General features: G+C 38.8%; 5 protein-coding genes across 5 annotated transcripts in view; 2 read left to right on the plus strand and 3 right to left on the minus strand.

Annotated features, from left to right (window-relative positions):
* LOC131989851 (low affinity immunoglobulin gamma Fc region receptor II-like) overlaps positions 1-7048 on the minus strand; it is a 12243-nt gene extending 5195 nt beyond the window's left edge. The window contains exons 1-7 of the mRNA XM_059355197.1: positions 6941-7048; positions 6456-6491; positions 5495-5761; positions 5173-5415; positions 4313-4477; positions 3975-4061; positions 2849-2947 (exon numbers count right to left, since the gene is read on the minus strand). Coding sequence (XP_059211180.1) covers positions 2849-2947; positions 3975-4061; positions 4313-4477; positions 5173-5415; positions 5495-5761; positions 6456-6491; positions 6941-6971 — 928 coding nt within the window. The 5' untranslated portion in view covers positions 6972-7048. The remainder of the gene's footprint in view (positions 1-2848; positions 2948-3974; positions 4062-4312; positions 4478-5172; positions 5416-5494; positions 5762-6455; positions 6492-6940) is intronic.
* A 3075-nt stretch (positions 7049-10123) lies between these two features.
* Positions 10124-13156, plus strand: LOC131989853 (uncharacterized). Its single transcript, XM_059355198.1, has 3 exons — positions 10124-10263; positions 11090-11443; positions 11873-13156. Exons 1-3 carry the CDS (start codon positions 10215-10217, stop codon positions 12112-12114), a joined length of 645 nt encoding a protein of 214 aa, XP_059211181.1. The 5' UTR covers positions 10124-10214; the 3' UTR covers positions 12115-13156.
* Positions 13157-18752: 5596 nt separating this feature from the next.
* Positions 18753-29820, minus strand: LOC131989855 (leukocyte immunoglobulin-like receptor subfamily B member 5). Its single transcript, XM_059355201.1, has 7 exons — positions 29574-29820; positions 29252-29494; positions 28243-28452; positions 27885-27971; positions 26683-26781; positions 19370-19459; positions 18753-18886 (listed from the first exon to the last, which is right to left on the minus strand). The coding sequence occupies exons 1-7, from the start codon at positions 29803-29805 to the stop codon at positions 18819-18821; spliced, it is 1029 nt and encodes a 342-aa protein (XP_059211184.1). The 5' UTR covers positions 29806-29820; the 3' UTR covers positions 18753-18818.
* A 9499-nt stretch (positions 29821-39319) lies between these two features.
* Positions 39320-46990, plus strand: LOC131989770 (uncharacterized). Its single transcript, XM_059355099.1, has 4 exons — positions 39320-39416; positions 41497-41856; positions 46573-46695; positions 46785-46990. Exons 1-4 carry the CDS (start codon positions 39359-39361, stop codon positions 46886-46888), a joined length of 645 nt encoding a protein of 214 aa, XP_059211082.1. The 5' UTR covers positions 39320-39358; the 3' UTR covers positions 46889-46990.
* A 9937-nt stretch (positions 46991-56927) lies between these two features.
* On the minus strand, positions 56928-68543 carry LOC131989280 (low affinity immunoglobulin gamma Fc region receptor II-like). Its single transcript, XM_059354471.1, has 9 exons — positions 68456-68543; positions 68182-68217; positions 67062-67325; positions 66740-66982; positions 65795-65983; positions 65455-65523; positions 64361-64459; positions 57598-57687; positions 56928-57136 (listed from the first exon to the last, which is right to left on the minus strand). Exons 1-9 carry the CDS (start codon positions 68484-68486, stop codon positions 57069-57071), a joined length of 1089 nt encoding a protein of 362 aa, XP_059210454.1. The 5' UTR covers positions 68487-68543; the 3' UTR covers positions 56928-57068.
* Between the last annotated feature and the right edge of the window lie 3546 nt (positions 68544-72089).

The raw sequence follows: 72089 nt of genomic DNA on the forward strand, positions 1-72089 counted from the left end.
GTGTGTATGTGTGTGTATGTGTGTGTGTGTGTGTGTCTGTGTGCATGCTGTATAAAGGTCTGTTTTTTGCTGTATATAGTTATTGTGCATTTGTGTATGTGTGCGTGCTGTATATAGATATTTTGCATGTAGTATATAATTCTTGTATATTTATTGTGCATTTGCGTACTTGTGCATGCTGGATATAGTTATTTTGCATATTGTATATAGTTCTTGTGGGTTTGCGTGTGTGTGCATGCTGTATATAGTTATTTTGCATGGGGCACTTCATTTCTTAATCCGTCCGTCCATAGGTCAACACTGCCTCCTGACCAGGTTCCACAAAGGTTTTCACCAAATCAGACTCAACTCAGACCCCCAAGTATACATGTTTACTGTTGGAAAAAATATTTTGAGCATGACTTTATCAAACGATCTGATTTTGTCTGTATGCAAATGAGTGCATATTTGATGAGGTATGGCCTCATTTGCATATGTAAACATTAAAATACAAAAAAACATGCAATACATTTTTTTCTCCTCTTAACATAAGTAATCAACTGAGAACGTTTCATGGTGATATCTATTATTATTATTTTTTACCCTATTCACCTGTGGTGTCTTTACTCAATTGTCTTATTATGCTAATTATGCAAATTGCCCAAAGTGCAACTTTTAGCAACCAAGTTAAATTCCATCCATTAGGCCTATAGATGACATTTCTGCAATGAAACTTTAGGGTACTCAACATTTCTGGGTTTACAATTGGGCCTATGGGGATTACGACTAGACTACTTGAGTTCAGTTGAGTTTTGTTTGTTTAATTTCACCAAATAAACAGAAGCAAAGATGTGATCCGATCCGTGAGTTTTGTGACCCGTTGCACCCCTGCTGTAAACGAACAGGATCCTCAAAAATGTATCTCTTTATTAAAAGTGAAGGACATGTGTTGCAGCTCAGTGAGTCATTTAGTCTCTCACTATGTTTCACTGAGGGCGGGGCTTTGCAAAACACACACACAAGTAAGGTGCGGAGGAACAGGTGCAGTCGGTTGACTTGTTGCTCTGTTTCAAAGTTATTAGTGTGAAAATAAACATCACCAATAACCTCCTGCCGGGAAGTCCAGTAGTCATTCAGCTTATGTATTAGTGGTGACATGGTTTCAACAGAAATAATAACATTTTTCAGCTTATTTTTGGTTAGTAACGTAAACTTTCGTACCAATTTTTCACAGAGGATTAGCAAATAATTGCATTCTGTGTTAGACAATGTCACAATTACTTTGTAATCAGTTGTACAGTATGTTGTTATTGTTGTTGTTAAACTGTCATGTACAAAAACACAGAGCAGACGATAAAACTTGCAGAGCTCATGCTATAACCAAAGGTTCTGGTTCTGAACCTGGTGCAGATATTTCTGGTTTTGGTCCACGATGGAGACCGACAAAGCAGCTGTACCTCTCTTCCTGTTGGATTTGACGTCTTTGAAGACTATTTGTCCATAACTGACGTCCTCCTGTCCTCTGACAGCTGAGTAGACTGCAGCTGGTTCCCTCTCTGGGAAATAAAACACATGCATTTACATTCCTGCATGATATACAACAAGTATGCAGATTATTGAAGAAGGTGCTGCTGCACTTATTCTCTTGTAGGTTTAGAACGCTACGTAATGGAAAGCAGATCACTTATCGCTGCACATCACAGGCTGCAGCTTCACACAGAGGTGCGACATTTCCATTCTAACACTTTGCTGACCGCAGTATTAACACGCCAGCAAGTCACACATACAACACACTTATCGGGTATATTTATTCTACTGTAGAATAATTGTGCAACGGGTCAACGATTATTTGTGATACATCGTCAATTGCAAAAATGTACATTTTTCTTGCCGCTGTTACTTTTTAAAGTAATAAATCTGTAAATCTCGATGCAGATTTGGGGTGAAAATACAGAGAAAAGAGCGATTCTGCTGTTTTAGTTGTCTGTTGAATCCAAACGAGTGGAGGAGGAGCTCTGTTGAAGCCTCCGGCATCATTTAAATTCCATATATGGAAACACTTTGGCTTCCCTGTTAGCTACAACAACATGTCGGCCAACGCGTGTAAATACGTCACAGTGCCATGATGGCCTGATGCTGCCCTGCTGTAGAGTTCTCCACAGCAGACATCCTGATCTGTCTGATTAGAATATAAGTTCACCTTTGCTTTCTTTCTTTCTTACTGTATTTTAAAATTATGTAACCTGCCTATTTTTGCATTTACTGTCCGTGTTTTTACTGCACTTTAATTTATTTTATGAACTTAAAAACTTAATTTAAACATTGGATGGGCATCTTGAGTTCAGTTGAGTTTTGTTTATTTAATTTCACCAAAGAAACAGAAGCAAAGATGTGATCCGATCCATGAGTTTTGTGACCCGTTGCACCCCTGCTGTAAACGAACAGGATCCTCAAAAATGAATGTCTTTGTTAAAAGTGAAGGACATGTGTGAAAATAAACATCACCAATAACCTCCTGCCGGGAAGTCCAGTAGTCGTTAAGCTTATGTATTAGTGGTGACATGATTTCAACAGAAATAATACAATTTTTCAGCTTATTTTTGGTTAGAAACGTAAACTTTCGTACCAATTTTTCACAAAGGATTAGTAAATTATTTTATTCTGTGTTACACAATGTCACAATTACTTTGTAATCAGTTGTACAGTATGTTGTTATTGTTAATGTTGTTGTTAAACTGTCATGTACAAAAACACAGAGCAGACGATATAACTTGCAGAGCTCATGCTATAACCAAAGGTTCTGGTTCTGAACCTGGTGCAGATATTTCTGGTTTTGATCCACAGTGGAGACAAAAAAAAGCAGCTGTACCTCTCTTCCTGTTGGATTTGACGTCTTTGAAGACTATTTGTCCATAACTGACGTCCTCCTGTCCTCTGACAGCTGAGTAGACTGCAGCTGGTTCCCTCTCTGGGAAATAAAACACATGCATTTACATTCCTGCATGATATACAACAAGTATGCAGATTACCTGAGATCCTACTGCAGATACTACTGATATTCATCATTGTTGTTTTTCCACTGGCTTTGCACACACACACACACACACACACACACACACACACACACACACACACACAGGTAGGGAGCACAGGAACATGTGCAGTGACGACTCAGCAGTCTGTTGACGTGTTGCTCTGTTTCAAAGTTATTAGGGTGAAAAAAAATTTGCTAAAACTCAACATTAACCTCCTGTCGTGATTCAGCTGCGAGTAGAAGAAAAGTCCAGTCGTCTCAAATCTTATTTATTAAGGGTGTCACAATTTTAAATTATGAATCAATAGAGACACAACACAGCTGTCTTTGTAGTTGTTTTGCATGTTTGTAGTTGTTGTGTCTTTGTAGTTCTGTGTATTTTTGTATTTTTGTGTTTTACATTTAATAATGTGACGGTCATCACACTTGCAGCTCTGTAGCTTTATAAAGAAGAAGAATTTGAACATGTATATAAGTGGTGAGGGCATAAAACCAACAATCTGTTGACGGATCAGGAGTTGATGGTCTGATGTTGGCATTCTGTGCTGGAAAAAATGTAAAGTTGTGATTGAAAATTGAATCGAATGGTGGTTTTGTATTTTTAGATTATTTTCTGTACTGAATATAGAGATGTGAATCATACTGTGTCTCTGTTTTAATAAGAGTGAGGTGCAGGTCTGTGTTCAGCTCAAGTGTTTTCATCAGAAAGAGGAAACTGGACGACCACAGAGCTGTTAGCTTCTGTTAACCACAAGGTGCAAAAACCACTTTGACATGCAAAACAAATGCAATGCAAAAATAGACCATGCTACAGCGTGATTAACTTTATATAAAAACCTTCATGAAATCTCCTCATTTTATAAAAGTGCTCTTTTTCCTAAATGTCCTCTCAAGGTCTAAAACTAACATCGGTCCTCACAATGATATAAAAATCCCTGAAAATCAACAAATGCATCATTACCTCCACTCCGTCTGATTGGCTGTTGCAGGTCACGTGATGTTTGGTCGTCACTGTATGCGTCATCATGTCCAGCTTCCACCTCAGCAGCTGGAAATGTTGATTTTAATCACAAAAGATAAAGTTAGATTTGAACTTCATCTGCTGAAGATCATGTTATACAATCAAAAGCTCCAGAGTCCACTAAATGGACCTGAACAACATGACCTCATGGGAATCCTCATAAAAGTTTGTAATTAAATAAAGAAAATGTATTTATTTGAACACAGCACCTTGAAATGTTACTGGAAGTGTAAATATCACAGTGAAATGTATTTTATATTTTTTTTTTTTTGTCAAACCTTTATGTTTCCGTTTGATGTGTCGTTGCCGTTTGATGAGTAGAACCAGAAGAACCAGTAGAACCAGAACGCAGGATGAAACAGCAGACCAAAGGACAAAAGAGTCTAGAGAGGTAAGACCAGAGGGAGGGGGGGCTGTAGGAGCAGCTGTAGTTGTGGCTTTCCCTAAAAAATTAGAGAGCATAAATAAAAACAAGTGGATAATGTGTAATAATAAATTTGATTAAACTTAGAAACTGAAGTTGCTTCTTTGTGGTTTGTTCCTGATGTTGTATTTATTTTTTAGGTTTTCCAACAAACCACATATTAATTTCATGCTTAATAAAGTCAGATTGGTTGTTATCATTTAACACCTCTTTTGCATCTCGTGGTAGAAGTTTTATGTATCTTTATAGCTGTTTTGCATATCTTTGTGCTTTTTTGTGTATCTTTGTAGTAGTTTTGTGTCTTTGTAGTTGTTCTATGTATTTTCATAGTTGTTTTACTTGCCTTGTAGTAGTTTTGTGTTTGTTTGTTGTAGTTTTGTGTATCTTAATAGTTTTGTGTATCTTTGTAGATGTTTGAGTACCTTTGTGGTTGTTTCATTCGTTGCATACCTTTGTAGTTGATGGGTATCTTTCTAATTCTTTTTAGTATATTCATAGTTTTTTTGTGTATCTATGTAGTTGTTTTGTGTATCTTTGTAGTAGTTTTGTGTATCTATTTAGTAAATGTGTTTATCTTTGCAGTAGTTTTATGTATCTTTGTAGTAATTCTATGTAACTTTGCACTAGTTTGTGTATCTTTTCAGTAACTTTGTGTATCTGTGTAGCTGTTTTGTGTATCTTTGCAGTAGTTTTATGTATCTTTTCTCTCCTCACCTGTGACAGTGACCCAGCTGGGTTCAGACTCTCCAACACTGCTGATGTTACACTTGTAGAGACCTTCATCAGACCTGGAAACATGGCGGATGGTCATGTGACCTTCAGGCTCAGTCCTGATGAAGGAGCCATCTTTATAGAAATCAGCTGGGAGGTTGGAGGACATCTCTGTTTTACAGCGCAGAGTGACATCATGTCCCTCCATCACAGGGAGGACAGGACTCTGCAGGATCACTGGACCATCTGAACACAGAGACAAACTGCAGCATTTCATCCGTTTACACACAGCTTCATCAACACTGAGTCCACAGTCTGATCTTACCAGTGACAGTGATGTTGATGGTGTTACTGGTTGCTCCCTCTCTGGACTCACACCAGTAAACTCCACTGTCCCATGTCTTAATGTAGCTAATGTCACAGGATGAACCAGCTGATCGTCCCCACTCAGCTGATCCACACTGAGTCCTGGTGTCTCTGGTTGTGTTCCTCGTCAGAGTCCATCCAGCAGAGCTGTCGTCCTCCTCACAGCTCAGAGAGACAGACTGTCCTTTAAACATCTGAGAGCTGCTGGGACTCACAGTCAGAGAGGCTGCAGGGAGGAGACAGAAAGGTTCATCATATTCCTTCTTTCTGTCAGTGTTTCCGGCTGAACCTCGACTGTATTCCATAAGATAAGGCTGGAGCTGAGATTTTCCCTGCCTGTTGTCAAATTTAACCCTCAAAGCAGTACATTAATAACACAGCAGAGTCCACCTGTTCACCTGGATCCAGAAACAAAGCTTATATTTGATTTTCAAACCAGGATAACCCAACTACAGAGCAGAATGTCGGCTATGAGCTCTGGGAGAACCAACCAGCAGAACAGTCGGCTTGGCATCATTTTAAGTGGTTTAATTTAAAGCGAAAGGGAATGTAAACAGCTTTTAACTGTGTCGTTGTAATGAACATAAAGCGACAGATGAAAGTGAAAATTAAATGATTTTTATAAAATATTACCAGCCATTAATGTGAAATATGTTATTTTATGTTTTTACTTTACTGAAAGGATTAAAAAGTGCAAATTATAAATAAATGTCTTTATATATTTGATCAATTTAAAAGTTTTGTTACATTTTGTTCCTGAAATCTCCCATCATTTTTTTATTAGATTATTAGTGAACCAAACCTCTTTTTGAACGACACAGACTGTCATGTTTGATCTGGACTAAAACAAAGTGTTTTATTGATTTTTATAAACTCCTCAAATACTGTCTGAAACAGTAAACTATCATTTCTTCACTAACCTTGGTTTGTTGTGCAGATCAGCAACGAGATGAGAACTGAAAAGAAATGAAACTCTGCTTACTGTAAGGTTTCACATGCTACAAGACGTCAAAACAGAAAAAAGCTCTGGTCATCGTGCACAGGAAAACAGTGCATTGATGTTAAATTATCATAAATATTTAAAGAAACATACAATGTTTTTCTACAATCTACAATGTCATTCAACAGATGCTTTTATCCAAAGCGACGTACATTTGAGAGATCATACAACACAAGCAAGGATGAAGTCAAGAAACAACACAAGAATAAGCAGTTTTTAAGATCCCAGGAGTCACTAATAAAAACATTAATGATGGGTTTATGAATCTACAGATATCATTCACCAGTCTGCACTTTTTAAACAATTAAAACGTGTAATATGATCGTATTACCAACTACTGTAAGGCCTGGTTCTCCTGTCTGACCTATATATATTTGCTGTTTTATGAAATAGATCCGTACTCACCCAGCAGACACAGTGAAGATGCTTCCCCCATGTTTTAACTTGGTCATCTGAGATCAGCACATGAGCGTTTACAAGTGGCACCAACTAAAGCCCACCTCCTTCCTCTTTGTGGGGAAATGTGGTGTTCCTTTCTGCAGAGCAGTTAGCAGGAAATTTGCAGTTTTTGTATTTGTATGTTTAATAAATTAACACAATAAGGTGAATAATACGTCATCAGTATTCAGTATTCTCTGACGCTGTAGTTCAGGTCTATCTTTAATATGCATTGGCCCCCCACTTGTCATTTACAAGGTAACATGAAAAGTGACATTTCTCCTGCTTTGTTTTCTTATCAGCACGCCGGTTAAACAAATAGCCTAGCTCATGATTGTTAACAAGCTCAAACTAGTATGAAGCATACAGGGGACAGAGGAGGACACAGGAGGACAGAGTGGAGGGAGGAGGAAAAAGAGTGAGGACACTCAGGACAGAGAGGAAAAATTGATGAGGAAAAAGAGGGGAGGAAATAGAGAGGACAGAATTTTTTTTTAAACGTGTCAGGATATTAATGTCCGATATAAGCCTTATTCATATTTTACTGACATTTTAGATTAGTTTCTAGAGAGATATCCAGATTTTGAAATCTATTTTTGTATTCTAATTGTGACTTTTTTTGTAGGCTAGTAGTTATCACCATGACTTAGATGATCAGTTTGACAGATATCTAATTTCTTTATATATATATATATATATATATATATACAGTACAGGCCAAAAGTTTGGACACACCCATCTCATTCAATGCGTTTTTCTTTATTTTCATGACTATTTACATTGTAGATTCATCAAAACTATGAATAAACACATGTGGAATTATGTACTTAACAAAAAAGTGTGAAATAACTGAAAACATGTCTTGTATTTTAGATTCCTCAAAGTAACCACCCTTTGCTTACTAGAATATAAGACATGTTTTCAGTTATTTCACACTTTTTTGTTAAATACATAATTCCACATGTGTTCATCAATAGTTTTGATGAATTTACCATGTCAATAGTCATGAAAATAAAGGAAAAACATTGAATGAGAAGGTGTGTCCAAACTTTTGGCCTGTACTGTATATATATATATATATAGCAGTTCAGCCAGCTGACAAACTTCTCTCCGTGTTGCCTTTATCTTGGCCTCTAACCTTCTCTTCCATAGGGGGTACTGTCTCTTATACACTGTATCCATCTTGTACTCTAGCATCCTGAGATGACTATGTGTACCATCTTCTTGGTCTCTGTGATGGTTTCTGTGGGGATGGTTCTTAGCGCAGCATTCACGTCCTCTAGTGGATCTGAGTGTACTTAGCAACTCAGCACCCAAGGTGCAGGCTGTGCTGAGACAGTGGTTGAGAACAACGGAGATAAGGTGCCGTGGGACTTCAGCTTCCAGACTGACAAACAGCTGTTGTGGTGGTGGTGTTAAAATAATTGATTATTTTCTCTATTTGTAAATGATTTTATGCTTGATTTCTGCTTCTCTGTTGTTTGACTTCCTGTGTCTGTCCCTGTGAGTGACGCAGGTCACTATCAAAGGTCAAACCTTGAGTGTAATAAATATCTCTATGCATTTATATTAAGTCAGACAATATGATTTTGATACAATGATTATGTTTTTGTGTTGATTTTGGTTTAGAAACTTTGACTACATATATTTCATTGTCTGTTTCATATTTTTTAGACTTTTAGAATCTATGTGAGACAGTGAAAATCCTTTGGCTCTGTAGACACACTATCTTTGTAAGACATAACAAGGCAGGAGGTTTTTTGTTGAATGTTCTGGAGAAGAGGCCAGGGCAGGATGGCCTTGTCCGGGGCAGCAAGATCGTATGCCCAGCTGGCATGACGTGCCGTTGTGTTAATTGGGACTGGCGAATCGGCGAGTGAGGAGGGCGGAACTTCCTGGAGGAAATCGACCAGCATGTTTTGTAAACAAATGTTAGTATTTTAATGGGTTCAGGGAGAGAGTCGTGGTTCAGACTTCACGAACTGAAACACGTCTGTTTGTATTCAGGGACATGAGTTTTTGAACCCGGAGAATCTCTGTAAAGTGCACATTTTTTCACGTATTGTAATAAACTTTTGTTAAACTGAGAAACTTGGACGTCTCCAGCTCTTCATTTCCCCATCAACGAACTGCGCAGAAAAATGGTGAGGTTTTTTCTGTTGGTGACAGATTATCAATTTTCAAGGTTTCCTCGTGCAATTTTTCTAACAGTGGACAAAGTGCAGAAGAAAGCAGTGGTGATATATGTGGAGATACCAGCTGATGCAAAAATCAGGAAGAAGGAACACAAAAAGATTGAGAAGTACCAAGGATTGAAAGAACAGCTGGAACAGATGTGGCAGGTTAAAACAGAGGTGGTCCGTGTGGTAGAAGGAGCAGGAGGGCAGTGAGCCCAGAGCTGGGAGTGTGGCTCCAGCAGATCCCGGGAATAACATCTGTCCTAGGAACAGCTAAGATATATATATATATATATATATATATATATATATATATATATATATATATATATATATATATATATATATATATATATATATATATATGTGTATGTATATATGTATATCTTAGCTGTATATATATATATATATATATATATATATATATATATATATATATGATTAATAATTATTATAAACAATTATTAATTGCTTGATTTACTCTAAGCCACCTTGAGATGGTGCACTCATGGGGCACCACTCTGTAAAGTACTCTGTCAGAGTAATTCAATTAAATCAGTCTGATAAAGGTACTAAACTATCAATTTTGAAGTAATTAACTATCAATAATGAATTGATGTCCAGGGTGTAATTATCCCCTTATTTTTCTTAATAATTATAACTAGATTTCCATGTTACCATTTAGTAGTGTTAAAATAAAAGATAAATGTTCCTTATCAAATAAACACATTTTTTCCTTTATTGTAAACACATCAAGGCATCTTCATCATCTATTAACAAAACCGATGAAAAGGTCATTAAAACTTAATAAGTATTTATTCATTTATATTTTTATTTATTTAGGAAGCAGAACACATTTTATTTCAGATCTTATTTCTACTAAGACTCTTATTTTAAAGCTGACTGAAGGCATTGCAGGCTTCCGGCTGTGAACAGCTCCTCCTCTTCAGGCTGCTGACAGAAAAAACAGCTCCTCCTCTTCAGTCTGCTGCTGCTGCTGGTTTCCCGTAAGTGTCATACAGAAAAGGAAGAGAGGAGAGTAAAGATCGACTCGCTGAGCAGCCATGGAGCTTTTCATCCTGATGTTCCTGCTGTCAGCAGCAGCTGCTCAAGGTAAAATGGATCAGTATTTTTTATTAATAAGCAGTGTTGTATAACAGTAAATTTACTGATCATCTCTTTGTGTTTACAGTTAAATGAAGTTTTATAAGTCGACGGTTGTTTAAGTAAAGTGCTTTTTGTACTGTCTGTGTATAAAATGTGTTGTGTAAATAACACATGTATAAATGTTTGGTTTAATCTTTCAGTTATTGTAAATACATAAAGTGTTTCACACAGTCCGGACTGCGCACTTCTGAAGCAGCTGCTGTAATTAGAAAAGGAGGGGCAGGGTGTGACGTCATCGGCCTCTGTGTTGTGATTGGCTGACATGATACACTTAGGGCTCTAACAGTTTATAGTCAGAAAACTTCCATCCACAATAAGATCACAGAAGAAAATTACAAACTGCAGAAAGAGAAAAGAAAAAAATTAAACGTGTCAGATCTGTATAATGTTTTTGTTTTTAACAATAATACAGTCTCTGGAACAACTAAACAGTAACTAAACATTATTATAAACAATCATCTTAAAAATGTTAATTTTGCATTAAACAAATTTCCCCACAGCAGTGCCCTCTGTTTGCTTGTTTATTTGTTTGTTTGTTTGTTTGTTTGTTTGTTTGTTTGAGTTGTTTACTGACTGACAGTCAGTGACTCATCATACTGAGACACATTTTTTTTTTATGAAAATGACTGAAGTGGTTTTAATTAATGTGTCAACACACTTCAACAACTTAATAAACTGTGAATAAAGTCGCATTCATTCCTGAATATATGTGATATATCAGCTGTGTGAATTTTCTGCTTCAGATGTTGATTCTTGTCTTGTTGTCTTTCAGAGATCTTTCACCAAACAGTTTCCCCTGGAGATGATGTGATTCTGAGATGTGAGGCTGGTGACGGCGTCATCAAGGCTGTGGAGTGGACCAGACCTGACCTGAAGAAAAAGTACGTCCTCTTTTACAGAGATGGACGCTCAATATCAACGGAGCAGCATGAGTCCTTCAGGGACAGGGTGCAGCTGGTGGACAGACAGCCACAGGACAGAGACGTGTCTTTAATTCTGAAGAACGTGGCGAACAACGATGCTGGAACGTACGAGTGTCGAGTTTCTCTGAAGGCTTCAAGACGAAACAAGAGAGCCATTAAGGGAGAGCTATTCCAAAAAATCCAGCTGATTGTCAAAGACAGAGGTGAGTTAGTGTGTGTGTGTGTGTGTGTGTGTGTGTGTGTGTGTGTGACTGTTCCCTCCCAAACACCCGGCGACCAATCAGGAGTCAGTTACAGCTGTCAATCATGACGTCACAGCCTCGTTTTATAGAATCAAATAACTCATTAAAACCAAACTGATCAGAAACATGAACACTTGAACAAACATCAGCCTGATAAAAACAACTTCAACTGACAGAAACATTTATTTGATCTCTACTTTGACTTTTTAGTTTCATGTCCCATCCAGTAACATGGAGGGGGCGGGGCTTATTTTCAAATGTAAAGGACGTTCTGAAACTGTGATTCGACCGTTTCACCACCGCGTCAGATCAGCACCAACGCTGATTCCTGCTTCAAACAGGACGCTGTTCCATGTTCAGCCTGACTCATATCTGTTCTTTAATCCTCAGATTCTTCTGATGGAATCCCAGAGGGTGGAAACTTCTCTCGTGGTAACCTCGGACTGGGGTTCGCTGTTGCTGGTGTGGTGCTGCTGGTTTCTTGCATTGCTGGATTTCTTTTCTGGAAACACAAACCAGCAGAGGCAGAGGAATCCACACCACCTGCAGCTTCATCAGACCCAGCAGGTGTTGGGCTCATCAACATGTCACCGTCCTCTCTGCAGCCGGCTGCTGACTCACCTCCTGTGTGAACATGTTTCTGTGCTCTTTGAGGCTCCCAGTCCTCCTGATCCCCCTCCTCTCTGTGGATCACTACCTTGTCGAGGTAGAGGGCTTGTGTACTCGTTGATTCTGGAAGCTGTGGTGTCTGGAGCATTTGCTCCTGGTAGGGTCCCCCATGGCAAAGTGGTCCCAGAGGAGAGTCAGACTAAATGTGATTCAGATTAAAAAGAGGACTTAGAATATTTTACTGGGATAAAACCAGTAACCAAAGTGTAGAATGTTCTTCGTTAAAATCCTTTTCACTAAGAACATTAGTCAGTGAAACTGTACCTAAAGAAGCAGCTCTCACAGACTGACAGATTTTTAAAGATACATACACAAAACATGATTGTAACGAGTAAATGTGATCAGTTTGTTCCTGGATGTATCAAAGAACACTGGAAACTTTTCTACACAAAGTGATGACAGAGAGAACAGAATGTCTTCAGGTCTTTACATGATTTAACTGCGTTATTATGTATGTAATGTGTGTTTCACATCAGGGTGATAACACAGTTTATCAGTATTACAGTTGCACTTTTTTTCCGGTCATATAATGGCCACTTTATATGTGAATATATCGCCAGCTGATGCTATAAAGGATCTAATCATGTGTGACTGCAGTAGACGCAGATCCGAACCAAAAATCATTCAATGAGAAAATATTTAAAATATCACCAGACAGAATTACTCATACTGTCGTGTTCAGACACAGTGATGTCTCAGGCTTTTATGGGCTTTTATTTTGAAGGCCTGGCTCACCGTATCTAACAGCTTAGAAAGGTCAGACTTACATTATAAGTTAAAATAATATCAATATAAATCCTGCAGTCCAACAAGACTTTAAACTGTATATATATAACTATACGTTTTTATTAATGATTTTTGTATTTAACCTAACAAGTGCCTGAAAGAAACAACACTATTTGATGAAACATTTACTTGAATTTTTACTGCCTTCTGCTTTTTGATTTAAATGATTTTTTATTTTTTTCACATAAAAATAAATACTTTGTATTTGTTCCATTTGGACTCTTGAGTTGTGCTTCTTCATATCTTTGTAATGTTTGTTGTATTCATGCACATTTTGCTCTTTGTTCACAGCCGTAACGTCTGATGAGAACATGTAAAATGTTTTATTGTGTCCTCTTGTATGTGAATCTTTGTGCATCCTGGGTCCCTAAACAGTCTGTGAGCTGCATAAATCAGGTCTGAGTGTAAAGCTGAGACTCTTGGATTCTCTTGGATTCAATGAGCCCAATGTTCTTCATGTGTGATGATGTTAGTGAGTGAAACTTGAGCTCAGTGTATAAAATGAGCTGCTGTGACCTCTAGGATAATCACAGCCTCATGAAACTTTACAACCACAAACTAGAGAGCTAGAGCATTCAGAGGATGGATGGCTGAGACTCTAGATTCACAATAAGGGGCGTTCTCAGCAGGAAACACATCACAAGTAAGGAATGTAACGAGGTTAAAGAGGACAGTGAAGCTGCTGTGCGCCCCCTGCTGGCTGTCAGTGAGCATCATGTTGATATCTGAAATGATTAATACTTCATCATGTTAATATGTTCTGATGTCTGCACCATAATCTGTTTCGTTTCCACATTTCTACTTGCAGCTATTTATAGTTCTTAGTTTAGTTTAGTTTAGTTTTTATATTTAAACCTATTATTATTTGTTCTTTTAAATCTCTATTTACCTGTAACATTTCTGTCTCCACATATTCTGATATAGTTCTTTCATAATTATTTTTTCTGAATCTTATTTTAGTTTAGTAAATTGTTCTTTGTGCTGCAATGACTGGATTTCCTCCTGAAGTTTAATATTGTGTTAGAATATGCACAAAGAACAAACAGAAAGATTCTGCAGCATGTCAACAATAATCATTTATATTTATATTTTTATTGATATGAACATCACATGTTATTGTTGCACATTTAAAAAACAGAATGTTTAAAATGTTTTATTTAAGATGAACAAAAAATCAATAACTGACCTTGGTTTGTGGTGCAGATCAGCAGTGAGCTCAGAACTGCAGAGAAATGAACCTCAGGTTAGTTTGAAAGAACAACTGTGTCTTCCAGCTTTAACAACAGTTTATTGAGCTTTTTAAGATGTGAATGTATCACAAAGTTAGCATGAACCAGAGTCAGCACGGCTACAGGTACTGTATGAGAATAATCAGAGGAAAATAACAAGACAAACATAACAGCAGTACACTGACATTATTTCTTTAACAGCATTTTACTGTTTGATTACTAAATATAATATACGGTTTTAATTTGTATTTTAAAAAGATTAAAGATACAGCAACATTTTCTTAAACTGTCACATAATGTTAGTTCCATCTTACTTTCTTCTTTTTACTGCTGTTTTGTTCACACTGATCAATAAACTGTAAAATGTTTTGACAATAAATGAAATCTGTAAAAACAAAAACAAACGTAATGTACTTATCGTACCACTCTGAGATGTGACATCAGACAATTTGTTGGTTCAGAGAAGTTAAAACCACCGTTTCCTCTGTGAAGGCGGCTGCAGCAGCCCTGTGGTTTCACAGGAGAGGTGGTCTCTTCTCTTTGTTTAGAAGCAACAAGGTTAAAACTGTTGATTGTTATCAAATATTCTAGATGAAGGATATTTACACATTTTTATTTTATGACCCTGAAGTTACAGAATCTACATCTGGAGCAGCTGCTGTTCATAGAGAGGTGAGCTGCTCATCTCTGCCCCTGATTTTCAGTGAACATTTGTCACGTGACCGTTGGTCTCAGCAGAATCAATCATGACTTCACAGTGTCTCTGAGGAGCAGAATTTAATGATTTTAACAGGATCTGGTTAGTGCAAACGCTTTATTTTAAATGACACATGTAGAATAAAGAGATTCTGACACAAATATCAACATTTAAGCTTTGTTTTTTTTTCACATTTTTATAACAGAAACTTTTGTCAGCTATGATCCATTCAAGTACTATCTGAAAGTTCATACTCTGACAATAATGATGAAAACAATTTTTTTAATGACAACATATTTTTCGCGGGGGTCAGCGGCTTGTTAAGAGGAGTCAATAACACTGGAAAAAGTTGCTGGATTTGTCTCCAGTCTCCAATAGTCCCTATTCAGAGCCAGGTCCTCAGCTCTCTGCCCCCTCCAGTCTCGAGCTGCTCCACTTTACTGTTTCCTGGTTTTCCTGATCAAGAGAGACCAGGAAGCAGACAAAGAGTAAAAATCTACACTCGCTGTGCTGGTATGAGGATTACATGTATCACCCTGCTTTTCCTGCTGTCTGCAGCACCTGCGTCAGGTAAACATGGACCTTTATTATCAATATATATCTATTAATAAGCAGCGTGATAGAAGCAGAACAAAGCGTATCCACGGCACTGTGGATGTGATGTTAATATATATAAATAAACACCTGTGACCCCCTGTTTTCATCTGGGGGGTCTCTGCGGACATTGTGAAGAATTGTAAGTACTTGGGGGTGTACATCAACCATAAACTGGACTAGACCAGAAAGACTGAGGCCGCCCCTATATTCTGAGGAGGCTGAGGTCCTTCAACATCTGCCAGACGATGCTGAGCATGTTTTGTGAGTCCGTTGTGGCCAACAGGATCTTCTTTGCTGTCGTGTGTTGGGGCAGCGGGCTGAGGGTCGCAGACTCTAACAGACTCAGAGAAGAGGATGTTGTCCAAGCTCTGCTCCATATTGGACGATATATCCCTCACTCCCCATGATGCAGCGGCCCGGCAGAGGAGCACCTTCAGCAGGAGGCTCCTCACGCCAAGAACCACCACAGCCACCTCAGGAAATCATTCAAAGTGTTTAACTCCTCCTCCAGAGAGTCAGACACCCTCAGCCAGTAGACTTACCTTGACTCTATATTATATTGTGTGTGTATATTGTATTTATTTTGTATACAAATTGTATTTTTGTTTTGGTTCTCTATTCCTTATTTCTGTAAAGAAATAAAGAGTTTCTGTAAAGAAAGCAATTTCCCCCTGAGGATTATTAAAGTAATTCTGGTTCTGGTTCTGGTTCTGGTTAACCACTGCAGTAATTATCAGATGAAAACAGTTCAATCCAGCTAAAGTTTTCACCTCGACCACAGATCCACGTGGTGTTGATCATGTTCATGTCTCAGCCCTTCTCTCTCCGAGCTGAGAGCCAAATCACACTGAACAACATGACGCTAAACTCAGGAAATGATTGTTTGTAGCTGAAGAGGAGCTTTCTGCCCTCACCATCTGACTCTTCAGCCCACAGAGAAGGTTTCAGCATTATGTTATTCCAGAAGTCTTTGTTCACTCTACTTCTATGGTGAAGCTGCTGTGCGCCCCCTGCTGGCCGTCTCTCTGCACTGACATCATCTTCATCATATCAGATTACATTTCTACAGACAACTGTTTTATATGGAAACGTAGTGCTGCCCACTTAAAAAAAAGGCTCAATATCACTTTATTTCATGATAACAAAACGAAACGAGCAATAATAGATGCACAGAGGCAAGAATATCTATCTATCTATCTATCTATCTATCTATCTATCTATCTATCTATCTATCTATCTATCTATCTATCTATCTATCTATCTATCTGTCTGTCTGTCTGTCTGTCTGTCTGTCTGTCTGTCTGTCTGTCTATCTATCTATCTATCTATCTATTCTTGCCTCTATGCATCTATTCTTGCTTGTTTTTTCTTGTTTTGTTATCATGAAATAACGTGAAACTATCACGTTTGAACGTGATACTGAGCCTTTTTTTGTTTTTAGTGTGGCAGCAATAGGTTTCCGTAATTTTGTGTGTACACTGCTGTGAATATAAATTTCCCCCTGAGGAGAATAAATCTCATCTAATATCATAACATCAGTTTGGTGTTCACTGGTTACTCTTTATTTATCTGAACACTTTCTGTCTTTGAATTCTCTCTTTCTTTGGACTGATTAATGTCGGATTATTTTAAATGTGCACAAACAACAATCATTTATATGTATCCTAATAAATTAACTTTCCTCAAGTGGACTGATCCTTTAAAAAACTCTCTTCGCTCTGATTGGATGAACCTCAATTCACGGTTCAGCCAATGAGAGTCGGCGGGGGACGGGCCTTGTCCTCGCGCGCATCAGTGACGTCATCAACAGGTGCCTCGTGCTGTGGCTGACGTGCTCATGGTGGATCCTCCAGCTCAGGTGAGGAACCTGTGTTTATGTGTATTTTAAACATAATTAATGTTCTATAATATTCAAAGCAGCTGCAGATGAAACGATTAAAATCTCAATCTGTAAATAAATATCATTTTATATATATTTTTTATTTGTAAAAAAAAAACCGGATAAATACATTAAAAGAAAAAACTGAAAAATGTATATTTTTTACAATATCTGCACAAAATAACAGCCGTGAGTTATTTTACAGATACAGATAATAAACAGCAAATATCTGTATTCAAAAATATAAATCTGTAGAATAACTAAAGTTTTTTTACTTTAATCTGACAGGAAATGTTAACTTTTTTTTTAATCAATTTCTTTTTATATTTTTTTGAGCATTAAATTTCAAGTTTTACTGTAAAAACAAAGTTTCCTCGATTTAACATTCAGTTTTTTGTATTTTTTATACAGTTTAAATTTAAACTGTAATTCAACATTAGAGATCATTAAGCTTTTAAATAATATTGTAAAAAAATCTATAATGTCCCATTATATTAATTTACACATTTAATAATATTTCATATTTTCAATATTTTTCAATATTATCATGAATATTTGCAAGAAAGGTAGTTTTGCAAAAAAAACTAAAGCATTTTCACTTAATGGAGGAAAAAAACAAGAAAAACTATATCCTTTTTTTTTTTTGCAAAAAAAAAAGGACCAGAGACACGAGAAGGAGTTTCTTTTACAGTGTGGGTCATTAAAAAAAAAATTACATTATCGGTTTTGAGCTTATATCTTGTAAAAATCCACACAATTAACTGTACATTGATATAAAGCTGTCTGCAGTCTGCGGTGTGTTTGTTTTGAGCGGTGAGCCACAACAAACCAGAAGAAAATGTTCAGCTGCCAGACGAGTAAAAACCCACAGAACCACACGAGGAAACAACCAGCGACATCACTCTCTATTCATCCTGCACAGACACATAAATACATTATAATTAACAGGAAAGTTAGTTATTAACTGTAACACTGATCTAAATATGAGCTGCAGGATTGTTTTCTTTAAGAAAGCTGCAAACATCCACAGAGAAACTGTAAAAACAGACATTATCGTCAGAGTCTGAACTTTCCCACGGTCCTTGAACAGATCATATCTGACAAAAGTGACCAAAATGTTAAAATGTTGCTATTTGTGTCAGAGTCTCTTTATTCTGCCTGTGCAAAGCGTTTGCACTAACCAGATCCTGTTAAAAACATTAAATTCTGCTCCTCAGATAATTCAATACAGTTAAAAAAATGTTTTCCAACATTCATGACACTTGAGGTCACTCGGAAGAGTTTTTTTTTAATAAATTCTATTTTGTTGAAGTTAAAAAATAATAATATATCAAAGAAATTAAACTTTTTTTCTGATTTCTGTCATTCTAACTGTGTTATTCTGCACAAAGACATGTTTGAGTTGTTCTGATTCCACAGAGCTGCAGGACTTATAGATTTATATATTTAATATAAAACAAATAAAGCGTGTTGTTGGGTTCAGTGGTGAGCAGCTGTGCAGGTGGACGTCAGCGAGGAGTAGACCACCTCCGGCTCCTCTGGAAACCCTGAACACAAACACAGAAAGGTAAAGATCAGTGACCTCCAGCAGAAGAAAAGAGCCAGTTTCCCTGTTCGGAGCACATACAACATCATTTAATACGTTGAAATATGTTTTAAGACCCCAGAATGAAGAGCTGTGATCAGGATGATTGAAGGTGTTTATCACTGCTCCCCTGAGGAGGGTGGTGTGACACATACTATCAAAAGCTGCACTCAGGTCGAGTCAAATTAAAATGCTGCTTATGTAAATTCATCAATAATAATGATACAATAATATATTTAGAATATATAAAACAGTCTGAGTGGGTCCATTCTGCATTAAGAGTACTTTTACTTTTGATACTTTAAGTACATTTTGATACTTTTGTACTTTTACTTCAGTAAGTTTTGACTGCAGGACTTTTTCTGCAGTGGAGTAGTTTCACAGTGTGGTATTAGTACTTTTACTGCAGTAAAGGATCTGAATATTCTTCCAGGGCTGACTGTACCTCTGGTCCTGTTGGGTCTGATGACTATCTGTCCGTAACTGACTTCTTCTGTTCTTCTCACCGCTGAATAAACTGCAGCCGGTTCACTCTCTGAGAAATCAGATGCACAGGACCAACATTACAACAGGTGCTACAGCTGGTAGGTGCTGTGCAGTTTATTTACTGCAACATGTGAAGGAGAAGAGTGATGCTGAGGGATTATTAATGTGTTGCATGTGAACAAAGCAAGGCAGATTAACAGCAGAGGGCATTTCTCTAAAAACAGAAAACAGGAAACTGGATGGCCCCAGGGCTGATTAACATCTTTGGCCACAGGACACAAAACTGAGAAACACGTCACGTTCTGCTCGACACTGCAGAGAAACCTCACCAGCGTCAGACCGCAGTTCAGTGGAAACAACAGGAGGAAGTTTCTGCTGTGGTTTTAAAGTAAAGTCTAATGTGTTAAAGGTCAGTTTATATTCAGTCAGTTGTGGATTTCAGCTCAAACATTACTTTAAGGTTGAATGCACGTTTATATTCTTTGTTTTTTTTAAATAACATCTTGTTTACTGCAATATATAAAATCTATATAAAACCGATAAGTCCTGCAGCTCTTTTCTAAGTGCCCACAAGTGTCCTGAATGTAGTAAAACCAGTTTTCTCCACAAATTGTACATATTTAAGTATTTCAAGTCATGTTTCTAGCCCCTCCTGTCCTCTCCTCTCTGCTCTGTGTAAACAGATATTCAGTCAAACTGAATAAAATGACAAAAAAGAAAATGACAAAAAAGATGAATAATTACCAAAAGACGACATAAAATTACCAAGAAAGACACAAAATTACCAAAAATAGTCACAAAATTACCAAAAAAGACACAAAATCCAAACAAAGAAGATGAAATTACCAAAAGAAGACACAACATGACAAAAAATACAAAAAAACGATGTAAATGACCAAAACCAGTTTTCTCCACATATTGTACATATTGAAATTTTGTTCTGTTTCCAGTCTCTCCTGTCCTCTCCTCTCTGCTCTGTGTAAACAGCCTCTCCTGTCCTCTCCTCTCTGCTCTGTGTAAACAGCCTCTCCTGTCCTCTCCTCTCTGCTCTGTGTAAACAGTCTCTCCTGTCCTCTCCTCTCTGCTCTGTGTAAACAGATTTTCAGTGAATATTTGTCACGTGACCGTTGGTCTCAGCAGAATCAATCATGTTTTCACAGTGTCTCTGAGGAGCAGAATTGAATGTTTTTAACAGGATCTGGTTAGTGCAAACACTTTATTTTTGGACACGTTTTATGTCCCTGTTTGTTTAAATTCTTGTTAACGGATGTCACTCTCAATGACATCACATGCATCGTGTGTATTCTGTCTTTAATCACCTCATCTGACTCAGAACATCTTAGAAAGGCAGGAATATTGTTTATTCTGAACCTGGTGCAGATATTTCTGGTTTTGATCCATGATGGAGACAGACAAAGCAGCTGTACCTCTCTTCCTGTTGGATTTGACGTCTTTGAAGACTATTTGTCCATAACTGACGTCCTCCTGTCCTCTGACAGCTGAGTAGACTGCAGCTGGTTCCCTCTCTGGGAAATAAAACACATGCATTTACATTCCTGCATGATATACAACAAGTATGCAGATTATTGAAGAAGGTGCTGCTGCACTTATTCTCTTGTAGGTTTAGAACGCTACGTAATGGAAAGCAGATCACTTATCGCTGCACATCACAGGCTGCAGCTTCACACAGAGGTGCGACATTTCCATTCTAACACTTTGCTGACCGCAGTATTAACACGCCAGCAAGTCACACATACAACACACTTATCGGGTGTATTTATTCTACTGTAGAATAATTGTGCAACGGGTCAACGATTATTTGTGATACATTGTCAATTGCAAAAATGTACAGTTTTCCTGCCGCTGTTACTTTTTAAAGTAATTAATCTGTAAATCTCAATGCAGATTTGGGGTGAAAATACAGAGAAAAGAGCGATTCTGCTGTTTTAGTTGAATGTTGAATCCAAACGAGTGCATCATTTAAATTCCATATATGGAAACACTTTGGCTTCCCTGTTAGCTACAACAACATGTCTGCCAACGCGTGTAAATACGTCACAGTGCCATGATGGCCAGATGCTGCGCTGCTGTAGAGTTCTCCACAGCAGACATCCTGATCTGTCTGATTAGAATATAAGTTCACCTTTGCTTTCTTTCTTTCTTTTTTTTTTACTGTATTTTAAAATGATGTAAATTGGATATTTTTGTATTTACTATCCATGTTTTATTACTCTTTAATTTTTTTTTAATAAACTTTAATTTTTAAACATTGGATGGGCATCTTTAGTCTAGTCGTAATTTCTTGAACCCAGAAATGTTGAGTACCCTAAAGTTTTATTGCAGAAATGTCATCTATAGGCCTAATGGATGGAATTTAACTTGGTTGCTAAAAGTTGCACTTTGGGCAATTTGCATAATTAGCATAATAAGACAATAAAATAAAGACACCACAGGTGAATAGGGTAAAAAATAATAATAATAGATATCACCATGAAACTTTCTCAGTTGATTACTTATGTTAAGAGGAGAAAAAAATGTATTGCATGTTTTTTTGTATTTTAATGTTTACATATGCAAATGAGGCCATACCTCATCAAATATGCGCTCATTTGCATACAGACAAAATCAGATCGTTTGATAAAGTCATACTCAAAATATTTTTTCCAAGAGTAAACATGTATACTTGGGGGTCTGAGTTGAGTCTGAGTTGGTGAAAACCTTTGTGGAACCTGGTCAGGAGGCAGTGTTGACCTATGGACGGACGGATTAAGAAATGAAGTGTCCCATGCAAAATAACTATATACAGCATGCACACACACATATGAACTATATACAAGAACTATATACTATATGCAAAATAACTATATACAGCATGCGCACACACACAAACCCACAAGAACTGTATACAAGGACTAGATACTACATGCAAAATAACTATATAACAGCATGCACACATACACAAATGCACAATAACTATATACAAGAATTATATACAACATGCAAAATAACTATATATAGCATGCACACACACACACACACACACACACACACACAAGAACTATATACAAGAACTATATACAATATGCAAAATAACTATATCCAGCATGCACACGTACACAAATGCACAATAACTATATACAAGAATTATATACTACATGCAAAATAACTATATACAGCATGCACATACACACAAACCCACAAGAACTACATAGAGCAAAAGACAGAACTTTATACAGCATGCACACAGACACATACAATAGCTATATACAAGAACTGCAAACAGCATGCGCTCACGCATACTGTAAAATAACTATATATAGTATGCAAATGCACACACACATATATTTAACAACAACCACACAATCTCAGTCAATAGCCTTCACCATCTTCATCATTTCTTTCCTCATTCCCTTCAGTCTCATCATCTTCCTGCTCTTTATTTGTATGTATTGTGAATGGGTTTCAGTTTAGGAGGCTTTACTCCTAGGAAATACCATTCCTGGTCTCAATACAGTGCTTGGGGAATCTGATGCCACTCATAGTGACCTAAAAGATACTGGGACGGAGTTCTTTGTCGCACTGTATGGGCAGAAGAAGGCCAAGTGGATGAATATCCCTCACTACCTGATCTACAGTCGCAGCAAAAAGCCTCCTAAACTGAAAAAGTTTCCTCCAACTGATGCCAACCTGATGCTGCACATACTGCGTGCTCATCTTCAGGTCATGTTGTGGAAGGCTGCAGGTCAGAGAGCCTCCTGCAGAGGCCAGAGACATCACAAAGTTTGGGTGGGAGGTTGCTAATGAAGGGGCTGTCATGGCCGTTCCTGCCATCCAGGCAGTGGCTCCAGTAAATCTACCTGATGTCATCAGCTGTAGCTGCAGCACATTGAAGACCTGCAGCAAAGGAAACTGCAGCTGCCATGCTGCAAGTCTCAGTTGCACTGACTACTGCAAGTGTGAAGGGCTGAGGTCCGCTGCTGCAACCCATTCACAATACATACAAATAAAGACCAAGAAGATGATGAGACTGAAGGGAATGAGGAAAGAAATGATGAAGATGGTGAAGGATATTGACTGGGATTGTGTGGTTGTTGTTAAATATATGTGTGTGTGCGTTTGCATACTGTATATAGTTATTTTACATTATATGTGTGTGTGTGTGTGTGTGTGTGTGTGTGTGTGTGTGTCTGTGTGCATGCTGTATAAAGGTCTGTTTTTTGCTGTATATAGTTATTGTGCATTTGTGTATGTGTGCATGCTGGATATAGTTATTTTGCATGTAGTATATAATTCTTGTATATAGTTATTGTGCATTTGTGTACTTGTGCATGCTGGATATAGTTATTTTGCATATTGTATATAGTTCTTGTGGGTTTGTGTGTGTGTGCATGCTGTATATAGTTATTTTGCATATAGTATATAGTTCTTGTATATAGTTCATATGTGTGTGTGCATGCTGTATATAGTTATTTTGCATATAGTATATAGTTCTTGTATATAGTTCATATGTGTGTGTGCATGCTGTATATAGTTATTTTGCATGGGGCACTTCATTTCTTAATCCGTCCATCCATAGGTCAACACTGCCTCCTGACCAGGTTCCACAAAGGTTTTCACCAACTCAGACTCAACTCAGACCCCCAAGTATACATGTTTACTGTTGGAAAAAATATTTTGAGCATGACTTTATCAAACGATCTGATTTTGTCTTTATGCAAATGAGTGCATATTTGATGAGGTATGGCCTCATTTGCATATGTAAACATTAAAATACAAAAAATATGCAATACATTTTTTTCTCCTCTTAACATAAGTAATCAACTGAGAAAGTTTCATGGTGATATCTATTATTATTATTTTTTACCCTATTCACCTGTGGTGTCTTTACTTTATTGGTTTATTATGCTAATTATGCAAATTGCCCAAAGTGCAACTTTTAGCAACCAAGTTAAATTCCATCCATTAGGCCTATAGATGACATTTCTGCAATGAAACTTTAGGGTACTCAACATTTCTGGGTTTACTATTGGGCCTTTGGGGATTACGACTAGACTACTTGAGTTCAGTTGAGTTTTGTTTGTTTAATTTCACCAAATAAACAGAAGCAAAGATGTGATCCGATCCATGAGTTTTGTGGCCCGTTGCACCCCTACTGTAAACGAACAGGATCCTCACAAATGAATCTCTTTATTAAAAGTGAAGGACATGTGCTGCAGCTCAGTGAGTCATTTAGTCTCTCACTATGTTTCACTGAGGGCGGGGCTTTGCAAACACACACACAAGTAAGGTGCGGAGGAACAGGTGCAGTCTGTTGACTTGTTGCTCTGTTTCAAAGTTATTAGTGTGAAAATAAACATCACCAATAACCTCCTGCCGGGAAGTCCAGTAATCATTCAGCTTATGTATTAGTGGTGACATGATTTCAACAGAAATAATAACATTTTTCAGCTTATTTTTGTTTAGTAACGTAAACTTTCGTACCAATTTTTCACAAAGGATTAGTAAATTATTGCATTCTGTGTTAGACAATGTCACAATTACTTTGTAATCAGTTGTACAGTATGTTGTTATTGTTATTGTTGTTGTTAAACTGTCATGTACAAAAACACAGAGCAGACGATTTAACTTGCAGAGCTCATGCTATAACCAAAGATTCTGGTTCTGAACCTGGTGCAGATATTTCTGGTTTTGATCCAGGATGGAGACAGACAAAGCAGCTGTACCTCTCTTCCTGTTGGATTTGACGTCTTTGAAGACTATTTGTCCATAACTGATGTCCTCCTGTCCTCTGACAGCTGAGTAGACTGCATCTGGTTCCCTCTCTGGGAAATAAAACACATGCATTAACATTCCTGCATAATATACAACAAGTATGCAGATTATTGAAGAAGGTGCTGCTGCACTTATTCTCTTGTAGGTTTAGAACGCTACGTAATGGAAAGCAGATCACTTATCGCTGCACATCACAGGCTGCAGCTTCACACAGAGGTGCGACATTTCCATTCTAACACTTTGCTGACCGCAGTATTAACATGCCAGCAAGTCACACATACAACACACTTATCGGGTGTATTTATTCTGCTGTAGAATAATTGTGCAACGGGTCAACGATTATTTGTGATACATTGTCAATTGCAAAAATGTACAGTTTTCCTGCCGCTGTTACTTTTTAAAGTAATTAATCTGCAAATCTCAATGCAGATTTGGGGTGAAAATACAGAGAAAAGAGCGATTCTGCTGTTTTAGTTGTCTGTTGAATCGAGACGAGTGGAGGAGGAGCTCTGTTGAAGCCTCCGGCATCATTTAAATTCCATATATGGAAACACTTTGGCTTCCCTGTTAGCTACAACAACATGTCTGCCAACGCGTGTAAATACGTCACAGTGCCATGATGGCCAGATGCTGCCCTGCTGTAGAGTTCTCCACAGCAGACATCCTGATCTGTCTGATTAGAATATAAGTTCACCTTTGCTTTCTTTCTTTTTTAATGTATTTTAAAATGATGTAACCTGCCTATTTTTGTATTTACTGTCCGTGTTTTTACTGCACTTTAATTCATTTTATAAACTTAAAAACTTAATTTAAACATTGGATGGGCATCTTGAGTTCGTTTGAGTTTTGATTATTAAATTTCACCAAATAAACAGAAGCAAAGATGTGATCCGATCCGTGAGTTTTGTGACCCGTTGCACCTCTGCTGTAAACGAACAGGATCCTCAAAAATGAATCTCTTTATTTAAACTGAAGGACATGTGTTGCAGCTCAGTGAGTAATTTAGTCTCTCACAATGTTTCACTGAGGGCGGGGCTTTGCAAACACACACACAAGTAAGGTGCGGAGGAACAGGTGCAGTCTGTTGACTTGTTGCTCTGTTTCAAAGTTATTAGTGTGAAAATAAACATCACCAATAACCTCCTGCCGGGAAGTCCAGTAGTCATTCAGCTTATGTATTAGTGGTGACATGACTTCAACAGAAATAATACAATTTTTCAGCTTATTTTTGGTTAGTAACGTAAACTTTCGTACCAATTTTTCACAGAGGATTAGCAAATAATTTCATTCTGTGTTAGACAATGTCACAATTACTTTGTTATCAGTTGTACAGTATGTTGTTATTGTTGTTATTGTTGTTGTTAAACTGTCATGTACAAAAACACAGAGCAGACGATAAAACTTGCAGAGCTCATGCTATAACCAAAGGTTCTGGTTCTGAACCTGGTGCAGGTATTTCTGGTTTTGATCCACAGTGGAGACAAAAAAAAGCAGCTGTACCTCTCTTCCTGTTGGATTTGACGTCTTTGAAGACTATTTGTCCATAACTGACGTCCTCCTGTCCTCTGACAGCTGAGTAGACTGCAGCTGGTTCCCTCTCTGGGAAATAAAACACATGCATTTACATTCCTGCATGATATACAACAAGTATGCAGATTACCTGAGATCCTACTGCAGATATTACTGATATTAATTATTTTTTTCCACTGCTGTATAATAACAGAATCTGCAAAAATGAATTCCTTTATTTAAACTGAAGGACACGTTTTGCAGCTCAGTTTGAGTCATTTAGTTTCTTTCTGTGTTTCACTGAGCTACACTGGGCCACACACACACACACACACATACAGGTAGGGAGCAGAGGAACAGGTGCAGTCTGTTGACCTGTTGCTCTGTTTCAAAGTTATTAGGGTGAAAAGAAACTTGCTAAAACTCAATATTAACCTCCTGTCGTGATTCAGCTGCCAGCAGAAGAAAAGTCCAGTCGTCTCTAATCTTATTTATTAAGGTTGTCACAATTTAGGGTTATAAATCAATAGAGACACAACACAACTGTCTTTGTAGTTGTTTTGCATGGCTCTAGTTGTTGTGTCTTTGTAGTTGTTCTGTGTATTTTTGTAGTTTTGTGCTTTACATTTAATAATGTGGCGGTCATCACACTTGCTGCTCTGTAGCTTTATAAAGAAGAAGAATTTGAACATGTATATAAGTGGAGAGGGCATAAAACCAACAATCTGTTGACATTGACGGATCAGGAGTTGATGGTCTGATGTTGGCATTCTGTGCTGAAAAAATGTAAAGTTGTGATTGAAAATTTAATCGAATGGTGGTTTTGTATTTTTAGATTATTTTCCGTACTGATTATAGAGATGTGAATCATACTGTGTCTCTGTTTTAATAAGAGTGAGGTGCAGGTCTGTGTTCAGCTCAAGTGTTTTCATCAGAAAGAGGAAACTGGACGACCACAGAGCTGTTAGTTTCTGTTAACCACACGGTGCAAAAAACACTTTGACATGCAAAGCAAATGCAATGCAAAAATAGACCATGCTACAGCGTGATTAACTTTATATAAAAACCTTCGTGAAATCTCCTCATTTTAATAAAAGTGCTCTTTTTCGAAAAATGTCCTCTAAAGGTCTAAAACTAACATCGGTCCTCACAATGATATAAAAATCCCTGAAAAGCAACAAATGCATCATTACCTCTGTTCCGTCTGATTGGCTGTTGCAGGTCACGTGATGTTTGGTCGTCACTGTATGCGTCATCATGTCCAGCTTCCACCTCAGCAGCTGGAAATGTTGATTTTAATCACAAAAGATAAAGTTAGATTTGAACTTCATCTGCTGAGGATCATGTTATACAATAAACAGCTCCAGAGTCACTAAATGGACCTGAACAACATGACCTCATGGGAATCCTCATAAAAGTTTGTAATTTAATAAAGAAAATGTATTTATTTGAACACAGCACCTTGAAATGTTACTGGAAGTGTAAATATCACAGGGAAATGTATTTTATATGAACTTCAGCATAATTTGTCTTTAATTTTTTTTGTCAAACCTTTATGTTTCCGTTTGATGTGTCGTCTTATGAGTAGAACCAGTAGAAACAATGGAACCAGAACGCAAGAGGGTGAAACAACAGACCAAAGGACAATATAGTCCAGAGGGGTAAGACCAGAGGGAGGGGGGGCTGTAGATGGAGGGGTGGGTGTAGGAGCAGCTGTAGATGGAGAGGTAGATGTAGGAGCAGCTGTAGTTGAGGCTTTATCTAAAAAATGAACAATAAAAAAATTAGAAAGCATAAATATAAGTAAGTGGATAATGTGTAATAAAAAATTTGATTAAACTTAGAAACTGAAGTTGCTCCTTTGTGGTTTGTTCCTCTTTTTGTATTTATTTTTTTAGGTTTTCCAACAAACCACACATTCATTTTACTCTTCATGAAGTCAGATTGGTTTTTATCATTTAACACCTCTTTTGCATCTTGTGGTAGAAGTTTTATGTATCTTTATAGCTGTTTTGCATATCTTTGTGCTTTTTTGTGTATCTTTGTAGTAGTTTTGTGTATCGTTGTAGTAATTGTGTGTCTTTGTAGTTGTTCTATGTATTTTAATAGTTTTTGTGTGTCTTGTAGTCGTTTTGCTTGTCTTTGTATTTTGTGTTTCTTTGTTTTAGTTTTGTGTATCTTAGTAGATGTTTTGAGTACTTTTGTAATTGTTTCGTTGTTTGTGTACCTTTGTAGATGATTAGGTATCTTTCTAGTTATTTTAGTATATTCATAGTTGTTTTCTGTATCTATGTAGTTATTTTGTGTATCTTTATAGTAGTTTTGTGTATCTAGGTAGTAGTTGTGTGTATCTTTGTAGCCGTTGTATGTATCTTTTGGGGTAGTTTTGTGTATCTTTGTGGTAGTTGTGCATATCTTTGCTGTAGTTTTATGTATATTTGTAGTAGTTTTGTGTATCTTTGTGGTTTTGTATCTTTGTGGTAGTTCTATGTAGTTTGTGTATCTTTTCAGTAACTTTGTGTATCTTTGTAGCAGTTGTGTGTATCTTTGCCCTCCTCACCTGTGACAGTGACCCAGCTGGGTTCAGACTCTCCAACACTGCTGATGTGACACTTGTAGAGACCTTCATCAGACCTGGAAACATGGTGGATGGTCATGTGACCTTCAGGCTCAGTCCTGATGAAGGAGCCATCTTTATAGAAACCAGCTGGGAGGTTGGAGGACGTCTTTGTTTTACAGCGCAGAGTGACATCATGTCCCTCCATCACAGGGAGGACAGGACTCTGCAGGATCACTGGACCATCTGAACACAGAGACAAACTGCAGCATTTCATCCGTTTACACACAGCTTCATCAACACTGAGTCCACAGTCTGATCTTACCAGTGACAGTGATGTTGATGGTGTTACTGGTTGCTCCCTCTCTGGACTCACACCAGTAAACTCCACTGTACCATGGAGATATGTAGTCAATGTTACAGGAGGAACCAGCTGGTCGTCCCCAACCAGCTCCACACTGAGTCCTGTTGTCTTTGGTTGTGTTCCTCCTCAGAGTCCATCCAGCAGAGCTGTCGTCCTCCTCACAGCTCAGAGAGACAGACTGTCCTTTAAACATCTGAGAGCTGCTGGGACTCACAGTCAGAGAGGCTGCAGGGAGGAGTCAGAAAGATTCATCATATTCTTTCTTCTTTCTGTCAGTGTTCACTGCTGAGCCTCGACTGTATTCCAGTGAGATGACAGAAACTTTTTTCAAACTGTTTTCAAATTTAACCCTGAAAGTGGTATGTTAATCACACAAGTGTTCCTCCAGAATCAGCCAATACATCTGTCCATTTTGAGCCTTTTTTTCAAAGCAAAGTCGGATTGGATTACCTGGTTTTCAAGATAACCAAAGCAGGATAACCCCAATACACAGAAAAATGTCGGCTATCAGCTCTGGGAAGAACAACTGGTAGTGAGAAAGTAAGAAAGTCCACAGTCCAAAAACATGCAACTTATGCTTACTTACTTGACTCTAAAATGCCTGTAGGTGTGTATGAGAGTGTGGTTGTCTGTCTCTATGTGTCAGCCCTGTGATAGTCTGGAGGCCTGTCCAGGGTGTATCCGCCTCTCACCCAATGTCAGCTGGGATCGGCTCCAGTGACCCGAGTGTGGATAAGTCCTTAAGGACGATGGATTAATCTTTGTTTGTTTTCTTCCAGATGTGGTCCAGCTGTTCAGATTACCTCTGAACAGCTGGACCCTGGGAGCTGGCTACATGTGTCTAATTTGTAAATACTTTATTCATTGATGTATCAATTTATATTTTTGCTCCATAATCCTCCTGCTACTATAGCAACTAACTCATTACCTGTCCTCCAGTATTAAATGTATGTATGTATGTATGTAAAACCTAGTTTTTCCATCATACCATGAGGCCCTGTTCAAATTTTCATGCAGTCTGTTTTATTGTTTTTATAAACTCCTCAAATACTGTCCGAAACACTAAACTATCATTTCTTCACTAACCTTGGTTTGTTGTGCAGATCAGCAATGAGATGAGAAGTGAAAAGAAATGAAACTCTGCTTACTGTAAGGTTTCACATGCTACAAGACGTCAAAAGAGAAAAAAGCTCTGGTCATCGTGCAGAGGAAAACAGTGCATTGATGTTAAATTATCATTAATAATTAAAGACACATACAATGTTTTAAAGATCCCAGGAGTCCCTAACAAAAAACGTTAATGATCTCCTGTCTGAGCTCATCTGAATATATTTGCTGTTTTATGAAATAGATCCGTACTCACCCAGCAGACACAGTGAAGATGCTTCCCCCATGTTTTAACTTGGTCATCTGAGATCAGCACATGAGCGTTTACAAGTGGCACCAACTAAAGCCCACCTCCTTCCTCTTTGTGGGGAAATGTGGTGGTTCTTTCTGCAGAGCAGTTAGCAGGAAATATGTGTTTTTTGTATTTGTATGTTTAATAAATTAACACAACAAGGTGAATAATAGGTCTTGAATATCAAGTATTCTCTGACGCTGTAGTTCATGTGCCGAGGCTCAAGTGGAACAGAGATCCTGTCTGACTTTGGGATTACACACAGTTTAATTTTAATTTCAAATCATTCTGATTTCATTTAATTGATTTGTGTATGGGGAGGTGAATAATGACAACATGAATAGGACTAACCCTTTAATGATGTCTGCTTTTTGCTTGTCTTTGTCGTTCTGTTGTGGTTTTGCAACTTTGAAGTCTTGGGTATCTTTGTAGTTGTTCTATGAATCTTTATGGTTGTTTAGTTGTTTGCATATCTTTGTAGTGGTTTAGCGTATCTTTGCCTTCATCACCTGTGACAATGACCCAGCTGGGTGCAGACTCTCCAACACTGCTGATGTTGTGTGTCATGGGCTCTGGTGCAGAGCCCATAAGGTGTCCCTTAATCTTCCCCTCGTCCGTCCAGTCTGTGAAACACTTTAATTTCTATCCCGATGGGTTTCTCATCAGAGGAGATCTGCTGCACCTGCAGAGCTCATCAGGCTTTAAGCCTCACCAGCCCAGCACTAGAGGCCAGATTGTCTTTGTACCATGCAGAACTTTCCAGCCATCTTCATCAGCTTGATTTCCCGATTCCGATCTCATCTGTTCCTGACTCCGTCTTCTTGTCTCTGACCTGGTAAACATGCCTGCCTTTTGTCCCCGACTCTGATTCCAGCCTGTGTGTTTCCAGGTTGGATTTTCGCCGATCCTGTGCTGGTGTCTGCTGCTCCGGCTTCTCTGAGGAGGATTACTCGCTGGCCGTCTCTGGAGTTTCCTGAGGAGCTCAGTGTACAACCGGGTTACTCTGCTGGCTCGTTTCTAAGCTGTGGACAGTCACTACTGAGCTCGCCTTCCCTGCTTCAGAGCTCTGCTCAGGATTTTTGTATTTCTGCGTGTGTGCGTGTGTCGCTGAACAAAGGCGTAATGGCTTTGAGTTATTAAAAATGGTTCCCTGGCTTCCAGACATAGAAGCATAACAGGAATTTAGTGGTGAGAGGGAGGTCTTTGTTCTGTCTTGTCATGTTTTGAGGCGTGGGGGACTGAAGAAAGGACCATGTGCCAACTTTGAATTCCTCTCCGTGTGTGTGTGTGTGTGTGTGTGTGTGTGTGTGTGTGTGTGTGTGTTGCAGGGGGGCGGCCGTTTGGCTGCAGGCCCTGTCCTCTGAGGAGAAGGGACTGTGTGTCCCCGCTGAAGAAGGGAGATCTCCGTCTCCAGGTTTTATAACCCGTTAGACCTCAGTCTTGCCAAAAGTTTTTCTGACCAATAATGTTACCACACAGTCAAAGTCAAAGTCAAAGTCAAATTTATTTATATAGCACATTTACAGACGGCTGAGCCGCACCAAAGTGCTTCACATAAAAGTGCAAAAAGTGCAATAAAATACAGAATTGACAAAGGTAAAAAGAGACTAAAACTAAACAAAACAAAACAAAACAAAACAAACAAAAACAACAAAAACAAACAAACACAGGGGCAATAAATGCAGCTTGATCCAGGGAGACAGAAAGTTTGTCTTCATTTTACATTCAGCAATGTCACATTTTTACATACAATTTACTGTAATTTAACATTGAAGACCATTAAGCAACTGAATGATACTGTAAAAAAATATTATTTCATTATTAGTTGTATTATAATTGCAATGTAATGTAATTTACCTTTTATGGCATTTACACTTTTTATAGTTTAAGATAAATAGCAGCGGTAGTAATTAAACACGGAGAGACTAGAGAGTGAAGAAAATATAAAAGTTCACTATGACGTGATTGAAATGATATAAAACTCACAAGTTTATAAAGGAGTTGTTTGTCCCTTTAGGTCACTCTCAGGCAGTGGTTCGGATCATCATCCAGGAATGCTATTATGCATAGCATAGTCATAAATTACAGTTATCACAGTAAGAGATTCTATCATACTAGCAGAAATGTGAAGGCAAAATAGTTGTGAAAGACATTTGTGGATAAGGACATTGATCAGACAGGTAGTTTTTCTCTTCCGGTGGTGATCTGCTGGCAGACAGTGTTGTAGAAAATCTTTAAAGAAAAACACTTGACGACCAGATGAATTCGAATCACAGCCTTGTGCGGGATTTAATTGGCAGATAGTAAAAAACAGATGACCACACATCCAAGGTTCAGAACAACTCTGAGAGACAAGACCCAGTTTCTCTCTTTTTACTTTGCAGGTTCGTGTGTCATTGTTTCTGTGTTACTAAGGGTCAACGCCCTGTAATTTCCTGTTATGAAGAACACTTAATATAAGAGCACACTTGGGATTTCCCAAATCCGAGCTGTTCATATCTCAATCAAGCAGACGTTTCCTGTAAAGAGACTGTGACTGTTGACTGTGACTGTGTGTTTGTCAAAACATATTTGATGCATATTTAAACTGCTATATGTCAGATATTTTAATACATCTTCAAATTAATTCTACGACATACCCCCCCTTTAATGGAGACATCCATTAGCAACATCTACAGAAGTTAATTTGAAAGATGTGTGTTTCTATATAAACATGGGACTTCTAAGGAGATTTAAAAATTAAACAGGAAACATCAGGCAGGTTTGGCTAGTGAGTTTTTTTCCTTTTGGGTGTGGGGACTTTCCTGCAATAAATTGCTTTGTGGACAAATAGGAGTTTGATATACTAGTATCTACATATACATTTTCAATAAAATGTACAACACATCAACAAAGTAAGACACTTTCTAATGGTTATGAGCAAACCTTCACCTAATACCTTGATTAATTATTATGAGATACCCAAGTGCATTATAAACATTGATAAATACTTCTGTATGTTCTGTTTGTACGATGTGGCTCAGTGTACAGTTCGTGAAAACCTCATACAGGCTGTCATGTTTATGAGGAAAGTCAAACTGCGGTCCCACCCGCCTGGTGGCCATACACTGATACATGTCACCACATCACTGAACAGGATTACCAAACCACTACAATGTTACATTTAAGACACAACACAAGTCAAATTAATTGAGTATTATTGACAAAACAAGTCACATAACTATGGAGGATATTAGATCTATAAAATGTGTACTGCTGAACATTACTGTGTAACTGTGTTACAATATATTTAAAGTTAATATACGGTAGTATCCTGTAAACAAAACAAAAAAACAAAACCGTTTGTGTGGTGCACTTCCGTTCCTTCAGGCGTCCCTCCATGTCCTCTGCTCAGTCCAAGTTCCTTCATTGTGACGCTGCTAAATGTTCCATTACCTTTTTCCTGGATTGTCCATTTGCCATGTTTTTAAAACCCTTCACACTCTGCCATATAGTCTGAAATGTCTCTGTCATCATGTAGGCAGGCGGTAGAAACAGGTCTGTTTGTCTCTGACTCCATCTCTTCAGCATGGATACGATGCAACATGTCAAAGGAAACCAGAATTAGACTGATTAATGCCTTAGCCAAAACGGCTCCTCATTACTCTAAAATTTGGTTCACCCAATCCCCTGACAGACTCCCCCTACCAGCATTCTGCTATGTAAAATGTAAATGAATGTACAATAATAATATTTCTCAAACTACAGCTAACTACATACTAAACACCTGTCTGTTCTGTCCTACCATGGTAACATGCAGCTGCTCCCTCATCACCTTCAGGATTTCACTTATGTGACAGTTACCAGTTAACATTTTTATCATTTATGATCAAGACAAGTCTGGACTTCAGACCGGCCCTGGACTCATCCTGAGCCTTTAACGTAGTGGGGATAGCTGCAGGTTTAAGGACATTTTAGCATTTGATGTGAGTGGTTGTTTCTCCAAAGCTTTCCACACATTCCTCTAATGTTGAGAGTCTCTTCCTCCTTCATACACCACCTCCAGCTCCTGAGAGCTCAGTGTTCACTGTGTTATTCCTACACATCCTGTCAGTGCAGAATTAACTGGGCTGATCATATTCAAATCCTGGCAACTTTGATTTATTGTAATGTGATTTTCAAACCATACTAGTATATTTATGTGGGGTAGAGTCATTTGACATGTGAGAACTATGATAATAAACCAAAGTCATTTTACAGTTTACAGTCATATCACATCCTTCAGCATTCAGAAATCCAGCATTTGCAAACATTCAATATGTGTTTTATAATCTACTAGAACATGTTGGTGTGTCAGCTTGTGAGGTGAGCAGGTTAACTTTGTGTAACTTGAAGTCTGTGTGGCCTCCTAAATAGCTCTGTCTCTTCCTGGGACATAAACCTATTTAACATGTTCCTGACTGTTTGAAATGAGAATGTTCTATGTGCTTTATCTATAGTGTTGCTGTGACGTGTTCTTGTCTGTATGAAGTGTGAATGTTGGTGTGGGTCAGCACTGTCTGGGTTGGTGTGTGTGTGTTGCATCGTACTCATCTTTTGTGATTTGGGTGTGGTCCTCCTGCAGCTTGCTGCCTCTCTGCTAAGAGCCTCCTGGATCACATGAAGCCTCGTTAGGGCCCTTCAGCTTCTCCATAGGCTGTCCCAGTTGCCTTGGCAACATCAACAACAAAATGTTTTCATTCTTATCGTGCATCACAGTCATTTTCCAGTATTGTCTATATTGAAGCATACTGTCCTTGTGTCTGTTGTCCTTCACATGACACCAGCTGGTGTTTCTTCCTCCTGGACTGCTGTTGGCTCCTGATCGCTGTCTCTCACCGTCTTCCTGTAGACTGGTTGATCTCTGGCTCGCTGTTAGTTGCTTCATGTTATCTCAGCTTGCGACTGCTCAAGCGAAGGTCTTTTATAGGGAGCAAGAAATCGTTTTGTTTTGGCATAGGTGGTTAGCATTATTATATCATGCTCTGTTAGTTGCAAGAAAGCAAGCGGCAAAGCATCAAGCTTTTCATAATTTCCAAACTCCCCCCTTCCACAGTCTCCAGAACTGTGGAGTTGGGACATCAGAATCATTAACATGTCATGAGTAAAATCATCTTTGGTATTGTGAAATGTCATTTCTAATTAAACAAAAGTTTTCAATCACTTTATAGTCTAAAATTAATCCAAACAGTTCTAGGAGTTGTTTAAAATTCTTATTATAGGCCTATCTGCTCATTTAATTCCAAAAACCTCTAGCTAATAACTTTCTTTCTTGGGGAAAAAAGAAAGGTAACATTGTATCAGAGTTGACGGAGTTGTAGGGGCGGGGGGAATGTGTGTGTGCTCTCTGTGAATGCCGTTGTATTGTGTGTGTGTGTGTTTCCTGGAGGTGTGTGCGTGTGCTTCCAGTGTATGTGTGTGTATGTGTGTGCGCTCTGTCAGTGTGGTCAGAGTTGGTGTGTCCCTTCCTGTTCCCTGCTTAGAGCATTTAACCCCTTATTAACTTTAGCTCAGCATGTATGTACAACATGTATTTACACATAAACAAGTATTTACATATTATCTTGTAACACAATGTGCCTGTTCAAATCACATATATAAAAACATATTGAACTTCATAACAGAAACAGAAAAATTAAAATATAACACTTTTAAGTAAAAATATAACGTCAGTCAGTCAGTCAGTCAGTCAGTCAGTCAGTCAGGTTCCTTAGTATGAGTCAGTCTGGGATTTGTTCACTTTGGTATTTAGACTTTTCTTTTCTTAAACATGTTGGATTTCTTGAGTGTACCATGGAATTACACCCTTCTGACCTCTTGTCCAATTCATCTGTGTCAATCATCTAATTTGATTGTGAGGTCTGTACTTATGTACTTCTAACATTTATCCATATTAATTACATATCAATTACGCATTGCCCTTTATATGTGAGGGAGCTTTGGTGTGTGCGTTTTCGGAGCTGTGGAGTTTGTGTGTCGTTTCCTTTATTCTACTGGCTCTGCACCTGATTCTCTCCTGCCAGTTTAAAGTGATATTTTTACTTATGATAGTCTTTACAGAATTCACAAGACAATTTGCCAGCACAAATTACATTAATACAAACACTAGAAAATACTTGTTAAACCAGCAGCAGGCAATTAACATTTAATTACATATGGAGCATTTAACATGATATGAGTGAATGGGTTAGAATGTTTTATATGTGATGTTTTATATGTCCTTAGAATGTTTTATATATACAGGGTACAAGTCAGTCGTGTCGTTGACAGTGTCAATTGATTCTAACAGTTATATATTAATAGCATATCGATTACTTATTGCCCTTTACCATTCAGAGAGGAATTACTTTATTTGGCGCAACCAATGCGCAGATTCCGACCACCACTGAAGATACGTTTCCCGTGTATTTACAGTATAATGTCCCGCAGCTGGTGTCGTCCTCTTTGACTAGTGGAAGACCTCCACGTATACATTAAACTCGTCTAGACAAAAGCACAAAAGATCCGTGAGTCTGTCTCGCCTGAGCTCTGGGAGTGGCGACCACGGTTCTCTCGTTTTGGTTACTTATCACAACACAAACACATCTCTCTGAATTTTACAGCAATCTCTTACGGCTGCATTACAAAATCACAACTTTGTGTCCGGGCAGGACTTCTGCAGAATTACACTCGGCCGTCAAAACCATCTGGTTTATCCCAAAAACCAGGCAAAACTCTTCAATAAATCGAAAAACAGCCAGGCGACCCCACAGCACGTCTTTCGGTCGATGACTCAGATCAGCCCGCGGCTGAACAGTCCCCCATAAAAGAACGTCTGCGGCTCAGATCACCTCGCCAGCCCCCCAGTCGAAAACTCTCTGCAGTCCACTGGGACCTCTGGCCGCCGACTTGTTAAGTGAGACCCTAATCAGACCCGAGATCGAAAGCCTAGAAGAACACCTCTTCACAGACCCATTCCGATATCTGATTGCTCCTTTGACCCGGAATCGAAAACGTAGAAACGCAGAGTCTCTCTCCGTCCAAACCGATATCTGTCGGCGCACTGTTTCTCCTTGTTCTAAGACAGCAATCCAAACCACTAATTTCTGTAATTAGAATTTATTTTTCCAAATTTGTTGTTCTATAAAGGTAGGTTCTTTAAAGATTTTCTACAACAACAGCTGTAGGACAAACCAGAAACAACATCACTGAGAGTCCAGCAGGAGGCGCACTGTGACTGAAGGTCACTCTCAAACCAGTTCAAAGGAAGGAGGTGGACTAGACTTTTAGTGTCCAGTTTATTAGGTACAGCTAGCTGAAGCTAATGCAGTCCTGTAATGGATCCTGGAGGGGATAGAGAGCAGACAGCCTCCAGGATGGGGTATATCGGTGGAGGAGGTCAGCTAGGTACTGGGGGGGCGAGGGAATGGAGGGATTTGTATGTGATTATTTTGTGGTCAAGTGTTTGGTGCTTATGTAGAGCTGACTGTCATCGGCGTAGGAGTGAAAGATGAGGTCATGATGGTGGATGATCTGAGGGGGAGCATGGAAAAAGTGAAGAGGAGGCGTCCAAGCACAGATCCTTATGGAACACCTTGGTTGACCAGGGCAGGGGTGGAGGAGGAGTCTCTTATGTTGACAAATGTCTGATGGAGGTCATTTCATCATAAGATAAGATCAGACTTTATTTATCCTGCAGTCAGGAAATATAATTGTCACCGCAGCTCAAGATACAGACACATAGATATAAAAAAACTGAATATAAAAAATGAAAAATAGACATATACATACAATCTATACACATTCTATACATATATTACTGCTATCCATAACTGTGCATGGTAAACATGGATCCATCCATTATCAAAACTGTGAAAATCCTCCAAAAATGTAATAACTTTATGAAGTCACTTACTAAAGCGTGGATACTTATTTATGTGAATTCAGTAACGTCCTTAACCCTCCTGTTATGTTGCGGGTCAAATTGACCCATTTCAAAGTTTTTAAATCTAAAAAAATTGTGAAAAGTATTTTTTTGTAATGAAACTTCTTCTGCTTGGCTTCATAAGTGTAATCAACAAACAAAATGAAAATGGTCAACACATTATTGCTGTTCCTGAGAAACGAACATAACAGGAGGTTAGGAGCATAGACTGTATAAAGTGAGGAGTTAAACAAGATACTGACAGGAAGTAGAACACATTTTATTTCAGATCTTATTTCTTTTAAGACTCTTATTTTAAACCTGACTGAATGCATCAAAGGCTCCCGGATGTGAACAGCTCCTCCTCTTCAGTCTGCTACAGATGCTGGTTTCCTGTAAGTGGCATAATGAAGAGGAAGAGAGGAGATGGATCTTTTCACCCTGCTGGTCCTGATGTTCCTGCTGTCAGCAGCAGCTGCTAAAGGTAAAATGGATCAATATATTTATTAATAAGCAATGTTGTATAACAGTAAATTTACTGATCATCTCTTTGTGTTTACAGTTAAGTAAAGTTTTATAAGTTGATGGTTGTTTAAACAATGTGTTTTATTTTAACTGTCTGTGTATAAAATGTGTTGTGTAATAAATGTTGGGTTTCATCAGTCAGTTATTGTAAATACACAAAGTTTCACACAGTCCGGACAGTCCAGCTGCAGTAACTAGATAAGGAAGGGCAGGGTGACGTAATCGGCCTCTGTGTTGTGATTGGCTTGATACACTTAGGGCTCTAACATTTTACAGTCAGAAAACTTCCAATAAGATCGCAGAAGAAAATTACAAACTGCAGATGTCAGATCACCAAATGATTGTTGGGGTCTGTGTGTGTGTGTGTGTGTGTGTGTGCAAACTAAATGACTCAAACTGAGCTGCAACACATGCCCTTCAGTTTAAATAAAGGAATTCATTTTTCAGATTCTGCTTTTACTTTTCTCTACAGAATATGAATTTGAATATGAATGAGTATGAAAAACTGCGCACAATTTTGCATTGAAGTGAATGGTACGGCCGGAAAAAAAATGAGCGAAAAAGAACAATAATTGGTGATTTTCAAACGTCTACTTCTCCGGCATAATTTCACCTAGAGACTCCATTTAAACTTTAAACAGTAGACACAAGTCTTGTGTATTGGTGTATTAATCCACGTCTCGATAGGTCATATAGTTTTTTATCAATCCCTGTTCAATGACCGTGATAATTTTTGGTGAAATTCTGAGATTATAATGGGTGTGTATTGCATGGAATATTCGTGTCGGAGTGTGTGACATCATCGCTCAGAGTGGGAGAAGTGGTCTGTAATTGTCTGAAACATTTGTTTTTCCACACTCCTCCTCCAATTTACACTCTCTACACATTATTTTTTCCAAATTTGTAGACAAACTTGTTATGTCTCTCACAATGTACTCAAAAAATCTGAGAGACATATTGAATTTAAATGGGCAGCCTCCAAGTGTGGCCCCGTCTCTCTCTGCTCCTCATTGACTGTAATACAAAGATTTTCTGAGAGAAGCAGAACGGACCCCTGTTTAGAAACACCAAAATCATATCAAAACGTTCAGGAAGTCCTTGTGACGCTCACAGTCTGGGGTTTTTTCTGATAGGAGCTGCCATGTAAGAATCAGAATAAGCCCAAATGTGAGATGAGCGCAAAGGAGGAAAAAACTCTTTTTCTCAATGTTTCAGGTCTCTGCTTGGGTTGCCTCTGTCATCATTTACAACCACCTGAAGTTGCCGTGGTAACCTCTGAGCCTCAGGCCAGAACCACAGTGAATCTACTGCTGACCCCTGTCTCCCATACAAAAATATCAATTCTTTGCCAAACACAACCATGCACACACACACAAACACACACACATATACCCCCCCCCCCCCCACGCACACACACACAGGTAATTTATTGTGACTACAGTAGTTCCCGGTGGGAATAATGTGATCCTCCCACGCGTTACGTCCAACAGGGGAAACTCCCCCTGTCAGATGACAAGAAGCGGTCTGCTATGTCTCGGAGGAAGCATGAGTCTAGTTCAGGGCTCTCCACAGACTGACAGAGACGAGGTGGCGCCCAGGATCATGATATAGGCAATTGGGTGATAAATAAATGGGTTACAAAATTGTGGGATAAAAAAAAAAAAGTCAGATACTTGTTTTTACTATACACTGTCTCTGCTGTATTCTCTTCTGTTTCTGTGAGTGCATTTTACATTCTTCAGTTGAATTCAGTTTTTGCAAAGGTTGTAATGTCAGTACATTTTAGTAAAACACTGTTTTAAACGAAGAGGCTCAGGAAGTAACAGGAAAAGAGCAGTGGTGGTGAGGAGAATCAGGGAAAGGTTCAAGAACTTTGTTTGTGTTTGTGAGACTCTTTTTAATTAATTTTTCATGTGTCACCACACTTTAACGACTTAATAAACTCTGTGAATAAAGTCACATTCATTCCTGAATATATGTGATTTCAGCTGTGTGACTTTTCTGCTCTGGATGTTTATTCTTGTCTTGTTGTCTTTCAGAGATCTTTCACCAAACAGTTTCCCTTGGAGATGATGTGACTCTGAGTTGTGAGGCTGGTGACGGCTTCATCAGAGCTGTGGAGTGGACCAGACCTGACCTGAAGAAAGGAGAGTACGTCCTCTTTTACAGCGATGGACACTCAGACCCAAAGCAGCAGCATGAGTCCTTCAGGGACAGGGTGCAGCTGGTGGACAGACAGCCACAGGACAGAGACGTGTCTTTAATTCTGAAGAACGTGAACAACAACGATGCTGGAACGTACGAGTGTCGAGTTTCTCTGGACGCTTCAAGACGAAAGAAGAGAGGCGTCCTTGATGAGGAGCCGATCTGTGTCATCCATCTGATGGTCGAAGACAGAGGTGAGTTAGTGTGTGTGTGTGTGTGTGTGTGTGTGTGTGTGTGTGTGTGTGTGTGTGTGTGTGTATGTGTGTGTGTGTGTGTGTGTGTACATCATTGAAGTCTAAATATCGGATACAGGTGTACAAAAGTACTAAAATGTATTTAAAGTATCAAAATCAAAGTACTCTTTATGCAGATTGTTTTATATCTTCTAAATGCATTATTGGATAATTATTTTTGATAAATGTATTTGTGAGCAGCATTTTACTGTTGTCAAGGCAGGGCTCATTTAACTACTTAATACACTGTTGTGAGGTTTAATTTGTTAAATAAAATTGACGAATGAAGAGAGCCTTCCTTGCTGAGCTGATCAGTGTCATCCAGCTGACGGTCAAAGACAGAGGTGAGTTAGTGTGTGTGTGTGTGTGTGTGTGTGTGTGTGTGTGTGTTTGTACATCATCGAGGTCTAAATATCGGATACAGGCGTACAAAAGTATTTAAATGTATTTAAAGTATCCAAGTAAAAGTACTCTTTATGCAGATTGTTTTATATGTTCTAAATACATTATTGGATAATTATTTTTGATACATTTATTTGTGAGCAGCATTTTACTGTTGTCAAGGTCGATAGGTCATATAGTTTTTTATCAATCCCTGTTCAATGACCATGATCATTTTTGGAGAAATTCTGAGATTATTATGGGTGTGTATTGCACGGAATGTTCGTGTCACAGTGTGTGACATCATCGCCAGAGTGTAGAGGGAGAGAAAAAATTGTCAAAAAATAAATTTGAAAACTGCACTCCAGGCCGCAAATTCCACTCTACAGAAATAATTTATACATAGAAACGTAGGAAAACTTGTCTTACCACTCACAGTCCTCTGGTAAAGCTGTCAGAGTTATAGTTTGGGCGTAGGACGCACAGATGCACCACCAACACGCACCAACAGCCTAATATGTTAGCCAAGATTAGCTTCTGAGATTGTATTTCGGCCAGTAGAATAATCATCCTTCCCACATTATCCTTAATTTGTTTGAGACATTTAAACTGAAGATGTTTACTCACTAAATGTATAACACCCTTGCTGTTGCTGGAACCTATGCTGTAAAACACATGTCCAACCCATCCTGCACAGAGCTTCTCAGACTCCTCCCTTGACATATGTGTCTATTGGATAAACACCACATCATAGTTTCTATTTTTAAGCATGGATATGACCTTTTTCCTCTTAACAGGATTCCCCAACCCATTTACATTCCAAGTGGCGAGACGTATTAACCTATTTGCGTGGACATGCTTGTACACACATTAATAACACACAACCATTTATCCAAAGCAATTCGATTACACAGTGGTGATGGCTAAACCCAAACATCCCCCTAAAACTAACAAAGCAAAAAATGTGCAACTGAACCTGAACTTTGCACATTTCACCCCCCACAGAGGACCCGACGGTCCGTGTCTGGTCCGCGAGGCTCCACTCGTCGTAACTCCTCCCGGGTCGCTGCCGAACACTGAGTCTACACCAGTGTCTCTAATTGAACATTTAGGTGTGCAAGATGAAAATGGAAACGAGTCAGTCAGTCCACTGCGGTCAAGTGAGCCGCCACCCGCCCCCCAGCAGCCAAGCCAGCCGCCCCACATTATATAGGGACAGCCGGCCCGACCACGGAGAAGCGAATGACGGCCCACACGACCGCAGCAGCCAGTCCGCACCTACTGCATAGCGTCTATGAAGGCCATGGCTTTCCGGGGACAATCATATACCCTCTCACCCGCGCTGGTCTCGATTCTCAGCTTGGCCGGGAACAGCAACCTGAAGCTCACCTCTCGGTCATGCAGTTTCTATCACATATTCCATGAGATATGCTCATCCAAAGTTCGACTGTTATCAAATGTTAGTTTTGAGAAAAAGGGCTTTAAAGAAAATGATATAGATTCCTCCATGTTTCACTGGGATTAAAACACATTTATTGAGACTACACTCCAAATGAACACAATATTTTTGGGTCAAAAGTGATACCCCACAATTCTATGTGTAGTCTACTCATACTGTCACACATACACATGCACGTGACCTCGTGCACGAGCACATACACAACACAGTACAGGCCTAGAAGCTCATATAGATAAGTATCCAAAACATATGGAATACAATAATGATAAAATATGAAGAAATATACTGTACATATGATGTAATACAGAATATATGATGGGTATTTAAATATAATAATACTTTAAAAATAGTAATATGAAGAATATTTATAAAATATTAAATATCCAGCCACATGCACACATGTACTTACAGTTACTTACAAGTGCATATCTATACAATTAAAAAATACATATACAGACAATGGCCCTTTTAATATAATAATACAGAATATATTTTAATATTATTTCATATTTGTTTATTATTATTTCATAATTAAACTGTCACATGCATCAAGGAAGTATGCAGTCCTGGTGTTGCTGCTTCTCACACTGCATCCTCTGACAGAGTCGTATGGAGCTTCACAAGATGGACCAAATGTTTTTCATCTACAAAATAAAATAGCATAAATGAAAAATCCAGTCATCACAAACCTTTTGGGCTGGTTAAATCATATTGAATCATTGTTGAATGAGGCCTGATCATTTCTGTATTATTGCTTCAATATGATCAGTGCATTCACTGATAGACAGACTGCACAGGATTTAATACAGCCCCATATTCAGAAACATAACATATTCACCATACAGTTTATGATTCACCATATCAGATCTTTTCAACAATACTTTTACTATACTTTTACCATACTGTAGGCTGTTTATTTTGTTATAGCCTAAAGATCTCCTTACCTTTGTGTCTCACAGCAAACCTGTCTCCTACAAATTATGTTTGTATATTACTGTTTAATAATTAGCCTAAATTGTGTGGTGATAAGGTAATCACTGCCTGGATTATGTTCAGAAACACTTTTTGAGTGAATGACGATTGTTGATGATTTTCCTCATTATGTTAATAAAGGTAATTTATAGGAGACAGTAGACACCTGAGTTACACCCACACCTGTCTCTCTCTCCTCTCGTCTCCTCACCTACCGGTGCGGTGAAATAGTCCATAAGTAACCCAGTTATCAACACATGTAGCACCTCTATCTCTGATTATATTGAAAAGTTTTGCAATGTTCTCCTCACATTAATCCATCTAGTTAAGCCAGCGATCTTCAACACTATCTGAACCACGTCATCCAGCCTGTCTGTGTGCCGCGAAAAACTTTCTGACAACGTTACGTTTAAAAGCTTAAAAACTGTACTTATCATTTGAATTTCATATTAATGTTGACATTGTCTTAAAGCTGACACTTTGTTTATTCAGAAATGCATAAAACCCCAAAACAGCCCAAAATCACTTTTTTCATATATAAACGTGTTTTTACAAGAACGGTCGGCTGTGACTTCCGACTCATTTTGATGGAGCGCGTCACACACACACACACACACATACAGGTAACTTTATGCGATTTTCGATACACACACACACACACACACATTTTGAGGTTAAAGGGCATAGTTTGAAATCTCTGAAGAATCTCATCATAATGTACACACACCGGAAGTAGCCCCCGTGGCCCTTTCAGAATTTCCCCAGAGGAAATTTTCTAGTTTATTATTATTATTTTGCTGACACACATTCCGAGCATGCATAGGCTACATGTATGAGAAGTGAACTTGCCGTGAGAATGTGCAGTGGCACTGCAAACTTTTGTTTGGCAGAAACTACTGTCTTTTCTGCTCTATTTAAAACGTGTTTCATATCTAAACTCTAACTACACTGACTTGCATTGTGTTTAAAGTTTATAGCTCTCAGACAATCGATCTAATAAATACATCTATTATCATATTTTAGATTTCACCAGCGTACTGCTGCTTACTTCTGCAATAATAGTATGTTGAAGTCTGTATGTGTTTTAAGATTGTATATTTTAAGTCCATATATTTTTGTATTTCCACTATTTTTATATACATATATACCGAATTTCCCTCCGGGGATCAAAAAAATACTACTATATTTTTCACAGTTAACCTGCCTTAATTACTGTGTCAAAGTCCTGATCGCCGATTGTTTCCCCTTTGGTTTAACATGGAAATGTTAACGCTGCATGTGTACATCGATCCATAACGCACAGATCCCTCTCCTCAGAGAAAAAACGTGTGTGTGAGTTAAGAGTGGCTTATAAACTGATGCTAAATTGATTTTGGCACGCATTACACACTGGCAGCTCTAACAGATGAGTAATGTAAAAACAAGGGTTGAGTTTAGAAGCAGCGTGTGTTGAAGGACCCTTCTGCCATGGTGCAGGTCTCTGATCCGGCTGGTTAACAGCCACAGTGACATCTTGTTGCTGATCCCACACCTGAGGCAAGAAAAAGCAAATTTTTTCTGCCTCCACCCCGGAGATCACTACGTCCACCTCGAGCACAGTGGCAGTAAGTTGATTTGCGGTTGTCTTTTCGATAATCAGCGGGCATGCCGGCAATTTATAGTCATTTGCATGTCATCTGCGTATTAATTTGTGGGAGGAGCCGGGGCGTGGTTGGTGGCTCGTGCATGTGCGCTCAGTTCCAGCTGATTGGGATGTATCAAGGAGTTTGCGTACGTACTTTTCTAGTTTTGGGAGTACGCCATCTTTCAGTATGAAAGCTATGCACTCTTTGATACATGACGCCCCAGATGTTTGTTGTGTGCAGGTCCTCATGGGGCTGCAGAGCCGACCCCGTTACTGCTGACAGTGATGCGCCACCTGCTGGTGGTGTTTCCGTACTGCAGCGCCACAGCGCTCATGCTGTCGGTGTATCGACGCAGGTCCCCAGGTGACTCCTGCAGCTTCTTTGTTCTTACAACATACTTCACATCAAGTCATTTATCAGCTCATTAATAGAATTATTATTTACCTCTGCAGGGAGGAAGCAGCCTGTTTCCATGACGATGTCCCCGACCAGCGGGGATGATGACCCCAACTATGACGATGTGGACGCTGATGTCACCACCGAGCATCATTTCTAAACGTTCTCTCCTCATGAACATTTTAAATACTTTTAAAAAAAAGATGTTTTTCTATTTTTGTACATGATACGGCTGGAGTTGTTTTGGTTTGTGTGATTATTATGTCTCTCAGGGCCTCCTCCTGCTCCTCCTGCTCCTCTGAGAGCCTCCTCCTGCTCCTCTGAGGGGCGTCCTCCTGCTCCTCTGAGGGCCTCCTCCTGCTCCTCTGAGGGGTTTTTGTTTTGACTTATATTTCTAACTTTGAAAAATGATGTTTCAGTCACCTTGTTGATGTGAGAGCTGAGTAAAGACTCTTTTTAAACAGCGTGTCTCTTTTTGTTTCTTGTAGAAGTCTTAAACCTGCTTTCTCTCCACTGCTGCAGAAAGAAGTCTGATTGTATGAAAAATAATGTATGTCCTCAGTAAACAGTCTCATGATGAGTTTATGGTCTCAATCGTTAGTCTCAAGTCTTCTTCAACATAACATGATGTTCATTTAGTAAATTATGGTGCATTTAGTGTCAAACAGAGCAGAACTTTGAGTGTTTTTTTTTTATTTTGCCACCACTCTGTCCGCCCTGCGTCCTCATTTCTGACTCTTGGATCAGGTTCCTCAGACAGAATCTGAGAGTTTTAGACATGATAGAAGAGGTTTACTGACTTTGGTTTGTTTTGAAGATCAGAACTTAAGAGAAATGAACCTCAGGTCAGTTTAGGTTTTAATAACAGCCTGCACTTCAGACTCTGGTTGTTTCCTCCTTATGTGGCTAAAATAAGATCAACAACAGTTTGACAGCCAGTTAACACGTCTCCTTCCTCTTTATATATCAGTTAATGACAGAAGCGAGGTGATAAACCCACAGACTAAAACATGAACATATGGAAACTAAACAGAGAAAGAAAAGATGTTCCTCATTTCAGTTTATTTGATCTGTAGAGATATCAGTCCTTTGAGAAGTTTCTAATTCAGCCAAACTAAAGTTAACTCGGAACCCCAACGGGACGTTTTTTGCTCTTTTCACATTTTCCTTTCTGTGTCCTTGTATCTCACTGCAACATATAAAATCTATATAAATCTATAAGTCCTGCAGCTCTGTGGAATCAGCACGAATATGGCTCGAAGTGGGAGCAACTCAAACATGTCTTTGTGCAGAAAAACACGGTTAGAATGACAGAAATCAGAAAAAAAAGTTGTATTTCTTTAAAAAAAATAGTTCTTTAAAAAATATATTTTCTCATGTCTTCACAGTGTCTCTGGGGAGCAGAATTTAATGTTTTTAACAGGATCTGGTTAGTGCAAACGCTTTATTTTAAACGACACATGTAGAATAAAGAGATTCTGACACAAATATCAACATTTTAAGAAACAGAAAGAAAGTTTAAACTCTGAAAATGATGAGGATAACTATATTTTTTTTAAATCAAAACATTTTTAAGAAGCATTACAACCAAACTCACAGGATCATCTGAACAACTTTCAGCTTTCTTTTTTACCAAAAACAGAGAAACATTGTGCATTGTGCAAGTTCAGACCAAAAGAAAAAGCTACGCTAACATATTTACTGCTACAGGGATTTTTATCACATTTTAGCCCACGGTTCTCTATTGTGATTGTTTCCCCTCGAATCCTCTGCAGATCAGAAACAGACGAGGACCTAGAATGCTTCCCTGTGGAGCGCCACATCTTCTAGTTTGGATTAATGTCAGAAAGTGACATTTTCTTTATGAAGGACTTGAAATATGTTTTATTTCTTTTCACAACAGTTCAGAAGTGATGCTCTGTGGTGACAACAGTGATGACATCATCATACTCATCATCCAATCCCTCGACAGTCTGGGTGGGCGGAGTCATCACCAAGGAGACGGGCCGGTCATTTCCTTCAGTCAGAGCAAGTTGGAAAGAGAAATGTAGATAACTGATCAACTGAAGATCAGTTATCTACATTTCTCAGAGTCTCAGTGACTGATTGATTGATTGATTGATTGATTGATTGATTGATTGATTGATTGATTGATAAAACAATGATTACCTGTGGCTCTGTGTCGATATAAAGACACCATGATGAAAGTGGAGATGCAGTACGGACAGAACATCACCAGGTGGTAGACCAGTCGGAGCACAAGGTGGAGGGGGCCGGAGGCATAGGCGGGGCTTCAGTGACAGGGGGCGGAGCTTCAGTGGGAGGTGAGGGATAGGTCACAAGTCTTCCTGTGGAGAGAATCCCAGCTGGTCAGGTGACTCTCTGGATGAATTCAGTCTTTAAATAAAAGCGTATCTTTGTAGTTGTGTTGCGTATCTTTGTAGTACTTTTGTGTATCTATGTAGTTAGGGCCTCGGGGCAATCGCACCGAGCACTGGTCCCATACAGCAATAGCTGTAGGGACCAGTGCTGTTATACTGTGGATTTCTTCTTCTTCCTCTTCCAGATGCAATTTCGTCCCGCTACTAGTCCTACAACTCAAAGAGTTGCAGGACAAATTATACATCAAAACGTGCGGTTTGATCAGGATTATCAGGACTATTACTTTTCTCTACAGAATATGAATTTTTCGCGAAGTAAGTCGTGAAAAACTGCCCAAAATTTTGCATTGAAATTAATGGGACGGCCGAAAGAAAATGAGTGAAAAAGAACACTAATTGGAGATTTTCAAACGTCTACTTCTCCGGCATAATTTCAGCTAGAGACTCCATTTAAACTTTAAACAGTAGACACAAGTCTTGTGTATTGGTGTATTAATCCACGTTTCGATAGGCCATATAGTTTTTTATCAATCCCTGTCCAATGACCATGATCATTTTGGGAGAAATTCTGAGATTATAATGGGTGTGTATTGCACGGAATATTCGTGTCACAGTGTGTGACATCATCGCCAGAGTGTAGAGGGAGAGAAAAAATTGTCAAAAAATAAATTTGAAAACTGCGCTCCAGGCCGCAAATTCCACTCTACAGAAATAATTTATGCATAGAAACATAGGAAAATTTGTCTTCTCACTCACAATCCTCTGGTAAAGCTGTCAGAGTTATAGTTTGGGCAAAGGACCCATAGATGCGCCACCAACACGCACAAGCAGCCTCATTGGCTCCAAAAATTAAAAACGCAGGAAGATTTCTGAAAAAAGTAAGATGGAACAGTGTTTTTAGATCGCTCTAACAAAGCTATTTTTTCATTCTTATGAAAAAAAACCATATGTAGACGTTCAGGAAGAACTCAGGATGCTCAAAGTGAAGTCGGATCAATGATAGGTATTATGGTTTTGCCAAAAATGCTTTCTGTTCAAGGCCAGAAAGTCTGTCCACCTCTGGCTGCTGTCACTCTTCCAGGACACGGGCAGGTGTCAGTTAATTCTGTTGATTGCTTTAATCTGATTGCCTTTGATCTTTGATGTGATTACAGTTACAGATACACACACACACACACACACATGCGCGTAATCGCGCACACTCCTCACACATGCATACACATGCTTCAAACACACACACACACGCACACACACACGCGTGCGTGCGCACACACACACACAGGTAACTTTATGTGATTTTAATTACACACACACACACACACACACACACACATGTAACTTTATGTGATTTTAATTACACACACACACACACACACACACACAGACAGACACACATTTTGAGGTTAAAGGGCATAGTTTGAAATGTCTGAAGAATCTCATCATAGTGTACACACACCGGCAGTAGCCCCCGTGGCCCTTTCAGAATTTCCCCAGAGGAAATTTTCTAGTTTTGCTTATCTTTGTAGTTGATTGGGTATCTTTGTAGCAGTTTTGTGAAGCTTTGTGGTAGTTTTGTGTATCTTTGTAGCAGTTGTGTGCAGTGGCGAGCGGTGCATTTCACACTTAGGCCTTCAGTGATGTCCAACTTAGTCAATAAATACCTTTCATTTTGCCAGCATTTATAACACCAGGACTGGAGAGTAGTTAGAAACGCACTTAAGCACTACTAGGCATTGCATCACCTCAGTTGTGTACAAAATGGGCTATTATCCGGCGCATTCAGCAATTAAAACATATCTGATATGCTACTGTCAAAACTTAAAAATAAAAGGGTCTTTAAAATTATCTTTCCAAAAAGTTTTATTAAATGAGTCCACAAAGAATATGCAAGCTTTAACAAGATTGTACAATACATTGCAAAATCACAGTTTAATATCAGAAAGACACTAACAAGACGGCCATACTTTGGCGACAGCGACACAATAAACAAGTCTCTTTGTAAAAAAACTTTTTCATGTCAAAACGTGACGTATCACGACTTTCTGTGACCTGTTGCTTTGAGTACAACCACACAGCTGCGCCAATGCGCCAGATTATTTACATACCGTTAACAGTCCCGGCCGGGTGTGACTCTGTTGATCTGCATAGCGCTGCTGTGGCTCAAACTAGTAAGTATCCAATCACAGGACGCGTAAATGTCACGTTCAACGTGAGGCCAGCTAGAGGGCCTTACTGACACAACTCGTGATCCGATTGGCTATTGCAACTATCTATCAACTGTATTTGCCCGTTCACTTACAGTGCACAGACGCCCGCATTGTTGATTCTGAAGGCCTGGGCAGATTTCATACAGCCTGGCAACATAAGATAGCTGAATTCTGATTGGATAAAAGCTCTAACCTAAAAACAACAGCACTGGAAGGAGCATAATATGACATGAGGAGAATATGAATACTTTTAGATATTTAGGGAAAGAAAATTAAAAATGAAATTAACCTTTATCATAATCATGATCATGATTTCTGGTTATGTTAGGCCAGCAGAAAAGGCCTTGCTGGCCCTGACGGCCCACCACTGTTGAAGTTACAGAATACAGTACATCTGGAGCAGCTGCTCTTCATATCTTAAACCAGAGAGATGAGCTGCTCATCTCTGCCCCAGACCCCGCAACACATTAGCTGCTACTAGCCCAATGCACTGTGGGTAATGTAGGCACCACATGTGGTAGCCACAACAATGTCTGATTTTCAGTGAATATTTGTCACGTGACCGTTGGTCTCAGCAGAATCAATCATGACTTCACAGTGTCTCTGAGGAGCAGAATTTAATGATTTTAACAGGATCTGGTTAGTGCAAACGCTTTATTTTAAATGACACATGTACAATAAAGAGATTCTGACACAAATATCAACATTTAAGCTTTGTTTTTTTTCACATTTTTATAACAGAAACTTTTGTCAGCTATGATCCATTCAAGTACTATCTGAAAGTTCATACTCTGACAATAGTGATGAAAACATTTTTCTTTAATAACAACATATTTTTTAGAAGCATTAAAACCAAACACACATGATAATCTGAACAACTTTCAGCTTTTATTTTGACTAAAAAGAGAAACATGATGTACAAGTTCAGACCATAAGGAAAAGCTACAGGGATCTTCGTCACATTCAGCCCGCGGTTCTATATTGAGACTGTTCCCCCTCAAGTCCTCTTCAGATCAGAAACAGAAGAGGACCCAGAACGGGTGGAATGCCACATCTTAGTTTGAATCAAAGTCAGAAAGTCCTTCCTAATTTAATGTCAACACATGCTTTCATTAGGTTTCATTTTCGATGTAGCATAAAAAGTGACAGAATGTCCTACTGCATCTGTTGTTGTGTACTAGTCAGCATACTCTGGCACACTAAATAGCTCATATGAGAAAGGGGACATGGGACATGGCTGCCGTCTCTGTCTCAACTGCGCATGACCGTAGTAACTGAGTGCGCATCCACCTCCTCCAGAAAACAAGCGTCCAGGCAGCCAATCAGAGCAGCGCCTCATTAACATAGTGTCCCCGCCCCCACAAAACAGCTTCTCTAGTCAATGAGGCAGAAACTGAGAAAGCTCAGTCTGGCTGAATGTGTGTTTGTTTAGAACTGAGTTCATAATCTTGATTTAAAGGCCCATTGGACATGTGTTACACAGTTCAAAACAGGCGTGTGTTGTTGTCGGGTAGAGTACTATGTCACATCCCGCTTATCCCGATCTATCCAATCAGTAACCTGCTCTTCGACAGGGACGAAAAAAGTCCTGACAAAAGTCCGCTCCGGACGGCTCGTATTCAAATTAGTAGCGTTTCGGCGAGTGAGACCCGGCTCATTCCGGGTATTGGGCTGTAGTGGAAACAGCCCTATTCAGAGCCAGGTCCTCAGCTCTCTGCCCCCTCCAGTCTCGAGCTGCTCCACTTTACTGTTTCCTGGTTTTCCTGAGCAAGAGAGACCAGGAAGCAGACAAAGAGTAAAAATCTACACTCGCTGTGCTGGTATGAGGATTACATGTATCACCCTGCTTTTCCTGCTGTCTGCAGCACCTGCGTCAGGTAAACATGGACCTTTATTATCAACAGTTATTAATATGCAGCGTGATAGAAGCAGAACAAAGCGTATCCACGGCACTGTGTATGTGATGTTAATATACACTACTGGTCAAAAGTTTTAGAACACACCAACTTTTCCGGAATTTAATTGAAAATTATGCAGTTTAATGTCTCAGTGTACTCTGAAATTAATGCACATTTGCAACATTTAAAATTCTTTATTCAGCATGATAGTGTTTTGAAAGTAAAAAAAGATTCAAAATAACATTTTATGTTGGACTAAAGGACAAAAAAAGACACAAAATGACCAAAAAAAGACACAAAATGACAAAAAATACACCAAAAGATACAAAATGACTAAAAAAAGACACAAAATGACTTACAAAGACATGAAAAGAATTCAAAAATGGACAAAATAGCCCAAGACTCCATAGAGTTAAGTTGTTAACCCATGTCTTGTTCCCTGAAAAAGGCCTACTTGTATAATTCTGAAATGTACATTATTTTTCAGTTTTGGTTAAGCTTACCTTTTTTATTTACCTCTGGCAGTTCACCACTTACCTTTGTACCCTCCCTAGCTGTTCATTTGACTTGAACTGCTTGAATTTCAATAATAAACTGGAAAAGTTGGGGTGTTCTAAAACTTTTGACCGGTCGTGTATACATATATATATATATATATATATACTAACAATAATAACAATTTGAATAAATATATGTAAATATATAAAATCCTGTGACCCCCTGTTTTCATCCGGGAGGTCTCAGCAGACATTGTAGAGGATTATAAGTACTTAGGGTTGTACATCAACCAGAAACTGGACTAGACCAGAAACACTGAGGCCGCCCCTATATTCTGAGGAGGCTGAGGTCCTTCAACATCTGCCAGAAGATGCTGAGCATGTTTTGTGAGTCCGTAGTGGCCAACACGATCTTCTTTGCTGTCGTGTGTTGGGGCAGAGGGTCGCGGACTCTAACAGACTCAGAGAAGAGGATGTTGTCCAAGCTCTGCTCCATATTGGACGATATATCCCTCACTCCCCATGATGCAGCGGCCCGGCAGAGGAGCACCTTCACCAGGAGGCTCCTCACGCCAAGAACCACCACAGCCACCTCAGGAAATCATTCAAAGTGTTTAACTCCTCCCTCAGAGAGTCAGACACCCTCAGCCAGTAGACTTACCTTGACTCTATATTATATTGTGTGTGTATATTGTATGTATTTTGTATACAAATTGTATTTTTGTTTTGTTTCTTTATTCCTTATTTCTATAAAGAAATAAAGAGTTTCTGTGAAGAAAGCAATTTCCCCTGAGGATTAATAAAGTAATTCTGGTTCTGGTTCTGGTTAAGCAGTGCAGTAATTATCAGATGAAAACAGTTCAATCCAGCTAAAGTCTTCACCTCGACCACAGATCCACGTGGTGTTGATCATGTTCATGTCTCAGCCCTTCTCTCTCCGAGCTGAGAGCCAAATCACACTGAACAACATGACGCTAAACTCAGGAAATGATTGTTTGTAGCTGAAGAGGAGCTTTCTGCCCTCACCATCTGACTCTTCAGCCCACAGAGAAGGTTTCAGCATTATGTTATTCCAGAAGTCTTTGTTCACTCTACTTCTATGGTGAAGCTGCTGTGCGCCCCCTGCTGGCCGTCTCTCTGCACTGACATCATCTTCATCATATCAGATTACATTTCTGCAGACAACTGTTTCATACGGAAACGTAGTGCTGACCACTTAAAAAAAAGGCTCAGTATTACTTTATTCCATGATAACAAAAAAAAAAACGAGCAATAATAGATGCACAGAGGCAAGAATATCTATCTATCTATCTATCTATCTATCTATCTATCTATCTATCTATCTATCTATCTATCTATTCTTGCCTCTATGCATCTATTCTTGCTTGTTTTTTTTCGTTATCATGAAATAACGTTTTTTGTAGTGTGGCAGCAATACATTTCTGTAATTTTGTATGTACACTGCTGTGAATATAAATTTCCCCCTGAGGAGAATAAATCTCATCTAATATCATAACATCAGTTTGGTGTTCACTGGTTACTCTTTATTCATCTGAACACTTTCTGTCTTTGAATTCTCTCTTTCTTTGGACTGATTAATGTCGGATTATTTTAAATGTGCACAAAGAACAGCAACAATCATTTATATGTATCCTAATAAAAGAACTTTCCTAAAGTGGACTGATCCTTTAAAAAAACTCTCTTCGCTCTGATTGGATGAACCCGGCTCAGCCAATGAGAGTCGGCGGGGGGCGGGGCTTATCCTCGCGCGTCTCAGTGACGCTTATCAAACACACCTGTGACGTGACGTCATCAACAGGTACCTCGTGCTGTGGCTGACGTGCTCATGGTGGATCCTCCAGCTCAGGTGTTGAACCTGTGTTTATGTGTGTTTTAAACATAATTAATGTTCTATAATATTCAAAGCAGCTGCAGATGAAAAGATTAAAATCTCAATCTGTAAATAAATATCATTTTATATCTATTTTTTATTTGTAAAAAAAAACGGATAAATACATTAAAAGAAAAAACTGAAAAATGTATATTTATTACAATATCTGCACAAAATAACAACCGTGAGTTATTTTACAGATACAGATAATAAACAGCAAATATCTGTATTCAAATATATAAATCTGTAGAATAACTAAAGTTTTTTTACTTTAATCTGACAGGAAATGTTAACTTTTTTTTAATAAATTTCTTTTTATATATTTTTTTTGCTGTAGTTTTACTGTTAAAACAAAGTTTCCTCAATTTAACATTCAGTTTTTTGTATTTTTCATACAGTTTAAATTTAAACTGTAATTCAACATTTAAGATCATTAAGCTTTTAAATAATATTGTAAAAAAATATAATGTCCCATTATATTAATTTACACATTTAATTATATTTCATATTTTCAATATTTTTCAATATTATCATGAATATTTGCAAGAAAGGTAGTTTTGCAAAAAAACTAATGCATTTTCACTTAATGGAAAAAACAAAACAAGAAAAACTCTATCCTTTTTTCTTTGCACAAAAAACAAGGACCAGAGACACGAGAAGGAGTTTTTTTACAGTGTGGGTCATTAAAAAAAAAAAGTTACATTATCGGTTTTGAGCTTATATCTTGTAAAAATGCACAGAATAAACTGTACATTGATATAAAGCTGTCTGCAGTCTGCGGTGTGTTTGTTCTGAGCGGTGAGCCACAACAAACCAGAAGAAAATGTTCAGCTGCCAGACGAGTAAAAACCCACAGAACCACACGATGAAACAACCAGCGACATCACTCTCTATTCATCCTGCACAGACACATAAATACATTATAATTAACAGGAAAGTTAGTTATTAACTGTAACACTGATCTAAATATGAGCTGCAGGATTGTTTTCTTTAAGAAAGCTGCAAACATTCACAGAGAAACTGTAAAAACAGACATTATCGTCAGAGTCTGAACTTTCCCACGGTCCTTGAACAGATCATATCTGACAAAAGTGACCAAAATGTTAAAATGTTGCTATTTGTGTCAGAATCTCTTTATTCTGCCTGTGCAAAGCGTTTGCACTAACCAGATCCTGTTAAAAACATTAAATTCTGCTCCTCAGATAATTCAATACAGTTAAAAAAATGTTTTCCAACATTCATGACACTTGAGGTCACTCGGAAGACTTTTTTTTAAATAAATTCTATTTTGTTGAAGTTAAAAAATAATAATATATCAAAGAAATTAAACTTTTTTTCTGATTTCTGTCATTCTAACTGTGTTATTCTGCACAAAGACATGTTTGAGTTGTTCTGATTCCACAGAGCTGCAGGACTTATAGATTTATATATATTTAATATAAAACAAATAAAGCGTGTTGTTGGGTTCAGTGGTGAGCAGCTGTGCAGGTGGACGTCAGCGAGGAGTAGACCACCTCCGGCTCCTCTGGAAACCCTGAACACAAACACAGAAATGTAAAGATCAGTGACCTCCAGCAGAAGAAAAGAGCCAGTTTCCCTGTTCGGAGCACATATAACATCATTTAATACATTGAAATATGTTTTAAGACCCCAGAATGAAGAGCTGTGATCAGGATGATTGAAGGTGTTTATCACTGCTCCCCTGAGGAGGGTGGTGTGACACATGCTATCAAAAGCTGCACTCAGGTCGAGTCAAATTAAAATGCTGCTTATGTAAATTCATCAATAATAATAAGACAATAATATATTCAGAATATATAAAACAGTCTGAGTGGGTCCATTCTGCATTAAGAGTACTTTTACTTTTACTTTTGTACTTTTACTTCAGTAAGTTTTGACTGCAGGACTTTTTCTGCAGTGGAGAAGTTTCACAGTGTGGTATTAGTACTTTTACTGCAGTAAAGGATCTGAATATTCTTCCAGGGCTGACTGTACCTCTGGTCCTGTTGGGTCTGATGACTATCTGTCCGTAACTGACTTCTTCTGTTCTTCTCACCGCTGAATAAACTGCAGCCGGTTCACTCTCTGAGAAATCAGATGCACAGGACCAACATTACCACAGGTGCTACAGCTGGTAGGTGCTGTGCAGTTTATTTACTGCAACATGTGAAGGAGAAGAGTGATGCTGTGGGATTATTAATGTGTTGCATGTGAACAAAGCAAGGCAGAATATCAGCAGAGGGCATTTCTCTAAAAACAGAAAACAGGAAACTGGACGGCCCCAGGGCTGATTAACATCTTTGGCCACAGGACACAAAACTGAGAAACACGTCACGTTCTGCTCGACACTGCAGAGAAACCTCACCAGCGTCAGACCGCAGTTCAGTGGAAACAACAGGAGGAAGTTTCTGCTGTGGTTTTAAAGTAAAGTCTAATGTGTTAAAGGTCAGTTTATATTCAGTCAGTTGTGGATTTCAGCTCAAACATTACTTTAAGGTTGAATGCACGTTTATATTCTTTGTTTTTTAAAATAACATCTTGTTTACTGCAATATATAAAATCAATATAAAACCGATAAGTCCTGCAGCTCTTTTCTAAGTGCCCACAAGTGTCCTGAATGTAGTAAAACCAGTTTTCTCCACAAATTGTACATATTTAAGTATTTCAAGTCATGTTTCTAGCCCCTCCTGTCCTCTCCTCTCTGCTCTGTGTAAACAGATATTCAGTCAAACTGAATAAAATGACAAAAAAGAAAATGACAAAAAAGATGAATAATTACCAAAAGACGACATAAAATTACCAAGAAAGACACAAAATTACCAAGAAAGACACAAAATTACCAAAAATAGTCACAAAATTACCAAAAAAGACACAAAATCCAAACAAAGAAGATGAAATTACCAAAAGAAGACACAACATGACAAAAAATACAAAAAAACGATGTAAATGACCAAAACCAGTTTTCTCCACATATTGTACATATTGAAGTTTTGTTCTGTTTCCAGTCTCTCCTGTCCTCTCCTCTCTGCTCTGTGTAAACAGCCTCTCCTGTCCTCTCCTCTCTGCTCTGTGTAAACAGCCTCTCCTGTCCTCTCCTCTCTGCTCTGTGTAAACAGTCTCTCCTGTCCTCTCCTCTCTGCTCTGTGTAAACAGCCTCTCCTGTCCTCTCCTCTCTGCTCTGTGTAAACAGCCTCTCCTGTCCTCTCCTCTCTGCTCTGTGTAAACAGATTTTCAGTGAATATTTGTCACGTGACCGTTGGTCTCAGCAGAATCAATCATGTTTTCACAGTGTCTCTGAGGAGCAGAATTTAATGTTTTTAACAGGATCTGGTTAGTGCAAACACTTTATTTTTGGACACGTTTTATGTCCCTGTTTGTTTAAATTCTTGTTAACGGATGTCACTCTCAATGACATCACATGCATCGTGTGTATTCTGTCTTTAATCACCTCATCTGACTCAGAACATCTTATAAAGGCAGGAATATTGTTAATTCAGAACCTGGTGCAGATATTTCTGGTTTTGATCCATGATGGAGACAGACAAAGCAGCTGTACCTCTCTTCCTGTTGGATTTGACGTCTTTGAAGACTATTTGTCCATAACTGACGTCCTCCTGTCCTCTGACAGCTGAGTAGACTGCAGCTGGTTCCCTCTCTGGGAAATAAAACACATGCATTTACATTCCTGCATGATATACAACAAGTATGCAGATTATTGAAGAAGGTGCTGCTGCACTTATTCTCTTGTAGGTTTAGAACGCTACGTAATGGAAAGCAGATCACTTATCGCTGCACATCACAGGCTGCAGCTTCACACAGAGGTGCAACATTTCCATTCTAACACTTTGCTGACCGCAGTATTAACACGCCAGCAAGTCACACATACAACACACTTATCGGGTGTATTTATTCTACTGTAGAATAATTGTGCAACGGGTCAACGATTATTTGTGATACATTGTCAATTGCAAAAATGTACAGTTTTCCTGCCGCTGTTACTTTTTAAAGTAATTAATCTGTAAATCTCAATGCAGATTTGGGGTGAAAATACAGAGAAAAGAGCGATTCTGCTGTTTTAGTTGAATGTTGAATCCAAACGAGTGCATCATTTAAATTCCATATATGGAAACACTTTGGCTTCCCTGTTAGCTACAACAACATGTCGGCCAACGCGTGTAAATACGTCACAGTGCCATGATGGCCAGATGCTGCGCTGCTGTAGAGTTCTCCACAGCAGACATCCTGATCTGTCTGATTAGAATATAAGTTCACCTTTGCTTTCTTTCTTTCTTTTTTTTTTACTGTATTTTAAAATGATGTAAATTGGATATTTTTGTATTTACTATCCATGTTTTATTACTCTTTAATTTTTTTTTAATAAACTTTAATTTTTAAACATTGGATGGGCATCTTTAGTCTAGTCGTAATTTCTTGAACCCAGAAATGTTGAGTACCCTAAAGTTTTATTGCAGAAATGTCATCTATAGGCCTAATGGATGGAATTTAACTTGGTTGCTAAAAGTTGCACTTTGGGCAATTTGCATAATTAGCATAATAAGACAATAAAATAAAGACACCACAGGTGAATAGGGTAAAAAATAATAATAATAGATATCACCATGAAACTTTCTCAGTTGATTACTTATGTTAAGAGGAGAAAAAAATGTATTGCATGTTTTTTGTATTTTAATGTTGACATATGCAAATGAGGCCATAACTCATTAAATATGCGCTCATTTGCATACAGACAAAATCGATTGATAAAGTCATACTCAAAACATTTTTTCCAAGAGTAAACATGTATACTTGGGGGTCTGAGTTGAGTCTGAGTTGGTGAAAACCTTTGTGGAACCTGGTCAAGAGGCAGTGTTGACCTATGGATGGACGGATTAAGAAATGAAGTGCCCCATGCAAAATAACTATATACAGCATGCACACACACATATGAACTATATACAAGAACTATATACTATATGCAAAATAACTTTATACAGCATGCGCACACACACGCAAACCCACAAGAACTGTATACAAGAACTAGATACTACATGCAAAATAACTATATAACAGCATGCACACATACACAAATGCACAATAACTATATACAAGAATTATATGCAACATGCAAAATAACTATATATAGCATGCACACACACACACACAAGAACTACATACAAGAACTATATACAATATGCAAAATAACTATATCCAGCATGCACACGTACACAAATGCACAATAACTATATACAAGAATTATATACTACATGCAAAATAACTATATACAGCATGCACATACACACAAACCCACAAGAACTACATAGAGCAAAAGACAGAACTTTATACAGCATGCACACAGACACATACAATAACTATATGCAAGAACTGCAAACAGCATGCGCACACGCATACTGTAAAATAACTATATATAGTATGCAAATGCACACACATATATTTAACAACAACCACACAATCTCAGTCAATAGCCTTCACCATCTTCATCATTTCTTTCCTCATTCCCTTCAGTCTCATCATCTTCTTGCTCTTTATTTGTATGTATTGTGAATGGGTTTCAGTTTAGGAGGCTTTACTCCTAGGAAATACCATTCCTGGTCTCAATACAGTGCTTGGGGAATCTGATGCCACTCATAGTGACCTAAAAGATACTGGGACGGAGTTCTTTGTCGCACTGTATGGGCAGAAGAAGGCCAAGTGGATGAATATCCCTCACTACCTGATCTACAGTCGCAGCAAAAAGCCTCCTAAACTGAAAAAGTTTCCTCCAACTGATGCCAACCTGATGCTGCACATACTGCGTGCTCATCTTCAGGTCATGTTGTGGAAGGCTGCAGGTCAGAGAGCCTCCTGCAGAGGCCAGAGACATCACAAAGTTTGGGTGGGAGGTTGCTAATGAAGGGGCTGTCATGGCCGTTCTTGCCATCCAGGCAGTGGCTCCAGTAAATCTACCTGATGTCATCAGCTGTAGCTGCAGCACATTGAAGGCCTGCAGCAAAGGAAACTGCAGCTGCCATGCTGCAAGTCTCAGTTGCACTGACTACTGCAAGTGTGAAGGGCTGAGGTCCGCTGCTGCAACCCATTCACAATACATACAAATAAAGACCAAGAAGATGATGAGACTGAAGGGAATGAGGAAAGAAATGATGAAGATGGTGAAGGCTATTGACTGGGATTGTATGGTTGTTGTTAAATATATGTGTGTGTGCGTTTGCATACTATATATAGTTATTTTACAGTATGTGTGTGTGTGTGTGTGTGTGTGTGTGTGTGTCGGTGTGCATGCTGTATAAAGGTCTGTTTTTTGCTGTATATAGTTATTGTGCATTTGTGTATGTGTGCATGCTGTATATAGTTATTTTGCATGTAGTATATAGTTCTTGTATATAGTTCATATGTGTGTGTGCATGCTGTATATAGTTATTTTGCATGGGGCACTTCATTTCTTAATCCGTCCGTCCATAGGTCAACACTGCCTCCTGACCAGGTTCCACAAAGGTTTTCACCAACTCAGACTCAACTCAGACCCCCAAGTATACATGTTTACTGTTGGAAAAAATATTTTGAGCATGACTTTATCAAACGATCTGATTTTGTCTGTATGCAAATGAGTGCATATTTGATGAGGTATGGCCTCATTTGCATATGTAAACATTAAAATACAAAAAAACATGCAATACATTTTTTTCTCCTCTTAACATAAGTAATCAACTGAGAAAGTTTCATGGTGATATCTATTATTATTATTTTTTACCCTATTCACCTGTGGTGTCTTTACTTTATTGTCTTATTATGCAAATTATGCAAATTGCAAAAAAAAAGTGCAACTTTTAGTAACCAAGTTAAATTCCATCCATTAGGCCTATAGATGACATTTCTGCAATAAAACTTTAGGGTACTCAACATTTCTGGGTTTACTATTGGGCCTATGGGGATTACGACTAGACTACTTGAGTTCAATTGAGTTTTGTTTGTTTAAATTCACCAAATAAACAGAAGCAAAGATGTGTAAAGCGTAAACTTTCGTACCAATTTTTCACAAAGGATTAGTAAATTATTGCATTCTGTGTTAGACAATGTCACAATTACTTTGTAATCAGTTGTACAGTATGTTGTTATTGTTATTGTTGTTGTTAAACTGTCATGTACAAAAACACAGAGCAGACGATTTAACTCGCTGCATAACCAAAGATTCTGGTTCTGAACCTGGTGCAGATATTTCTGGTTTTGATCCACGATGGAGACAGACAAAGCAGCTGTACCTCTCTTCCTGTTGGATTTGACGTCTTTGAAGACTATTTGTCCATAACTGACGTCCTCCTGTCCTCTGACAGCTGAGTAGACTGCAGCTGGTTCCCTCTCTGGGAAATAAAACACATGCATTTACATTCCTGCATGATATACAACAAGTATGCAGATTATTGAAGAACGCTACGTAATGGAAAGCAGATCACTTATCGCTGCACATCACAGGCTGCAGCTTCACACAGAGGTGCAACATTTCCATTCTAACACTTTGCTGACCGCAGTATTAACACGCCAACAAGTCACACATACAACACACTTATCGGGTGTATTTATTCTGCTGTAGAATAATTGTGCAACGGGTCAACGATTATTTGTGATACATTGTCAATTGCAAAAATGTACAGTTTTCCTGCCGCTGTTACTTTTTAAAGTAATTAATCTGCAAATCTCGATGCAGATTTGGGGTGAAAATACAGAGAAAAGAGCGATTCTGCTGTTTTAGTTGTCTGTTGAATCGAGACGAGTGGAGGAGGAGATTTGTTGAAGCCTCCGGCATCATTTAAATTCCATATATGGAAACACTTTGGCTTCCCTGTTAGCTACAACAACATGTCGGCCAACGCGTGTAAATACGTCACAGTGCCATGATGGCCAGATGCTGCCCTGCTGTAGAGTTCTCCACAGCAGACATCCTGATCTGTCTGATTAGAATATAAGTTCACCTTTGCTTTCTTTCTTTTTTACTGTATTTTAAAATGATGTAAATTGGATATTTTTGTATTTACTATCCATGTTTATTGCACTTTAATTATTTTTTTTATAAACTTTAATTTTTAAACATTGGATGGGCATCTTGAGTTCAGTTGACTTTTGTTTATTAAATTTGACCAAATAAACGGAAGCAAAGATGTGATCCAATCTGCGAGTTTTGTGACCCGTTGCACCCCTGCTGTAAACGAACAGGATCCTTAAAAATGAATCTCTTTCTTAAAAGTGAAGGACATGTGTTGCAGCTCAGTGAGTCATTTAGTCTCTCACTATGTTTCACTGAGGGCGGGGCTTTGCAAACACACACACAAGTAAGGTACAAGCTGTTGACTTGTTGCTCTGTTTCAAAGTTATTAGTGTGAAAATAAACATCACCAATAACCTCCTGCCGGGAAGTCCAGTAGTCATTCAGCTTATGTATTAGTGGTGACATGATTTCAACAGAAATAATAACATTTTTCAGCTTATTTTTGGTTAGTAACGTAAACTTTCGTACCAATTTTTCACAGAGGATTAGCAAATAATTTCATTCTGTGTTAGACAATTTCACAATTACTTTGTAATCAGGTGTACAGTATGTTATTGTTATTATTAAACTGTCATGTACAAAAACACAGAGCAGACGATAAAACTTGCAGAGCTCATGCTATAACCAAAGGTTGTGGTTCTGAACCTGGTGCAGATATTTCTGGTTTTGATCCACAGTGGAGACAAAAAAAAGCAGCTGTACCTCTCTTCCTGTTGGATTTGACGTCTTTGAAGACTATTTGTCCATAACTGACGTCCTCCTGTCCTCTGACAGCTGAGTAGACTGCAGCTGGTTCCCTCTCTGGGAAATAAAACACATGCATTTACATTCCTGCATGATATACAACAAGTATGCAGATTACCTGAGATCCTACTGCAGATACTACTGATATTCATCATTGTTGTTTTTCCACTGGCTTTGCACACACACACACACACACACACACACACACACAGATAGGCAGCAGAGGAACAGGTGCAGTCTGTTGACGTGTTGCTCTGTTTCAAAGTTATCAGGCTGAAAAGAAACTTGCTAAAACTCAACATTAACCTCCTGTCGTGATTCAGCTGCCAGCAGAAGAAAAGTCCAGTCGTCTCAAATCTTATTTATTAAGGGTGTCACAATTTTAAATTATGAATCAATAGAGACACAACACAGCTGTCTTTGTAGTTGTTTTGCATGTTTGTAGTTGTTGTGTCTTTGTAGTTCTGTGTATTTTTGTATTTTTGTGTTTTACATTTAATAATGTGACGGTCATCACACTTGCTGCTCTGTAGCTTTATAAAGAAGAAGAATTTGAACATGTATATAAGTGGTGAGGGCATAAAACCAACAATCTGTTGACGGATCAGGAGTTGATGGTCTGATGTTGGCATTCTGTGCTGGAAAAAATTTAAAGTTGTGATTGAAAATTGAATCGAATGGTGGTTTTGTATTTTTAGATTATTTTCTGTACTGAATATAGAGATGTGAATCATACTGTGTCTCTGTTAATAAGAGTGAGGTGCAGGTCTGTGTTCAGCTCAAGTGTTTTCATCAGAAAGAGGAAACTGGACGACCACAGAGCTGTTAGCTTCTGTTAACCACAAGGTGCAAAAACCACTTTGACATGCAAAGCAAATGCAATGCAAAAATAGACCATGCTACAGTGTGATTAACTTTATATAAAAAGCATCATGAAATCTCCTCATTTTATAAAAATGCTCTTTTTCTAAAATGTCCTCTAAAGGTCTAAAACTAACATCGGTCCTCACAATGATATAAAAATCCCTGAAAAGCAACAAATGCATCATTACCTCCGCTCCGTCTGATTGGCTGTTGATCGTCACTGTATGCGTCATCATGTCCAGCTTCCACCTCAGCAGCTGGAAATGTTGATTTTAATCACAAAAGATAAAGTTAGATTTGAACTTCATCTGCTGAAGATCATGTTATACAATCAAAAGCTCCAGAGTCCACTAAATGGACCTGAACAACATGACCTCATGGGAATCCTCATAAAAGTTTGTAATTTAATAAAGAAAATGTATTTATTTGAACACAGCACCTTGAAATGTTACTGGAAGTGTAAATATCACAGGGAAATGTATTTTATATGAACTTCAGCATAATTTGTCTTTAATTTTTTTGTCAAACCTTTATGTTTCCGTTTGATGAGTCGTCTTATGAGTAGAACCAGAAGAACCAGAAGAACCAGTAGAACCAGAACGCAGGAGGATGAAACAGCAGACCAAAGGACAAAAGAGTCCAGAGGGGTAGGATCAGAGGGAGGGGGGGCTGTAGAGGGAGAGGTGGATGTAGGAGCAGCTGTAGTTTGGACTTTCCCTAAAAAATTAACAATAAAAAATTAGAAAGCATAAATATAAGTAAGTGGATAATGTGTAATAAGAAATTTGATTAAACTTAGAAACTGAAGTTGCTCCTTTGTGGTTTGTTCCTCTTTTTGTATTTATTTTTTAGGTTTTCCAACAAACAACACATTCATTTCATGCTTAATAAAGTTAGATTGGTTTTTTATCATTTAACACCTCTTTTGCATCTCTTGGTGGAAGTTTTATGTATCATTATAGTTGTTTTGCATATCTTTGTGCTTTTTTGTGTATCTTTGTAGTAGTGTTGTGTATGGTTGTAGTAATTTTGTGTCTTTGTAGTTGTTCTATGTATTTTTATAGTTTTTTTGTGTGTTTTGTAGTCGTTTTGCGTGTCTTTGTATTTTGTGTTTCTTTGTTTTAGTTTTGTGTATCTTAGAAGATGTTTTGAGTACCTTTGTAATTGTTTCGTTGTTTGTGTACCTTTGTAGATGATTAGGTATCTTTCTAGTTCTTTTTAGTATATTCATAGTTGTTTTCTGTATCTATGTAGTTATTTTGTGTACCTTTTAAAATAGTTTTGTGTATCTAGGTAGTAGTTGCGTGTATCTTTGTAGCTGTTGTATGTATCTTTTGGGGTAGTTTTGTGTATCTTTGTGGTAGTTGTGCATATCTTTGCAGTAGTTTTATGTATATTTGTAGTAGTTTTGTGTATCTTTGTAGTAGTTTTGTTCATCTTTGTAGCAGTTGTGTGTATCTTTGCCCTCCTCACCTGTGACAGTGACCCAGCTGGGTTCAGACTCTCCAACACTGCTGATGTGACACTTGTAGAGACCTTCATCAGACCTGGAAACATGGCGGATGGTCATGTGACCTTCAGGCTCAGTCCTGATGAAGGAGCCATCTTTATAGAAATCAGCTGTGAGGTTGGAGGACGTCTTTGTTTTACAGCGCAGAGTGACATCATGTCCCTCCATCACAGGGAGGACAGGACTCTGCAGGATCACTGGATCACCTGAACACAGAGACAAACTGCAGCATTTCATCTGTTTACACACAGCTTCATCAACACTGAGTCCACAGTCTGATCTTACCAGTGACAGTGATGTTGATGGTGTTACTGGTTGCTCCCTCTCTGGACTCACACCAGTAAACTCCACTGTCCCATGTTTTAATGAAGCCGATGTTACAGGATGAACCAGCTGATTGTCCCCACTCAGCTCCACACTGAGTCCTGGTTTCTGTGGTTGTGTTCCTCCTCAGAGTCCATCCAGCAGAGCTGTCGTCCTCCTCACAGCTCAGAGAGACAGACTGTCCTTTAAACATCTGAGAGCTGCTGGGACTCACAGTCAGAGAGGCTGCAGGGAGGAGACAGAAAGATTCATCATATTCTTTCTTCTTTCTGTCAGTGTTCACTGCTGAGCCTCGACTGTATTCCAGTGAGATGACAGAAACTTTTTTCAAACTGTTTTCAAATTTAACCCTGAAAGTGGCACCTTAATCACACAAGAGTTCCTGCAGAATCAGCCAATACATCTGTCCATTTTGAGCCTTTTTTTCAAAGCAAAGTCGGGTTGGATTACCTGGTTTTCAAGATAACCAAAGCAGGATAACCCCAATACACAGAAAAATGTCAGCTATCAGCTCTGGGAAGAACAACTGGTATTGAGAAAGTAAGAAAGTCCACAGTCCAAAAACATGCAACTTATGCTTACTTACTTACTTGACTGTAAAATGCCTGTAAGTGTGTATGAGAGTGTGGTTGTCTGTCTCTATGTGTCAGCCCTGTGATAGTCTGGAGATCTGTCCAGGGTGTATCCGCCTCTCACCCAATGTCAGCTGGGATCGGCTCCAGCGACCCGAGTGTGGATAAATCCTTAAGGACGATGGATTAATCTTTTTTGTTTTCTTCCAGATGTGGTCCAGCTGTTCAGATTACCTCTGAACAGCTGGACCCTGGGAGCTGGCTACATGTGTCTAATTTGTAAATATTTGATTCATTGATGTATCAATTTATATTTTTGCTCCATAATCCTCCTGCTACTATAGCAACTAGCTCCTTACCTGTCCTCCAGTATTAAATGTATGTATGTAAAACCTAGTTTTTCCATCATACCATGAGGCCTTGTTCAAATTTTTATGCTGTCTGTTTTATTGTTTTTATAAACTCCTCAAATACTGTCCGAAACACTAAACTATCATTTCTTCACTAACCTTGGTTTGTTGTGCAGATCAGCAACGAGATGAGAACTGAAAAGAAATAAAACTCTGCTTACTGTAAGGTTTCACATGCTACAAGACGTCAAAACAGAAAAAAGCTCTGGTCATCGTGCACAGGAAAACAGTGCATTGATATTAAATTATCATAAATATTTAAAGACACATACAAGGTTTTTAAGATCCCAGGAGTCCCTAACAAAAAAACATTAATGATCTCCTGTCTGAGCTCGTCTGAATACATTTGCTGTTAAAATAGACCCGTACTCACCCAGCAGACACAGTGAAGATGCTTCCCCCATGTTTTAACTTGGTCATCTGAGATCAGCACATGAGCGTTTACAAGTGACACCAACTAAAGCCCACCTCCTTCCTCTTTGTGTATAAATGTGGTGGTTCTTTCTGCAGAGCAGTTAGCAGGAAATATGTGGTTTTTGTATTTGTATGTTTAATAAATTAACACAACAAGGTGAATAATACGTCATCAGTATTCTCTGACGCTGTAGTTCATGTGCAGAGGCTCAAGTGGAACAGAGATTCTGTCTGACTTTGGGATTACACACAGTTTAATTTCAACTGATCTGATTTCATTTAATTGATTTGTGTATGGGGAGGTGCATAATGACAACATGAATAGGACTAACCCTTTAATGATGTCTGCTTTTTGCTTGTCTTTGTCGTTCTGTAGTGGTTTTGCATCTTTGAAGTCTTGGGTATCTTTGTAGTTGTTCTATGAATCTTTATGGTTGTTTAGTTGTTTGCATATCTTTGTAGTGGTTTAGCGTATCTTTGCCCTCATCACCTGTGACAATGACCCAGCTGGGTGCAGACTCTCCAACACTGCTGATGTCGTGTGTCTTGGGCTGGTGCAGAGCCCATAAGGTGTCCCTTAATCTTCCCCTCGTCCGTCCAGTCTGTGAAACACTTTCTGTCCCGATGCGTTTCCCATCATTAGAGATCTGCTGCACCTGTAGAGCTCATCAGGCTTTAAGCCTCACCAGCCCAGCACTAGAGGCCAGATTGTCTTTGTACCATGCAGAACTTTCCAGCGATCTTCATCGGCTTGATTTCCTGGTTCCGATCTCGTCTGTTCCTGACTCCGTCTCCTTGTCTCTGACCTGGTAAACATGCCTTCTGTCCCCGACTCTGATTCCAGCCTGTGTGTTTCCAGGATTTTCGCCGATCCCGTGCTGGTGTCTGCTGCTCCGGCTTCTCTGAGGAGGGTTACTCGCCGGCCGTCTCTGGAGTTTCCTGAGGAGCTCAGTGTTCGACCGGGTTACTCTGCTGGCTCGTTTCTGAGCTGTGGACAGTCACTACTGAGCCTGCTCAGGATTTTCGTATTTTTGCTTCATTAAGAGACTCTAGTTGCAAGACGGTGTTCCGATTGGCGGCTGGCAGAACCGGACTGTGAATGGACAGGAGATGGCAGAAGGAAGTGACGGATCAGGAAGTGAGCTTGAGATGGAGTATGGTGGCGGGAGGGACGAAGGCTGGAATGTTGTGAAAGGGGGGAAAGCTAAGCGTAAACGCAACGAAAGGGAACAGAAAGGAAGGACTTCAGTGTCAGAAGAGACAGATAGTGAACAAGCGAAAAAAGGTGAGGAGGAGCACAAAATAATAATTACACTGGAACAAGAAGGTGCGTCATTTGGGGAGTGGAACCCTGTTCGCATCACTAAAGCCATAGATAAACAAGTGGGAGAAGTGAAAAGTGCGAAAGTTTTGCGCAGTGGAGCATTGCTGGTTTTCTGTAGAGATAGTGCGCAGTTGGGGAGAGCGATCAGGCTGAACAAAATTGAGGGGAAAAAAGTACTAGCAACGCTAGCTAAGAGTGGAGGTGGTCTCGCTCGAGGAGTGATCTTTGGGATTCCGGTGAGTGTATCTACTGATCAGATAAAAGAGAATATAAAGGGAGCGAAAGTGAGAGAAGCAAGGCGACTGAAAACAACTCGTGAAGGTCAAAAATGTGATAGTTTATCTGTAATGCTTACTTTTGACGAGGAACGACTCCCTGATAAAGTGTATATAGGATACATGAGTTATGATGTGAGGCTATATGTGCCTCCGCCATTGAGGTGTTATAAATGCCAGAAGTATGGGCACGTTGCGGCAGTGTGTAGGGGGAAGCAAAGGTGTGGGAGATGTGCTGGGGAGCATGAGTACGGGAAATGTGAAAATGGAGCCAAACTCAAGTGCTGTAATTGCGGAGGGGAGCATTCTTCAGCGTACAGGGGATGTGAAGTGAGTAAGAAAGCAGCTGAAGTGCAGCGAATGAAAACTTCACATGGGATCACATATGCAGAAGCGGCTAGAAGGGTGGGGGAACAGCCAGCTGAGAATAATGTCAGGATGACAGATAAGCATGAAGTAAGAGCATGTGAAGGATGCAAAAAAGTTAAGGAAGATACTCTGATTGTGGGGAAGAGAGAATTTATACTGTTCATGGTTGATGTTGTTAACTGTACTGCGCAAACAGACAAAAAAACGGAAAAAATCAAAATAATAGTGAGAGCAGCAGAGAAATATTTGGGAGTGGATGCTATTGGGTGGGAGGAAGTGGAGGACATGTTGAAAGGAGGATCACACAGTTCACAGATACCGTCACAGCAACTATCATCATGGGGTGGTGGGTCATCATGGTCCTAAGTATATTACAATGGAATGCAAGAAGCCTTATAGCTAATGGGCAGGAGTTTAAGAAGTTTATCTCTGGGATGCAGGATAAGCCCAGTGTAATCTGTGTCCAAGAAACGTGGATGAGAGTGCAGTGGGATTTTATAATACACGGGTACACAGCGGTAAGAAACGATAGGGAGACTGGAGCAGGTGGTGGGGTAGCAACCTTTGTCAAGGATGGGATAGGGTTCAATACTGTTCAATTAGGAAGGGATCATGAATCTATAACAATAAAAATTTGGACAGGAAAATATGAATTAATGATTATTAATTACTATAATCCATGTAACAAACTGAGTATGGATATACTGAATAGGGTACTGGGGGATGTGCAGGGGAAACTAGTGTGGTGTGGGGACTTTAATGCACACAGCACGTTATGGGGGAGTGAGAAAACAGATGTGAATGGATCAATAGTGGAAGAATTAATAGAAGACAAAGGGTTAGTATGCATGAATGATGGAAGGGGCACAAGGTATGATTGTGCACGGAATAAGGAGAGTGCGATTGATTTAACCTTAATGTCAAATGAGATGGCAGGTATCACAGACTGGGAAGTGCTAGATGAAACGTTAATGGGCAGCGATCACTATCCAGTCATTAGTAAGGTTGGAGTAGAAATACAACATGAAGCAGAGACGAGGGTGCCAAGATGGAAAATAGACAAAGCAAAGTGGGACATTTTTCAGGTGATGAGTAGAAATAGTTTTGAGAAATTACATGGAGGGGAATGGACAGATGTAGATGAGTGGAATAAGAAAGTAGTCACAGCTATAATACAGTCGGCTAATGAGGCAATCCCAAGAGTTTCAGGGGGCAGAAGTGTGAAGAGTGTACCATGGTGGGATGATAACTGCAGAATGGCAATAAAAACACGGAATAGGGCTTTCAGGTTATTAAAGAAACATCATACAATGGAATCATTGATTCAGTATAGAAAAGCACAGGCAGTGGTGAGAAGGACGATCAGAGCAGCTAAGAGGGCATGTTGGAGGAAGTACTGTAGTGGGATAGGGCAGGATGTACAGATGGCAGATGTTTGGGGAATGATCAAAAAAATGAGTGGGATAAGAAGAAACATAACAATTCCAATGCTGAGGAAAGATAACAGAACAGCAACTAGTAGTCTAGAAAAGGCAGTGTTACTGGCTGAAACGTTGATTAAAGTCCATAGCTCAGAAAATATTTCAACAGAAGCGATGCAGCAAAGACAGAATATGTTAGAGCAA

Source organism: Centropristis striata, chromosome 17, assembly GCF_030273125.1.
Source record: "Centropristis striata isolate RG_2023a ecotype Rhode Island chromosome 17, C.striata_1.0, whole genome shotgun sequence".
In the NCBI taxonomy this organism is placed as follows: Eukaryota; Metazoa; Chordata; class Actinopteri; order Perciformes; family Serranidae; genus Centropristis; species Centropristis striata.

Excerpts from the sequence above, each read along its gene's own strand:
- LOC131989855 (XM_059355201.1), bottom strand. The coding sequence starts at position 29,805 with ATGTTTAAAGGACAGTCTGTCTCTCTGAGCTGTGAGGAGGACGACAGC. Across the intron at positions 28,453-29,251 it reads CAGCTGGGTCACTGTCACAG|ATAAAGCCTCAACTACAGCT; the intron begins GTGAGGAGGGCA and ends TTCATTTTTTAG. Across the intron at positions 26,782-27,884 it reads GCCAATCAGACGGAACAGAG|AGAGGGAACCAGCTGCAGTC; the intron begins GTAATGATGCAT and ends TTTATTTCCCAG.
- LOC131989853 (XM_059355198.1), top strand. The coding sequence starts at position 10,215 with ATGGAGCTTTTCATCCTGATGTTCCTGCTGTCAGCAGCAGCTGCTCAA. Across the intron at positions 10,264-11,089 it reads GTCAGCAGCAGCTGCTCAAG|AGATCTTTCACCAAACAGTT; the intron begins GTAAAATGGATC and ends GTTGTCTTTCAG. Across the intron at positions 11,444-11,872 it reads GCTGATTGTCAAAGACAGAG|ATTCTTCTGATGGAATCCCA; the intron begins GTGAGTTAGTGT and ends TTTAATCCTCAG.
- LOC131989280 (XM_059354471.1), bottom strand. The coding sequence starts at position 68,486 with ATGGGGGAAGCATCTTCACTGTGTCTGCTGG. Across the intron at positions 57,688-64,360 it reads CAAATCCAACAGGAAGAGAG|AGAGTGAACCGGCTGCAGTT; the intron begins GTACAGCTGCTT and ends CTGATTTCTCAG. Across the intron at positions 57,137-57,597 it reads CAGACCCAACAGGACCAGAG|GGTTTCCAGAGGAGCCGGAG; the intron begins GTACAGTCAGCC and ends GTTTGTGTTCAG.
- LOC131989770 (XM_059355099.1), top strand. The coding sequence starts at position 39,359 with ATGGATCTTTTCACCCTGCTGGTCCTGATGTTCCTGCTGTCAGCAGCA. Across the intron at positions 41,857-46,572 it reads TCTGATGGTCGAAGACAGAG|GTCCTCATGGGGCTGCAGAG; the intron begins GTGAGTTAGTGT and ends TGTTGTGTGCAG. Across the intron at positions 46,696-46,784 it reads GTATCGACGCAGGTCCCCAG|GGAGGAAGCAGCCTGTTTCC; the intron begins GTGACTCCTGCA and ends TTACCTCTGCAG.